This window comes from Macrotis lagotis, chromosome X (assembly GCF_037893015.1).
Source record: "Macrotis lagotis isolate mMagLag1 chromosome X, bilby.v1.9.chrom.fasta, whole genome shotgun sequence".
In the NCBI taxonomy this organism is placed as follows: domain Eukaryota; kingdom Metazoa; phylum Chordata; class Mammalia; order Peramelemorphia; family Peramelidae; genus Macrotis; species Macrotis lagotis.
Genome location: NC_133666.1, coordinates 37,156,672 through 37,228,760, shown reverse-complemented (window position 1 = coordinate 37,228,760; position 72,089 = coordinate 37,156,672).

The following is a 72,089-nucleotide window of genomic DNA, read 5'->3' as shown; positions in this document are numbered from 1 at the left end:
AACCCACAATCATTTAAAGTGGACAATAACATATTGAAAGTTCTTTCTACTGTGGCTGACACAAATGCTTTTAAAGCAATAAATATTATTACTGGTGCAGTGGCTGGTTGAACAATGTGAAAATTTAATAATAGGCTTTCATACACTAATATAAGCTGGCTCCTGCACACCACTGAATAGTGGTATCTTCTCATATTTTTCTTCTGTGACCAAGTTTGTTTGTAATTTTGCATCATTTAACTTTTGATTGTTTGTGATTGTCTTTGTTATTTATATTGTTGTATACACTATGTGGCTTGTTTTCTTGACTCTGCTTCCCTCTGAATCAGATCGAGTAAATCTTTTCCTGCTTCTTTTTATTAATAATATTTGTTTTGGGGGCGGCTAGGTGGCACATTGAATAGAGCACCAGCCCTAGAGTCAGGAGTATCAGAGTTCAAATCCGGCCTCAGACACTTAATAATTACCTATCCTTGTGGTCTTGGGCAAGTCACTTAACCCCATTTGCCTTGCAAAAACACACAAAAATAAATAAATAAAAATATTTGTTTTGTCTTATACCATAATAATGGAAAGAAAATAAGCATTGTGCCAGGTCCTATGCTAAACAATGCAGATACAAGGAAAACCACAATAATAATAGCCCTTTCCCTCAAGGAGCTTAATTTTTTTTCCATTTCTTTGACTGATGTTTTTGTTCCTTACTCTTTTAAAAATAAATTCTTATTTGATATTTTCTTTTTCTTACATCATCAAGATTATATCAAGAATCTCTCCCTCTCCTCTCCTCTCCACAATGATAAATATTGTTTTAAGAGGAAGAAATGTCAGCACAACAGATTGATACTTTGAAAAAGTTAAGCAATATGTACAATGTGTAACACCTGTGAATCTCCCACCTCTATTAAGGGTAGTTTTAATGTGTGTTCTCATGTCTCTTCATCCACATACTGCTTAATCATTATAATTTTGTTACGTTTACTTTTGATATTTTGTTATATATTTCTCTCAGTTTTCATTGTTGTAGTTATTATTTATATATAATTTTTGGCTCTGTTTATTTCACTCTACATGCATTCATATATATTGTTTCAGACTTCTCATATTTATCATATACATCATTCCTTACAGCACAGTAATATTACATTCATGTCCCCAATTGATGAGCATCTACTTTGTTTCCAATCTGTAGCTATCAATAAAAATATTGCTATAAATATTTTGGCGTGTGAGGGTACTTTGTTTTTATCAGTGGCTAAATTGGAGTATAAATCCAGGAGAGTTGATGGGTATAAATATTTTACTCATTTTATTTATATAATTGCAAACTAAAAGAAAGAATTATGCCATTTCACAGCACCACCAACAAAATACTAATGCACTTATCCTTCCACAACCCCTCTGACATTGATTGTCACTATTTTTTTGTCATTTTTTCCCAATTTACAGGTTGTGAAATGAAATCTTGGAGTGGTTTGATTTGGATTTCCATTTTTCTTATTATTAATGTTTTGGAGCATTATTTATATGGTTGAGAATTCTTTGCAGTTCTTTTGAGAACTGTTTGTTCAATTCTTTTTTATCATCTATTGGGAAATGAGTATTAGTTGTATATGTGTGTTATGAATATGATTTTAATATATTTTATACCAAACCTTTTCTGAAATATTTGACAGTTTTTTTTCCCATTTGATCACTTTCATTATCCTTTATGCAACAATTTTGTCTGTGCAGAAGCTTTTCAGTTTCATATAATGTAATCAAATTTATTTAAGGACAGATAGGCAGTGGATAGAACACCAACCATGGAGTCAGGAGGATCTCAAACCTTAGACACTGGACACTTACTACATGCGTGATCTTGGGCAAGTCACATCACTGTAACTGCCTTGCATCCAGGGAAATTTTCAGTCGTCTTGATTCATATCTGGCCACCGGACCCAGATGGCTCTGGAAAAGAAAATGAGGCTTTCTCACAACACCTCCTTATGCAAATATAATTCATGTGCTTGTCAAGGCATCACATTTCCCTGTTGATATTGATGGGCAAACATTATCATCAGTCAAAAGTTATCTGTTTTATCTGTGGAATTTCCTCTTTCTCTTGTTTGGTTAAAAATGCATCTCCTTCCCATAGAGAGTCATATGATCTGTTTCTCATCTAACTTTTTAAATATGGTATAAATATTAAAGTTATGCATCTATTTTAAATGTTTGTTGAATACAGTGTAAGAGCTACTAATTTATGATTGATTGCTTTCCAGTTTTCCTACTAGTCTTTATCAAATAGGTGGTTTTCCAAGGTTGTTTGTGTTTTCCACTTTATCAAATATGGAATTATTGAGTTCTATTGCTTTTGATTCTCTCAACTGGTTTATTTCATTTACTAATCTTTATTTCTTTAAACAATACTAGATGATTTTGACGACTTCTGTTTTATAATGTATTTCAGGTCTAGAAGTGCTTTCCCCCCCTTCATTTATTGTTGTTCAGTCATTTCCAACTCTTCATGATCCCATTTTGGAGTTTTCTTGTCAAAGATAATAAAGTAGTTTGCTATTTCCTTCTCCATCTCATTTTATATATGAGTAACTGAGTCAAACAGGGTTAAGTGACTAAGACCAGGTTGAAATTCCTGAAGACAGTCTTCCCAATTCCAAACCCAGTGCTCTATCCACTGTGCCATCACTGCACCACTACTATCCCATTTCCCTTTCATACCTACTTTTTTATCATTTTCTTTGACATTTGAGGCCTTTTGTTTTTCCATGCCATTACTGTAACAATATTGTAAATTATTCAGTTAAATACTTGATTGGTATGGCATTAAAAATATAAATTGATTCTGGGTACTATTGTTATTTTTGTTATATTAGTACATCCTAGCCATAATTGAATATTCCTCCTGTTATTTAAGTTGTGTGTACTTTTTAAAGAGTACTTTATAGTTGCACTTATCTAAATGTTTTGTGTGCTTTGGTTTCATGTTTTGCTTCTCGTGTTTTGTTATGTTTATATAGAAATGCTATTTATTTTTGAGGATTCATTTTGCAAAATGCAACTTTGCTAAAGCTCTTAATTGTCTCAATTAGCTTATTTGCTGATTTCCTAGGATTTTCCAAGTAAACCGTTGTTTCATTAGCAAATGAATCCTTTTTTACCTGTCTTTATGGCTTTAATTTCTTTCTCATGTCTTACTGTTGTTGCTAGAATTTCTAAATTAGCCAATAATAATTGGGGGAGTAGACATCCTTATTTCACACCTACATTTTAGGAAAATTTTAATATATTCCTTTATATATAATGTTTCATTTTTGTTTTAGGTAGATATTTTGATATAAAAAAACACTATCTAAACTTTCTAGTGTTTGGGTTTTATTTTTGTATAAACAAGTAACATATTTTGTCAAAGACTTTTTTTCTGCATCAGTTGAGATGATCATATAGTTTTGGATATTTTGGTTTTGAAATGATTAATTCTGTTTACTGTTTTCTTTATGTTGTGCCATCCTTACATCCTTGGCATATCCTGCTTGCTAATAATGAATGAATTCTTGGATAAATTACTGCAGTTTGACAGATTTTATTTAAAATGTCTGTATTGATATTAATGATATTAATCTCAAGTATTGTGGGTGAGTGGGTGAGTGTGTGTGTGTGGGTGTGTGTGTGTGTGTGTGTGTGTGTATGTATGTATGTATGCACGGGCATTCTGTGGTTCTGATGTTAGGGGTTTTTTATTTAAAAGGATACTAATTATTCTTTAAAAGTTTTATTGAATCCACCTGTGGTTTCATCAGGACTATAAATTGTTTCTCCCAATTTCCCCTCCCCCTCAGTCTTTCACAGATGATTCTATTTCCTTTTCTGAGCTTAGATTATTTAAACTCTGCTTGGTCTTCTATCAGCTTGGTCATTTGTTATTTTTCAAGGTTTGGCTCTATATCTTTTGTATTTTCTGTTTTGTTGGCATATTAAGTGCTGATTGTTATATTTGTTTTCCTTTTGTTGTCATTGGTATTTTGTTGATTTTATTTTATTTTCTCCCTTTAAAAAACTTATTGTGCAAATGTTTATCAATTTCATTAGCTTTTTTCAGAGGACTGGTTTATTTTAGCTTTATTATACTTTTATATTCTTTGTTTCCTTTCTAATTTTTAATATCTTCACTTTTGTGCTTATTTTAGGTTTTTTTTTAATTGACTTTATAATGTTTAGAATGTGTATTCAGTACCATCTGTATCCAGAGAAAGAATTGTGGAGTTTAAGTAAAGACCAAAGAATATTATGTTATCTTTAATTTTTTAAAAAAAAAACCCATTATCTTGTTATGTGATTTTGCTATCTCTTATACTTTAATTTTTTTCCTTAAGGATATGGTTTCTCTCTCATGACATTCAACTTAGATCAGTGTATACCATGGGAAACAATGTAGAGACTAAAAGATTGCCTTCCGTGTGGGATGGGGGGTTAGTAGCGAGATTGGGGGAAAATTGTAAAATTCTAAATAAATAAATGTTTTAAAAATGTGTATTCAGTACATTGCTTTTCTCTTTTACTATTTTGTCAATGTAGGAATTTTATTTTTTCCTTGAAGAATGTTTTAGCTGTATCCCAGATATTTTGGTATGTTGTATCATTATCATTTTCTCTCAGATTATTATTTTTTAAAAAATTTTGTTCATTGTTCCCTCATTATCTAGGATTTTCTTTTATTTTAATTCTCCATTTGAATCTGTGTCTTTTGTTTGAGGTGGTGAACCAATCATTATGTTTATTGTGTCATGGTCTGTAAAGGATGTATTATTTCCACCTTTTTATATTTGTTTGCCATTTCTCTCTGCCATAAAAAATGGTCAGTTTTTTTGTAAAAGTTTGAGTTAGGAAATATGTATAATATTTTCCAGTTCAATATATTAGATGTTATAACTCTAGTTTCTTTAGAAACTTGTTCAATTCTATATTTTCACTTTTGTTTATCTTTCTATTAGACTTGAGCCAAATTGAGGGGGACATTGAAGTCTCCTGTCACTATTTTGTAACTGTCTGTGTCTTCTTGTACCTCACTTGATCTTTCCATTATGAATTTGAGGTTTTTTTTACAGATATTTGTTTGTTGTCTATGGTTTCAGCATGATATAACAAGTTTCCTTGTTGATCCATTTTTGTTTTCTGGATACTTGCTTTTACTTTGTGTAATTGCAGGATGGAAACTCCTACTTTATTCAATTCATTTAATGCAGAGTACAAAACCCATTATTTTGTGAGTCTGTTTTTCATTATGTTTCTGGTAAGCAATAGAGTTTTGCTTTCTGTCACTATTTTTCTTTTTTTAAGATTATTTAATCCATTCACATTTGAAATTTAGTTAGGTTTCTATTTTTTCTATTTTCTCTAATACTTGATTTTTTTAAAAGATTTTTTTGTTTCTTCTGCAGTAAACAGTCTTTCATTATTTTAGTTTAATCTTTTATAAGTTGACCCTGTTCCCACTGGTTCTTTAACTCTTACACTTATTGCCTTTCTCACTTGTTACCGTTTTGCCATTTGGGGTTTTGTTTATTAGTTATTTTTAATTTTCTACTTTTAACTGCTTAGGTAATTCTTACTTTCTTTTCCCCTCTCAATCAAATAAATTTCCCCCCCCCCCTCCTACCCTTAAACTAGTCCTATTCGTTAATGTTTAAACCTTTCTTTTTGCATCCTTTTCCAGAGAAGGCTTCTCTTATATCTACTATAGTTCCTCATTTTCTGTTTCATGTCCACTATAATGATCAAGTCTCCTCCTATGTTCTGTATTTATCATGCAGTCCAAATGTTCAAGGTATCCATTCTCCCTTATATATGGCTTCTGCTGCTGTTCTTTAGAGATCAGCCAAGGATTCCCATCTTTTAATGTCCTCACTGCCAGAACAATGCCAATTGTGGTAGGACCCCACTATTTCCACCACATCCCGGATTATGCAGCACCCTGCTGATCTACATAGCCTTCTTTTTTTTTTACCATTTGCCTCAAAATTGCCTTCCAAGTTCAATGCATTCTCACTCCAGGAGGTGTTAATTGCTCTTGGGAGTTCTACTTCCTCTCCTGTTGTCTTTCAAGTAATTTTGTCAAGCATCAAATCTTTCAGACTATACCTAGTTGCAAGGTAGCTATCTTCCTACCTGGAACATTTCTCTTTACACTTGGGAGTATTCCTCAGTGGAAACTTCTCCCATCACCAGAGCAAAACCTCCTTCCTTCGCTTCCTTTTTTGTAATGTACAGAAATGTAGATGATTTATGTCCACTTTATTTTACCTTCTAACTGAAACTTTGCTGAGATCATTTGTTTCAATTAATGCTTTAGTTGTCTATATAGGGTTCTCTAAGTAAACTATGTCATCTTCAAAAATTGGTAATCTTGTATCTACTTTATATATGTGTATTCCTTCTTTTTTAAAACATTTCTTTTGCCAACATATCCAGCACTATGGAATATCAAGAATGACAATAAATATCTCTGTTTTATCTCTCATCAGTATTAGAGAGACCTCTATTTTATCACCAGTGAAGATGATGAGGGGCAGCTAGGTGGTGCAGTGGAAAGAATATTGGCCCTGGAGTCAGGAAGACCTGAGTTCAAATTTAACCTCAGACACTTAATAATTGCCTAGTTGTATGACCTTGGGCAAGTCACTTAAACCCATTGCTTTAAATATATAAAAAATTTAAAAATATATATACTACTTATGATATTAAAGAAATTCATTTTTCCTATACTTTTTAGTATTTGTAGTAGAAATGGATGTTAAAGTAAGTCAAAAGGTTTTTCTGCTCTATTTATTGGTATAAACATAAGATTTTTGTTGTTATTGTTTTAATATGGTCAATTATATTTATAATTTTCCAATGTTTAACCGGGTCAACTTGGTGGCAAAATGGATAGAGTGCTAGGAGTGGAGTCATAAGGAACTTCCTAAGTTTAAATCTGTCCTCAGATATTTTTTAGTTATGTGACACTGGGTAAGTCACTGAACCATGTTTGTCTCAGTTTCCCCATCTGTAAAATGGACATGAGAAGGAAATGGCAAACCACTCCAGTATTTCTGCTAAGAAAATCCCAAATGGGATTAATGAAGAGCTGGACACAACTAAGGCAAATAAACAACAATATTTAACCAACTCTGCATTCCTAATAAAAATCTAGCCTGGTTATCATAAATAATATTCATTGTATTTACCTTGCTAATAGTTTATGTAAAATTTTTGCATAAATTTTAGACTATCCCTTTCTTTTTTATGATGGTTCCTTGTTTAGAAATTAAGATCATATTTGTATTGTAAAAAATTGGTTTGATCCTTTTTTCTATTATTTTGAGTAATATTTTTTCTAATTACATGTAAAAATAATTTTAATTTTTTTAACTTTGCATTTCAAATTGTCTTCCTCCCTTCACTCTTTCCTTCCTGAGAAAGAAGCAATGTGATGTAGGTTATACATGGTCCACATTTTCTTGTTAATCATGTTGTAAAAGAAAGCACACATTCAAAAATAAATATATGAAAATTTTTTTAAATGAATTATTTTTATTCAGTCTGCATTCAGATGCTCAATGAAATCCTCAAATTTAAGCCCTTAGTATGCCCTCTTTGCCTATCAGTTCTCTTTTTGGAGGTGGATAAGATTTTTCACCAAAAGTCCATTGGAATTGTAGAATTTCTTTTTTCTATTTTAAAACAGTTTATTTAATATTAGAATTAATTATTCTTTAAGTGTTTTGTAGAAAAATATCTGGTAGAAATGGTAGAATGGTAGAAAATTGGTTTGGTAGAATAATTTTTGGTAGAGTAAAAAATTTGGTGGAATGTACATACATCTGGTCCTCATTTTTTCTTTGAGAGTTCATTAATGACTTAAATTTGTTTAAAATATTTTTCCAAGACTATTATTTTAGCAATCTAGTTCCTCTTCTGGTAATCTGGGCTTTTTATGTAAATATTTATGCATTTCCTTTAGATTTTTAGTTTTCTTGGCATTTAATTAGGTAAATAGTTTTGTATAATTATTGTAATTTCATCATTGATTATGAATTATCTTTTTACATTTTGCTTATTGGTAACTTGATTTTTCTTAATTTGTTAAAGTGAGCTAATGGTTTATATGTTACATTGTTTTATTATATCACATTTCTAGTTTTATTTGTTAATGTGTTTTTTCTTTTTGCTTACAATTTTGTTAATTTCTTTTTTGATTTGAAGGATTTCTATTTTAAGAATTCTGATTTCTGATCTATTTTGCAATCTTCTGTTTTACATGTGAGTACATTCCATTCATATTCACAGCTATGATTGTTAATTGCATATTTTGCTTCATCTTATCTTTTATGCTTTTCTTTCTCATTGCTTAAGTTGATGTCTCCCTTAATCTACCCTCTTTTCCCCCTTCTTTTCTTTCTCTCTTTCCCCTCATTTCCCTTTTAAGTGGAATTTGTTTGTGTACCAAATTGTGTGTATGTATGTAAATATTCCCTTCTTTGGTTATTGAAGAGGAAAATTAGATTCACTTCCATCTTTTACGTAGCCTCATATTTATTTACTATAAATTATGTGAGGCAATTTTCTCTGGCCTTCCTTTTTTCTCCTGTATTCCTCTCTCCCCCCTCCACACATTCTTTTAAGATACTCTCTGATGTTTTTAAGATCCTCAAAATGAACCTCTTCTAAGATTCTCAAAAAAGAACTACTCTGGATACCTCTAATTAGAATTCTTCTTCGAACTCTAATAATGGAATTCTGAAAGCATATAGGCATACATACATATAAATTATAATATATCTAATTCTAATATTAAGATTCTAATATTAAGATATATCTATCTATCTATCTAGATAGATAGATATATCTTAATATTAGAATCTAGTCAGTTGGCTCTTGTTTAATTCTTTCTGATCATTCACTGATGTTTAGTATTCTATATTGCTCTTGACTCCTATGTTTGTTTTTCAACTCTTCCACTGAACGTTTTTCCTTTCATCAGGGATGTTTGGAACATTTTATTAAATGTTCATTTTTCCTTTCTAAGATTTTCCTCAATTAAGTCATTCTTAAAAGCCTATATCCTTTACATTTTGGAATATCATATTTCAGATTCTCTGCTCCTCCTTTATAAGTTTTTAGCTATTCCTCAATCTCCAATTCCTTGTCACCAGAAAAGAGTTGCTACTAATATCTTTATACATATAGGTTCTTTGCTCTCCATTTTTCATCTCTTCTGGAATAAAGACCTAACAGTGCCTAGAGAATGCCAGGCTTTATAGTCCTTTGGGCATATTTCTAAATTGCTCCATAGAATGGTTGAATCTTTTCACAATTCCTCCATCATTGTATTGGTGTGTCATTTTCATTACATCCCCTTCAATATCTGTCATCCTCCTTTTTTTGTCTTGTTAAGCAATCCCCAGTAGGTATAAGGCAGTACCTCAGAATTATTCTAATTTTGATTTTTCCAATTAATAGTGAGCTAGAATTATTTTTAATATGGCCATAGATAGCATTGATAAGTTCAATCCTGAGTCTGATACTCTTCATGCCTCCCCAGTCATGGGCTCTACTACATGTCATTGATATGGATTATCAGTATCATTTTTGCATGCAGAAAAGTTAACAGTTCAACGTTATTAATTCTCTTATGCTTCCCTTTCCTTCTCTTTTTATGCTTCATTTGAGTCTCATATTTTAAAATGAAATTTTCTGTTCAACTCTAGTCTTTTCATTAGGAAAGTTTGAAAGTCCCTTATTTCATTGAATTTTTCCCCTGAAAAAGCGTACGTACTCAATTTTTCTGGCTAGTTGATTCTTGGTTGTAATCCAATCTCTTTTGCCTTTCTGAATATCATATTCCAAGTCCTATAATCCTTTAATATAGAGATATTGAATCTTGCATTATCTTAGCTGTGGCTCTATGATATTATTTTGAATAGTTTCTTTCTGGCTGTTTGCAATATTTTCTCCTTGACTAGGAGTTCTGAAATTTGGCTGTATTATTCCTGAGAGTTTTCATTCTGAGATCTCCTTCAGGCAGTAATCAGTGGATTCTTTCAATTTCTATTTTACTCTCTGGTTCTAGAATATCAGGTCAATTTCCATGATAATTTCTTTAAAGAGTATGTCTGGGCTCTTTTTTGATCATGACTTTCAGGTAGTCCAATAATTTTAAAATTATCTCTTCTGGATCTATTTTGTAGGTTTGCTGTTTTAGCAGTGAGGTAGTTCAAATTTTCTTCTAGAGTTCCATTCTTTTGGTTTTGTTTTATTGTTTCTTGATTTCTTACAAAGTTATCAGCTTCTCTTTACATCATTCTATATTTTAAGGTATTATTTTTTTCAGTGAGCTTTTATATCACCTTTTCTACTTTACCAATTTTGCTTTTTTTGGCAATTTTCTCCTCATTGACTTCTTGTACCTCTTGTTCCATTTGGCTCATTTTGGTTTTTAAGATGTTATTTTCTTAAGCATTTTTTGTTTCTCCTTCACCAAGCTGCTGGCCCATTTTTATGATTTTCCCACATCATTGTCATTTCTCTTCCCAATTTTTTTTCTACCTCCCTTACTTGATTTTCAAAATCCATTTTGAGCTCTTCAATGGCCTGAAATCAATTCACATTTTCCTTGGAGGCTTTGGATGTAAGAACTTTGACTTTATCTTCTTCTGAGTTTTGATCTTCCTTATCACCATAGTAACTTTCTATAGTTAGATTTTGCTTTCTCTTGTTGTTTTTTCATTTACTCAGGTTATGACTTGATTTTAGCTCTTTGTTATAGTAGAGATCTGCTTCCAGAGTGAAGGGTATACTGTCCCAAACTTTGGGGGATCTTTGTAGCTGTTTTCAGAGATATTTTTAGGAACCAGCAAGTTTTCAATACTTTTATGGTGGTATGATTTAATGAGAGGTTTTTATTACTCTCTTGGCCTGTGTTCTAGTCTGTGGTTGATCACAACTATTCCTTTCTGGCCTTGGACTGTGAGGAGGGTCCATGCTTCCCTGAGGTAGCAAGCTCTGTTGTGCTACTGCTCCTCTTGTTGGAACTGTGATCTAGATCTGAGTATGAGAAAGGCAAGAGAATCCTGCCTCAGTAATAACAAAGAGGCATTGGTGTTCTCCTTTTGATCCCCTTACCATCTGTGGGATAGGAGCTACAGAAGAAGGACTCTCAAGAACTTCTTCTGGTCCATTTGGGCCGGCTTTGTGCTTATGTGCCAGACATTGCTTTACTTTTACCCTGGTGTAATAGGTTTTTCCTGCTGATCTTACAAGTTGCCTTGGATTAGAAAATTGTTTCACTATATCTTTTTGTGGTTTCTGCCAGTCTAGAATTGGTTTAGAATCATTATTTAAAGAAATGTTGAGTGCTTTATGGGAATCCCTGTCTTTATCACTTGGCTGCACCTCTGCACTGTTTTCTTTCAATTTTTTTTTATTATTTTACTTTTCTTATTTTTTCCTTTAGCACTCTTGATAGTATTAAAATAATTTTTAACTTTTGCTCTATTTTTTTCCCAGGGATTCTACTTGAATTTGTGCCCATGCTCAGATTTTCTCTGAGGCTTTGCCTGCAGATGTTTCAGAGGCATTCTTTTCTTCTGGGTGGGTTTGTGTCTTTGGTTTCCCCGTCAATACAGTAAATCTTTGCAGTAAGATTCTTTTTCCCCTTAATTCTTCCGCCTTATTTCCAGACTTTGAAATTAATTTTAGGGTCATACTCTGTGGAGCTCTTAGTCATTCAATCAAGCAATAAACATTTATTATGGGTCTACTCTGTGCAAGGTACTATATTAAGCACTGGGGTTACAAAAGACAGTATTTATCATCATGAAATACATAATCTAATTTCAATATTGAGCTATTTTCCTTTGTGAAAAGAACTTTCTTGCTCTCCTTCTGCTACTTTCTTTGATCATCAAGTATTACATTCATCCCGGTTTTCTGGGCTAGCTCAGGATGGAGACCCACAAACTTTCAGTGCTCCCAAAGTTGAGTGTTCTGGTTCAAAGTCTGATCATTGCCCTCTTTTTTTCACTACCCTAAATAAATTTGATGCTTTTGGCTACAGCATTGTCCTAAGAAGAATGTGATTTTGATTGCAATCTTCAGTCTGTACAACTAAAAGAAATTTCATTTCTATTACTATGACACATCTCTTCCTTGTTGTTCTTTGAAAACCAGGGAGAGCTATTGGAACTTGGTCTTTTTTTTTTCTTTTGCCTATGTATTTTATATATTCTATCCTGTGGATTCAGGCAAGCCAGCTTCTGTCATCTCCCTGCAGTGTTGGGATTCAAATAAATTACCAACTGATTCTTTGCACTAATGACTGTTTTAGGTCTACAAAAATATACTGAATGGAAGTTTAACATTTTGTGCACTTAATACTCAAATAAGAGCAATAAAATAGGTACACATAACTAGATTGGTATATTACTTACAGCAAGCAAATTTATCCTTATGGAGAAAAAGCAACCACATGACCACAATAGCCAGTGTTGGAACATATGCAGAACCAAAACTCATTCTACCTGTTCTAACTTTTTTTCCTTCAACATCCATGGTTTCCAGAATGGGTGATAAGATAACCCTTGAAGTCCATATTTCTATTGGTTCATTGTGTCTCAGCTTCCTATTGATTTTATCTTTCAGGGAACACCAGCACACTCATACATTCATAGTATATTGGGGGAATTCTGAATGTAACACAAAGTGGAAACAAATAATGATAGCTTGTCACCCCTGGTTGTTTGATACTTTTTCTCATTATATATTTGCAAGAACGAAGGAATTAAAATGTAATATTTCATCAAAGGTATAAGTTTTAAGAAATGAATAAATATATACATTGTTCCATTAATTTTTATCACCTACCAATGTAATAAACATAACTCTGGGCACTTAGAAAATGTTTTTGTACAGATGAACATGATAAAAGAATAAGAAATGTAAATTTGTGTTTTTCATATTACATGGCTGCCCAGGTGCCCACCTTGAAGAGAACCTTGATTACAAGTGCCATTTTAACAATCAGTTTACTGAACTCAAAATAAAATTAGATATCTGTTCTACCAAACCAGCACAAACCAACTGAATCCCACCACTGCTTCCCTGCCCCCAGCCCCTAAAATGGTATTCAACAATAATAGTAAATCATTTTTATAACATTTTTATAGATTATTGTCTACTTGATACTTAGGAACCAATCCTAATACCCAATAACTGCAAAAGAACAAAAATTGCCAATGGTTTTAAATAAATAGCAACAGTAGGAAAAAAAAGAAAGGAAAAATAAACTGAGTTCTCATAGAATATAGCATATTGTCATGAAGGATTATAGACCTGAAGTTGTTCGGAATTTAATTTATTATCTGAAAAATAAGAGACTTGGATGTTGAACCTAGAGGAAGCTAGGTGGGATTAAGCACCTAACATGTTGGGCTTAGAGTCAGGAAGATATGAGTTCAAATGTAGCCACAGTCACTAGCTGTGTGACACTGGGCACATTCCTTGATTGCTGTTTTATAGCTTTTCAGCTGTAATAAGAGGATTGTAATTCTGTCTAGTTTCTAGATTAGTATCAGGAATGAGAAAGCACTCAAAATTTATATAGAGACTCCTATGTCCTAGGCACTGCACTTACTGTTTTACAAATACTGTCTCATTTGAACCTTACAACAACCCTGAGAGGTAGGTCTGTTATGATTCCCATTTTACAGATGAGGAAACCAAGGCAAGCGAGTTAAGGGACTTGTTCAGTATCTTACAGCTAAGTGTCTTAGATGGGATTGGACTCCAGGCCTGGCTCTCTATTTACTGTGCCACTTAGCTGCTTTCAAGTGAGATAATCAAGTAAGATCATATTTAAACACATACACATTTGCATATACATGTATGTACATGTATACATACATGTGCACACAAACATGTGCACATATATGCACACATGCATGTGTGCGCATATACTCATAGTACACATGAACACAATGCACACATGGACATAGACACATATATATATATACACACAAACACATAGACATACATCTATATACACATATGCATATATATACATATATATGCACACAGACGCATGTACACAGACATACATGTATACTCACATGCATATAATAAAGAGCTTAGTGGCTAGCATAAAAGTACTTAACAATGGTTGCTTCTTCTTTCTGTCATCTCCAAGTCAAAATATAAATTGTCCTGAGTGAAAATTACTTCGAGTTACCCCAATATATCTCCCGCCTCTTCATAGGCATAAAAGATAATGTCCAAACAATATGGAGTTCTTAAAACACACAAAGCACCTTATGTTTTTTGAGGGGATCCTTGCAATGTCATAGAGAATTCCAAATTGCTTCTTAATCAACAATAACACAGTCAGCCTTACTTTAGAAAAAAAAGCAAACACTCATGGAAACCTTTCGAGAGTAATCTGTATCATGATATCTTCAGATCCCAGATGGAATCTTCAGTTAAATGCATTTAGTTTAGCATTTGCACTCAGCCAGCAGAGTCATTGCAGGCGCCACCTACAGAGTGAGCAGAGTCATTGCAGATGCTTTTAGTTTGCTCTACTCTTCTTTAGTAGGAGGTGAGCTTGAGTATTAATTGCCATATAGTTTTCCTTTCAAAACCCAGCATACCAAGTATGGCAGCTGCCACTTTAAAAGTGAAAGTAAGCTTACTCATACTTTGCTGCTTGGAATGATTTATTGACTCAGGATGAGCTTGGACCATGTAGCAGTCTTTTTTCCCTCATGATGCATTTAATTCTTAAATATGTGGCTGGAGCAGCTAGATTGTGCAGTGTATGGATGGTTCACTGGCTTTGGAGTCAGGAGGACAGGAGTTCAAAGCTCACCTCAGATTCTTATCACTTACTAGCAGTATTACCTTGGGCAAGTCACTGGACTCTGATTGCCTCGTATCCAGAGCCATCTGAAGTCATTCCTATCTGGACCCAGATGGCTTTGGAGGAGAAAATAAGGCTGGTGACTTAGCACAGACCCCCCTCCAATTCAATTTTTATGCTTGTCATAACTTTGCCTCCCTGATGTCATGATCTTCTTCAGTAATGAAGGACAAAAAAATCATCAAATATGTGGTTTGAATCTTTTTCAAAATAGTTTGTAAAAAGCTCCATATTTTATATATTATGTCCTCCTTCAATTTCCAGTCTCACTGCTAGCGCCCTGAAGAAAGAAGAATTGATACAGTTTCTAATGATAATCCAGATTTTAATTCATTTTTTACATACATTGGTGAATGATAATAGTAACAATAACAACAACAATAGAAATACTAAAATAATCACTGAAATAACTGAAACTGAAGTAGTTTTCAAATCAACTACTATATGCAATCATAATCAAAAGCCGTTGAAGGGCGGAGGCTAGCTTCCTTCCGCTATCTGGTTTTCTAATAGTATATGGGTAAAGCAAATAAGGTAAGTAAAAGGAAAGTCTCTACACCTAATTTCTTCTCAGGTCTCCTGCTCTCTTTGGCATTTTCCAAAAATGATTTGCCTGTAGTGGGTTGTCTCTCTCTTGATGAGTTCTCATCAAATAGGGTAGCTCTGACCCACTGCCTGCAACTTGACCCTTTAAAATTATTTATTATTAGCCTCCAAATGAATGACACATGTGATTTTCCACACAGCTATCTAATGTGATCCTATCTACATCTTCCCCCACCTCACATTACACACTTGAATCTCTTTTAAATCAAGTCATTGTACTTTAAGATATATTGGCAAATTTGGAGGATCTGTCAGCTGACTCATTCAATGTAGTAGTTGTCTAGGTTCAGGAATAGTTTGTCCAGGAGTCTATATTCCCCTCCCACTCCAATCCCTCCTCCCATTCAGAGTTCACACAACAGTCTCTGATAGAGTTTTAAAATTATCCTCTGCTGAATCTTATATGATACATGGCTTCCCTAAGAAAAGTAAAAATCCAACCACTTACAGAAGGAAAAAAATAAAAGGGATAGAATCCTTAAACCAAAAAACACATGGACTTATGAGAGAATTAAGTTATCTTCTCAGTGATAAGGATCCCAGACTTAACTACAGAAAAATTTAATGAGATTGGGGGTTCTGTGCAGCACTACCTATGCAAAACTGCCTGCCCTTCCATTAGCTCACGTCCACTAGCTGGGAAAGTACCTCCTAAAGACATCGATTTCTGTCTACAGTGAATGAAGACTACTTCACCTCCAATGCTGGACCTGATACTCTCTGGTAATGTAGGAATGCTTCCTTGTGCACAGTACTATATCCTTGCTCTTTTTCAGGTTATTTCTACTAGTCTTGTGATTTCTGATCTGCTTTCTGATCCTGTAGTCTTTTGAATACCAGTCACTGTTCATTATGTTGCTGTCTGCTGTAACATTGTTGTTAGAAAACCCCTCCTTGACAGCAATAACTACAGCTCTTATATGAGTGTTGAGCCATATCTATACATTCATCTAGGCAAATGATCCAGGCTAAGATTCTTTGCACTGTCAGAAGCGGATTTGGGGGAGAATATAACTGACTCCATTTGCTGCTCTATTTATGTAATTTCTTTCTTTTTTCCTGTGTGGAACTGAAAGAATTGAATGTTCCCTTCATTATTTTTCTTCCCTCAATTACTTTACGGTTATAAAAGAAAACTTAGAGGATTTTGAATAGTTCCTAGGAACCTACCCACTTCACTATATTTAATCTAATAAGGCACCTAGTAGGAGTTTGACAGATGTTAATTAACTGACTGATAGAGTTGATACTGTGTCTTTGATCTGGTGTAAATGGCTATGCTGAAGGATTTTGTGACAATTTAAGCAGCCTTTTGCCAAAAAATGAATCTTTTCTTCTATACACACAGATCATCATCATCATCATCTGAGGAATTGTGAGGCACATATGTCCATCACCTACAGATATTGTCACATTCTTGATGGAAGGAACTGCTGTGTACATCTATGTAACCTCTGCTGGCTTATTCATTCAGTGACTCAGAAGACTGAAAATTCTTGTAATGAAATTTTAACAGCTTTATTTGGTGATAATTTTAAGTCTGTTGCCATAGGAAAGTGAGATAGGATTAGAAAATTCCTTAAAACTGTGCTTAGCTCCAAAATGGTGATCCTATATCCCCAAACCTATTTTGAATATTTTGCTAAAAAACTTCACTTTAGATATGTGAAGGCTGATTTTATCACTAATTTGGAATTGTTCTTTAAAAAATCATCCTTCATTCTGCATTCTCCTTCTGCCTTCTAATGTAATGAATTGGCTAATTTTTGGTAATTCTATCTTTTGATATCATATCCATCTCTTATTCTCCATTCAGATGATGGTCACCCTGGTTCAGGTCCCCAATACCTGCTGTCTGCTCCACTACAAAGGCCTTTTGGTTGGTTATCCTTCTTATACTCTTTTATTCTTTTTATTATATTCACCTTCAAACTTTTAAATTGCTATTTCTAAAACACAAATTTGACCATGTCATTCCTCTGGTTAGATGAAATACCTTCCTCTTTTCTCTGGAATAAAAGGCAAACTTCTCTTGAATTTTTTAAAAATTAAAAAAAAATAATTTATTTTTTAGCGTTCTTTTTTATGAGTTCCAAATTTTCCTTATTATTTCTCACTCTCCCTCATCCATTGAGAATGCAAGCAATATAATCTCAATTATACATGTGAATACATGTAAACATATTTCTATATTAGGCATGTTGTAAAAATAAAAGGCAAGAAAGATTAAAAAGGGTGAAGAAGTATATTTTAATCTATACTCAAGAGTTCATCAGTTCTGTCGATGAAATTGTTTAGCATTTTTTTATCATGAGTTCTCTGGAATTATTTTGCATCATGGCATTGATCAGAATAGCTAAGTTTTTCCACAGTTGATCATCTTTATAGTATTGTTTTTACTGGGAACAATGGTTCCCTGGTTCTATTCACTTTACTTTGCATCAGTGCATACGTGTCTTCCCTGATTTTTCTGAAACTACTGTCTTTGTCATTTCTTATACCACAATAGTATTCCATTACAATTTTATACCACAACTTACTCAACCATTCCCCAATTGATGGCATACCCTTTGATCTAGAAATACCACTATTAGGTCGGACAGTTCTAAAAGACCTGCAATAGAAAAAATACTATTGACACACAAAGAAAAACTATAGAATCTAAATGCAACTTAAAACATACTATTTTAACTTTGTAAAAAAATTTATTTAATGCAATGGGGTGAAGTGACTTGCCCAAGGTCTTGCAGCTTGGCAATTATTAAGTGTCTGAGTCAGGATTTGAATTCAGGTCCTTCTGACTCCAGGGCCAGTGCTCTGTCCTCTGTGCCACCTGGTTCCCCCTTTTTCACTTTTTAATTTTTTTTGTTTCGTCCTTTATGTGGTTTACCCCATTTGTTGTGATTCTTCTTTCACAGTGTGATTAATATTGAAATATTTGTAATATGATTATATATGTATACTCTATATCAGATTACCTCTCTCTTAGGATAGAGGGAAGGGTGGAAGGAATAAAACTTTAAAAAATGAATGTTAAGAATTACTTTTACATATAATTGGAAAAATAAAATAAAAAGCTAGAACAAATGGAGTATTTGAAGTGGAATGTATGGAGAATTTAGCTTCTTCCTCCTCTCTGCCATCTTGGCTCTGCCTCTTGTGACATTTTAAATGTTTCATAATATGAATTCTTTTTCATCTCAGTTACCTTTACCCCATCCCTATTTGCTGTCCCTGGTTTGCTCAGGATTTGATCTTACTGTGGTGTAAACTGGTAAATATTTAATAACCAGATCTTGGAGAAATATGTACACTTGACATACTTTCAAAATTTAATCTGAATTAACATTTTCTCCATCACTTTTTTAAGTCTAGACAAGAAAATAACATTTTAAAAAATCAGTGTCTAATTTGAAGTGTTTGCCAATTTCCAAAATGTTAATGTCGACACGGAAAATTTAACCATTTTCAGTCTAGAAGATATGACTCCAGCAGACCTCTTTCTCTGACTTCCCTGCTTTGAATTCAAGGTTCTCTTTTCTTGAAATGGTCACCATTTATGTCTGCCACATTTCAGGTATTACTTCTTTTGCAAGTTCTTTTTTTTTAATCCCTTAGCCACTTTAAAAAGTTTGCCAGTAATCACTTTGATTTAATTAGTGATGCATGTTTTATATCTCATTCCAACCCTGTCCTCCTTCCTTTAGAATGTAAAATCTTTCAACACTGTGACTGGTTGCTTTTAGTTTTTTATCTCAGCCTTTAACAGAATCCTTTAACAAGTATTTGATAAATGTTTATAGTAAATGAATGAATCTATAATGTACTTTAAAAAACCCTAATATTTCCTTGAGCTGTGAAGTCATAACTTCTAGAAAAAGAATATAATGATACTATTGTACTCTGCCTTGATCAGAATACTTTTGGAATTCTGTACTTAGCTCTGGACACACCATTTTAACTGTTGGAGTCAATAAGACTGGGTCAATCTTCCTTTCCCTTTTCACTAAGGGAACTTCTGTTCTAGCCCCAGATATGTATCAGATTGGGTTTAGTCTTTGGGGGATCTCAACTTCTAATGAAAGAATTATACTTTCTTTTCTTACACAGACTCACTGAACCACAGGCTGGGTGCCCTGGGAGTCATTTATTTAAAGCATAGGTTTTGACTTTAGTCCAGACTTCTCCTCAAAGGGGCCAGGAGAAAGGAACATATTATACATTTTAAATCACATATGGAGAAGGTATAAAATGATAAACACAAAATAGACATAGGGGCACAGTCAGGAGAAAAAAAAGTTAAACAAGTGGAAGTAATATCTACTCTTATAGTCTCCCAGGAATAAAAATTTTTAAATTTCCAAGTGATTACTATGTGCTAAGTCCTTCAAATATAAATAGAAAAAAGTAAGACATACCGTGCTCTCAAGGGGCTCATATTCTAATTGGGAGAGTCAACTTCTACCAAAGGTTTCAGCTGAATGACAGAAATGTTCTGTGGTCCTGAGGATACAATGGCAAAGCAGATAGTAATTCCTCTCTTTTAATGTTGATTTCACCAATATAATAATTTCAGTTTTTGGTGTTGAATCTCTTGATGATAGTAGAAAGATGAGTCTTCATAACGGGCTACAGCACCAGCAGAAGTGGTTGCCAGGTCTTATTTCTACAGGGTCTATTGCATGGAGTGATGGCAATGTGTTCTGGGGAAAAGCAAAACTGGTAGTAGGAGGGCATGCTGCCAGTTTCATGATACATGGATTTATCTGCTAGTCTGTGGAAGTCTTTCAGTAATTTTTGTTAGTTATGGTAAGGAAAGTGGATCCCTTCTTACTTCCTCAATGATGACTCCTCAGATGACTGAAGCCCAAGTTGAAAAGAGTAACATGGTATAGAAGACATTGTTGTTCCCAAGGTTCCAGTGTATCCCTCAGGGTATTTCAATTCTTCATTAAATATTAAGCAAAATTGATATTTTAAACTCATCTAAATATAAGGCATTTATTTGTGTAGTTGTTTTATAGGTAATTTACATTTTAGCTTTGTTCTAAAGTATCTCCTTCACAGTAGCTGATTCCTAGCAAGTAGGAACAGGACTTAAGTTCATCTTCTTTCTGATCATATGTTCCAGATTCTTCTACCCTTCCTGCCAAAGGCCCTAGGAACATCAAACTCTTGAACAAATTAGCCTTCATGTCTAGACATTCCAGTCTTAGGATTTATACTTATTCACCTAAGATCAAGACAGAACTATAATACAAACAGCAACTAAAAATCCTGGTTCAGGCTTGCCTAGGAAGGGCATGTGTTTCAGCTTTTATGTGAATGGCAATTTGCCATTTCTACTTTAGTTTGTGGAGAGGAGAGGGCAGACTTCCTATATAGCCTCCACTCAGAATTCAAATAAGAAGGCCAGGAATGGAGTCATTTTCAAAGGTCAACTGAGTTATCAGCTATTCTTGCTTAGTGGATGACAATAAGGGGACAGCTCTGAGAGAAATGATTGTTTCTCTCATATATTAGTCAGTTAATTAATATGGAAGTGTGGGGATCTAGGTTTTTTACTTTCTAATCCTCACTCAAAGATCAGCCTCTTCAGGGTATTTCTGACACTGCTCAAAGAGTTCACCACACCCAGACCAATCTTATGTAGGCTGAATTCTTGTCCCACCTTTGTTCATTGTTCAATGACTGGGTGAAGGATAGATTCTTCTGTATAGATTGCAAGAGGTGGGAGTGGTCTAGCTTGAGATGAGTATCTCCTTGTCCTTGAGTGACATGATCAGAGTCACATACCCAACCCCTCATTAAAATAGACTTTATGATATTAATTCTCTCATTAATTGTTAACTAATTAGAGTGGCTTTCTACCTGTCAGGAGCACCTGTTCTACCCCTGCATATAAGCATTGAAGAACCTCCATGGGTTCTCTTTGTTTTATGCGAGAAAGTCAAATTACTATCATTTTATGAATTATCCACTAGCCATAATGAATAAAATTGATTGGAAATATGTCTCTTGGACTTTTCAGATGTCACAGATTCATCATTATTAAAGTGACATTTAGCTCTTTGTCACATGCATAGTTGGGCGGAAGTAAGAAATTTTGCCCTGCCCTATTAAACCCCTGTTTATGTAAGGAAGGATGATGATAATTTGGAAAGGATCCAGAGAAGGGTAATCAGAATGGATCAGGATGTTATGAGAAAGTGGGACATTTAGTCTGTAGAAGACTCAGTGGAACAGGAGAGAAGTCTTCAAGTCTTTCAAGTATTCAAGTTGAGTGATTCGACTTGCCTTGTTGGTCCCCAGCATATAGAACTAGAAGCAATGACTAGAAATCACAAAGAGACCATTTTAGGTTTCCAGCCAGGATGAAATTCCTACCAGAGGGATCCCAAAGTAGAATAGATTTCTTCAGGAGTTAATCACATGTTTTTGATTTTTTTTGGAGCTCTTCATTCAGATACTAGATGACCTTTTGGATGTCATAGAGAGTGAATTAGTCTAGCCAGTACTAGAAGACTGTTGAATTGCCTTCCAACTCTGAGATGGTGTGGTTCTTAAGGATATGAATAATGCCATTATCTTTTTAGCACTTGACCATCAGTTGACATTTCATTGGTTGACAGAATTATTGTTTTATAAGGGAAAGAATTTGAAATAAATGGACAAAGTCTCAAAGTGAAAGGTTTGATCTGTTTTCAATTGTCCAACAATTGTGAATTTTTACAAGGTTTGTTTGCTCTTGTTTAGGATCTTCAGTGCTTATGTTTCAATTTTCATTTTATACTATTTCTTTAGCATTGCTTCTCTAAAAAATTTTCTGGGAAAACTCAAGAAACATTTTGCTGGTGATAAGCAAAGAGGCACTCCACTTTGAAATCTTCAGGCTCTGATCTGAGTTTGCTTTTCTATTTTCTTCTCCCTTTGTGTCAAACTGATAAAAGAGGAGCAGTGACTACCTATGATTTGCAAAAAAACCTCAGAATAAGTGAAAATCATTACTATTTCCCTGCCTAGTTTCAGCATTTTTTCTTCTTCATCCCTGATCAACTACATCCAATCCTGGAACAACATGAAATCATTTTTATTTCTACTTTTGTGGATTTGTATGATATAAACATTTGATAAAAAGTTCTTTTTTTGAATTTCTAACTGATACCTCAGAAACTCAGAAAGGTTTTCTACTTTCCCATTGATGCTCTGGGATGACTATAGTCCTGCTCAGTCAATTTTATATCCCCAAAAGTCATACTCTTTGAATAAGTCAGTGAACTAAATCTTAGATAAACTGGTTTCTTTCAGAGAAAAATTCGACAAACATGCTTAAAGGAAAAAAAATAAGGAATGAGAAGTGGTCTTAGAGAGCTAACACAACATAATAAATGGGTAGGCAGAAATTTCATCATCAGTCATGGAGCAGATATAGTCTTCTTCCTTTTCATTTTAACATTCTCTTTCTCTTAAATTTTCAGTCACAGAACCAGTATCTCTCTCTTCTCCTTTCTCAAATACCCTCTCAGTGTGATCTCATCCTAATCTGAATTTTGTACTCATTTCTTGTTGTTGGAGAGTCTATGGTTCTCTCCTTCTTCTATATGAGAGATGAAAGAAACTATCATTTTCTTTTTATATATTTTTAATTCCAAATTCTCTGTCTTTTTTTACCTTTTCAGTTCATAGCAAAAGGCAATAAATATGATACCCATTTTACAGAGGAAATCAGGTGAAACATAGTTTCACATTAGCCAGGCTGGAAAAAAGCAAGAAAAAAAAAATAAAGTAAAAAAAAGGTTTCAATTTACACTCAGCGTTAATTAGTTCTTTCTCTGGAAGTGTATAGGAATTTTCATCAAAGTTCCTTGGGAATTGTCATAAATCAAAATTGTATTGTGTTGACCTGAATAACTAAGTTGATTATCATTACAATATTGCTGTTACTATGTAAAATATTGTGATTTTGCTCACTTTGTATTAGTTCATAAAAGTCTTCCCAGGTTTCTCTCAAGCCAGTCTCTTTGCTATTGCTTAAAGGAAAATAGTATTCTAGCAAAATCATTTTTCTACATACTATTTAGCCATTTAACTCTAGATGGTTATTGCCTTAATTTCCAATTCTTTGCCATCACAAAAAGAGCTGCCACAAATATTTTGTATATATAAGTCCATTTCCTTTTTTAACTATTTGGGATATAGACTTCTTAGTGTTATTTTTAGATCAAATTGTATGCACAGTTTTATAACTCTTTGGCCAAGGTTCCAAATTGTTCTAAACATTTGGATCAATACATACTTCCACCAAAAATGAATTAAGTGTGCCTATTTTTCCAATTTCCTTCCAATGTTTGTCATTTTTCTTTTCTGTCATGTTAACCAAGTACTTCAGAGTTATTTTCATTTGCATTTCTCAAATTATTATTAATTTCAAACTTTTTTCCACATAGCAACTGATTGCTTGAATTTCTTCTTATGAAAGTCACCCATTCATACACATTGATCACTTATGATTTGGAAGTATCCCTTAATTTTATAAATTTGTCCCTATGTATGTGAGAAATGAGATCTTTCTTTTTCTTTTATTATTATATTTATTTTTATTTTTGTACAAATGATGTTTTTATACATTACTAAAATATTCTTGTTTAAGAGTAAACATAATACCCCCTCCCCCAAAAAATATAGACCCTCTTGAGCAATAAAGGAAAGAAGAAAAAATTAAAATAAAAAAAAATAGTAGGGGCAGCTAGGTAACTCAGTGGATAGAGCACCGGCCCTTGAGTCAGGATCACCTGGGTTCAAATCAGAGCTCAGACATTCAACAATCACCCAGTTGTGTGATTCTGGGCAAGCCATCCCAACCCCATTGCACTACAAAAACCAAAAATAAAATAATAATAGTAATAATAATAATAATAATAATAATGATGATGATGAATGTATTCAGTCTGTGTTCCAACACCAGAAGCTCTGTCACTGGTGGATCACATTCTTTATGATAAGGCCATCACAAAAACTACTTCCATATTTTTCCATTGTTGCCATTGCTGATCACAACTCCCTCCATTCGTACTTCCCCACTACCATACCCTGTATTTTCTCTCTCCTTTCACTCTGTCCCACTTGTTAAATGTGCTGTAGGGTAGCTAAGTGGCACAGCAGATTGATCACCAGCCTTGGGGCCAAGGAGCCCAGAGCCCACATACCACACATATACCACCCCGAAGTCCTATCAACCACCTGGCCTTATGATCCCAAACAGGCCATCCAATCCCAGCACCTTGCAAGAAGTAAAAAAAAAACATATTATATCTGATCACTCTCCCCCTCAGTCCACCTTCTCCTCCATAATTCACATCCTTCCCTTCCCCCTGTCCCCCTTCTCTCCTTACTCTAGATGTCTATATCCCATTGAGTATATATGTTGTATCCTCTCCTAGCCATCTCTGATGAGAGTGAAGGTTCCCTCATTCCCCCTTGCCCCCCCCCTTCTATATCATCGCAATAGCTCATTGTGATAAAAAAATCTTATTATATGAAATGTCTTAGCCTATTCCAACTCTCCTTTCTCTTAGTCCCATTGTTTCCCTTTTAATCATTGACACCATTTTTTACAGTATATTTATATCTTCAAATTCAACTCTCTCTTGTGCTTCATCTATGAAAGCTCCTTCTACATGCTCTAGTAAGTGAGAAGTTTCTTATGAGTATTATGAGTATCATTTTTCTATGCAAGAATACATGTATTTCATCATCTTTAAGTCCCTCAAATTTTACCCTTCTCCTCCACTCTCTATGTTTCACCTGAGTCCTGCATTTGAAGATCAAACTTTCTGTCCAGCTCTGGCCATTTTAACAGGAACGTTTGAAATTCCCCTGCTTCATTGAAAGTCCATCTTTTTTCCCTGGAAGAGGACAAAGTTTTTCTGGGTAGTTGATTCTTGGTTGCTTTTCAAGCTCCTTTGCCTTCTGGAATATTATATTCCAAGCCCCACAAGTCCTTAATGTAGTTGCTGCTAAGTCCTGTGTGATTCTGACTACAGCTCCATGATATTTGAATTGTGTCCTTCTGGCTGCTTGTAATATTTTCTCTTTGACTTGGGAGTTCTGGAACTTGGCTATAATATATTCCTGGGGGTTGGTTTATTTTGTATCTCTTTCTGGGGAAGATTGGTGGATTCTCTCAATTTCTATTTTGCCCTCTGCTTCTAGAATATCTGGGCAAATTTCCTGTAGGAATTCTTTGAAAATGAGGTCAAGGCTCTTTTCCTGATCATGACTTTCAGGGAGCCCAATAATTTTAAAATTATCTTTCCTGAATCTGTTTTCCAGATCAGTTGTTTATTCAATGAGATGTTTCATATTTTCTTCTAATTTTTCATTCTTTTTGTTTTCAAGTATTGTGTCTTGACTTGTCATAATGTGTCAGCAGCTTCCTTTAGTTCCATTCTACATCTGAAGGATTTGTTTTCCTCTGAGAGCTTTCTTATCTCTTTTTCCATCTGGCCAATTCGTCTTTTTAAAGCATTCTTCTCTTCAGTAACTTTTTGAACTGTTCTATCCATTTGGCGTAAGCTGGTTTTTAACATCTTATTTTCTTTGGCATTTTTTTGGATCTCCTTGACTAAGCTGCTGACTTCTTTTTCATGTTTTTCCTGCATCTCTCTCATCTCTTTTCTCAATTTTTCTTCTTTCTCCCTCACTTGATTTTCAAAATCTTTTTTGAGTTCTGTCATAGCGTGAGCCCAATTTCTGTTTTTCTTACAGTCTTTAGATGCAGGAGTTTGTACTTCCTCATCTGCAGATTGAGTATTTTGAACCTTCATGGGATCATAGACAATATGGCATTCCTCTTTTTCTCTGTTTACTCATTTCCCCAGCCTGTGCCTGGTCTTGGGGTGCTTCCTGAGCTTTTGAGTATTACTGGGACACCCCCCCACACACAAGGATGTCAGTGTGTGAAGCTCTGTCTTCCCTCCTGGTCTGTGAATTACCACAAGTGTACCCCTCTGCCATGGGGCTGAGGTGGGGGGGTACTGCTCTTCTATGGGGGGATTAGACTGTGTTCAGGATCTGAATGTGGTCAGAACCCCAGAGTCCTGTTCCAGCTACACAGGTCAGACCTCAGAAGTCTCTCTACACTCCCCTACCTTTGCTAGGCTGAGCACTCAAGGCTCAGCTGCCTGGGGACTCCTGCTTCCATTTCTAGGATCTGAGCTGCTGTGACCATGCTGCTTGCTGAGTTCCCTGAGGACTGGGCTCACTCTGGCCGAGGCCCCCTTGCTGATCTTCCAAGTTGTGCCCAGTACTCCCCAGGTTGTAGGTCAGGAAACTGCTCTCACTGCTGTGAGCGGCTCTCAGGTGCCCTGATGCTGCCTCCGGGAGGCTGAAGTTCATTCACTCTGGAAGCCACCCCACTAACCCCATAGAGCAAAGCTCTTCCACTATTTTCCAGGTTACCTTGAGCTGAAGAACTGCTTCACTGGATCCCTCTGTGGGTTCTGTCTCTCAAAAATTTAGTTAGAGTCCTTATTTTATAAGTTTTGAAACATTACAGAGAGAGAGAGCACCCAAGAGAGGCTCTTCTTCTGTCACCATCTTGGCTCCACCCCCCAATTTTTCTTTTTCTTAATAAAGATGTTGATTTAATTTTTTTAGTTTTTCCATGTTAGCATGTAAAAGAAAAATTTTAATATTCATTTTTTGTAATTTTGAGTTCAAAATTCTTTCCCTTCCTGTTTTACCTACCCTTCCCTGAAATATCAAACAGTCTGATATAGGTTTTACATGTGTTCTACACTGCTCATACTGTAAAAGAAAACACAGGTAAAAAAAGCCTGGGAAATAAGATAAACAAAAACTATGCTTTGTTCTGTTCTCAGACTCTGTCAATTCCTTCTCCTGAGATGGGTTGAATTTTTCAGTATAAGTCCTTTAGAATTTTCTTGAATAATTGTTTTGCTGAGTAATTTACTAAGTAAGCTAAGTAATTTACAGTTGATCTTCATATTATATTATTGTTATTTTGGGCATTGTCGTCCTGATCCTGATCATTTCACTTTGCATCAGTTCATGTCTCTCCAGATTTTTCTGAGAAAATCATACTCATCATGTATCATAGCACAATCGTATACCATAACAATCACAAAATACCACTTGTTAAACCATTCCCCAATTGATAGGTATCCCTTCAATATTCAATACTTTTAACACTAAAAGATGTGTTAATAATATTTTTGTATATATGGATTCTTTTTCCTTTCTTTGTTTTTTATCTTTTTTTGGATACATAGTAGTATTGGTGGATCAAAAAGTATGGACAGTCTTTTTTGTGTAGTTCCACATTGCTTTCTAGAATGGTTGGATCAGTTCACAAATCGAACAACAGTTTATTTGTTTCTCTATTTTCCCACATCCTATCCAACATTTGTTATTTTCCTTTTCTGTCATATCAGCCAATATGATAGGCATAAAGTAGTACCTCAGAGTTATTTTAATGTGAATTTATCTGATCAATAGTGATTTTGAGAATTTTTTCATATGACTAGATAACTTTAATACTTCATCTGAAAATTGCTTATTTATATCCTTTGACCATTCAGCAATTGAAGAATGGATCTTACTTTCATAAATTTGATGTAACTGTTTATATCTTTATAAGTGAGACTTTTATCAGAGAAATTTCCTGTAAATTTTTTTCCATTATGATTTCTCTGTATCTCCCCTACATTCTTTCTTTCACCCTGCTTTTCCTACTCTTTCTCTTCTTCCTCCCTATCCGTTCTTAAAAGAGTTTTGCTTCTGACTGATGATGTTTGTCCTTTTGTTATTGAAGAAGACCATGATAACAGGGAGGTGATGGCATGACAAGTACATGAAATAGATTTGAGTGGGGGGTGTTGTGTTCAGTCACCAGTCTCACTTTCTCCTCTAGAACCATCTCGATCCAGTGGCCAGATGATCACAAGGTCACATAGCTAACAAGAGTCAAGTGTCTGAGTCTGGATTCAAACTCCTGTCTTCCTAAGGCTAAGGCCAGTACTCTATCCACTGTGCCACCTAGCTGCTCCCTGCTTCTGACTACCACTTTCCTCAATCTGTCCTCCCTTCTATCAGTTATCCCCTTCTTTTCTTATTCCCTTTTTCTTTTATGTTCCTGGAAGGTAAATGAGAGTGAGATTCAAGTGCTCTCCCCATTTACCCTATCTTCACCTCCATTGTAAAAACTCTTTCATGCCTCTTTTATGAGAGACAATTTCTTCCATTTAAACTCTGCCTTTCACATATCCCAGTGCATTCTGTTTTCTCACCTATTAAATTTTATATTTTGGAAATCATTCTATCATATTTAACTCATAGTCATGTCTTCTGTTCATGTAACTCCTTCCTACTGCCCTTGTAATGAGAAAGTTCTTAGGAGTTACAAGTATCCTCTTCCCATGTAGAAAAATAATCAGTTTCACCTTAATAATTCCTTATGATGTCTCTTTCCTGTTTACCTTTTTATGCTTCTCTTGATTTTTTAATTTGACTGATAGATTTTCTGTTCAGCTCTGGTCTTTTGAATGTCCTCTATTTTAATGAGTATTCATTTTTTTTCTCCTGAAGGATTATGCTCAGTTTTGTTGGATAGAGGAATCTTGATTATAATCCTAACTCCTTTGCCTCCAGAATACTATATTCCATACCGAGTATCAGAGTGTTTTGATGATCATTGCACTGCAGTAGGCAGCTAGGTGATGCGTTCATTAGAGCACCAGCCAAGCAGTTAGGGGGACCTGAATTCAAGTCTGGCCTCAAATGCTTGACACTAGCTCCGTGACATTGGGTAAGTCAATTAATCTTGATTGCCTCATGACCAGTACTATCTCCAGTCATTCTAATTCATCTCTGGTCACTGGACCCAGATGACTCTGAAGGAAAAAGTGAGACTGGTGATTTAACACAGTACCTCTTCACTCAAATCCAGTTTACTTGCTGATCATGATATCACCTCCCTGATGTAATGATCTATTTTTAAGAACCAAGTACGAACATCATCATCTTCATTGTAGTACAATTTGAGATCAAGTACTGCTAGGCTACCTTTCACATTTTTGATATTCTTAACCAGTTTCTTCATTCAGATGAATTTTGATGTTTTTAGCTCATTTAAACAATTCTTTGTTGGTTTGTTTATAGAGCACTAAATGATTGAATTCATTTAGGGAGTATTTTCATTTTTATTATACTGGCTCAGCCTATATGCATGGGGAGTTAATATTTCTCCAATTATTTAGTTCTGTCTTTATTTTTGGGGAGAAGAATTTTTTAGAAAGATTTTATTTATTTTGAGTTTTGCAGTTTTTCCCCTAATCTTGCTTCCCTCCCCACACCTTCCCTTAGAAGGCAATCTATTAGTCTTTATATTGTTTCCATGGTATACATTGATCTAAGTTGAATGTGATGAGAGAGAAATCATATCCTTAAGGAAGAAAAATAAAGTATAACAGATAGCAAAATTACAAAAATAAGATAACATTTTTTTTTCCTAAATTAAAGGTAATAGTCTTTGGTCTTTGTTTTAACTCCAAAATTCTTTCTCTGGATATGGATGGTATTCTCCATTGCAGATAGCCCCAAATTGTCCCTGATTGTTGCACTGATGGAATGAGCAAATTCATCAAGGTTGATCATCAGGCTCATGTTGCTTTTAGGGGGTACAATGTTTTTCTGGTTCTGCTCATCATCAGTTCATGTAAATCCTTCCAGGCTTCCCTGAATTTCCATCCCTCCTGATTTCTAATAGAACAATAGTGTTCCATGATATGCATATACCACAGTTTGTTAAGCCACTCCCCAATTGAAGGACATTCACTTAATTTCCAATTCTTTGACACCACAAACATGGCTGCTATGAATATTTTTGTACAAGTGATGTTTTTACCCTTTTTCATCATCGATTCAGGGTATAGATCCAGTAGTGGTATTGCTGGATCAAAGGGTATGCATATTTTTGTTGCCCTTTGGGCACAATTCCCAACTGCTCTCCAGAAAGGTTGGATGAGTTCACAGCTCCACCATCAATGCATTAGTGTCACAGATTTCCCATATCCCTTCCAACATTGATCATTGTCCTTTCTGATCATATTGGCCAGTCTGAAAGATGAGAAGTGGTACCTCAGAGATGCTTTAATTTGCATTTCTCTAATAAGTAATGATTTAGAGTAATTTTTTCAAATGACTATCTGTAAATTGCCATTGCATATCCTTTGACCATTTGTCAATTGGGTAATGGCTTGTTTGTTTGGGTTTGTTTTTTTTTTAAATTTGACTCAAAGCATAGGCTTGCCCAAGGCCACACAGCTAAGTAATTATTAAGTGTCTGAGGCTGGATTTGAACTCAGGTCCTCCTGACTCCAGGGCCAGTGCTCTGTCCACTGAGCCACCGAATTGCCCCTGCAAAAGCTTTTTAATTTAATGTAATCAAAATTATCTAGTTTGTTTTTAACGATGTCCTCCATCTCTTCATTGGTCATAAACTGCTTCCCTTTCTATAGATCTGACAGGTAAGCTAATCCTTGATCTTCAAGTTTGCTTATATTATTGCTTTTTTGGTCTAAGTCCTGTATCCATTTTGATCTTATCTTGGTATAGGGTGTGAGGTGTTGGTCTAATCTAAGTTTCTTCCATACTAACTTCCAATTTTCCCAACAGTTTTTTATCAAAGAGAGAGTTTTTATCCCAATAGCTGGACTCTTTAGGTTTATCAAACAGCATATTGCTGTAATAATTTCCTGGTGTTGCACCTAGTCTATTCCACTAACCCACCACTCTATTTCTTAGCCAATACCAGGCAGTTTTGATGAGTGATGCTTTATAATATAATTTTAGATGTGGTAAGGCTAATTTCTTTTGCACTTTTTTTCATTGACTTCCTGGAAATTATTGACTTTTTATTTCTCCTTTACTTACTGCCTTTTCTAATTCAGTAAAGTAATTTTTGGAATTTTGATTGGTAGGGCACTAAACAGGTAGTTTAGTATTGGTAGAATTGTCATTTTTATTATATTAGCTCAACCTATCCATGAGCAGTTGATGTTTCCCCAGTTATTTAAATTTGATTTTATTTGTGTGAGAAGTATTTTGTAATTGTTTTCAAAAAGTTTCTGAGTCTGCCTTGGCTGGTAGACTCCCAGGTATTTTATATTGTCTGAGGTTACTGAGAAGAATTTTATAATTGTGTTTGTACAGTTCCTGTGTGTGTGTCTTAATTGGTAGACTTCAGTATTTTATACTATCAGAAGTTAAATGAGCTTACTCTGTTGGGTTTTAACAATAATATATAGAAATTGTGATGTTTTTTGTGGGTTTATTTTATGTCCTGCAATTTGCTAATATTGTTAATTGTCTTGTCTGGCTTTTTAGTAGATTCACGTTTTCTAAGTATACTATCATATTATCTGCAGAGTATGATAGTTTTCTTTCTTCACTGTACATTCTCATTCTTTCCATTTATTTTTGTTGTCTTATCACTATAACTAGAATTTTTAGTACAGTCTTTCAGGAGATGATCAATGGATTCTTATGATTTATAGTTTACCCCCTGGTTCTAGAATATCAGGGCAGTTTTCCTTGATAATTTCTCAAATAATATTTCTGAACCCTTTCTTTGATCATTACTTGCAAGTGTTTCAAGAATTCTTAAATTATATCTCTTTGGTCTGCTTTCCAGTTCTTTTTTCCTGTTGTTTTTCCAGTGAGATATTTAATATTTTTCCCTTTTTTCCCATTGTTTTGATTTTGTTTTCTTGATGTCTTATGGAGTCACTAAATTTTGCTTTTCTAATTCTAATTTTTAGGAATTATTTTCTTCAGTGAGATTTTGCACCTTCTTTTCTATTTGATCAATTCTACTTTTTAAGGCATTGTTTTCTTCATTGAGTTTTTAAAACTCTTCTTCATTTGGTGAATTCTACTTTTTAAGGAGTTGTTCTCTTTAGTAAATTTTTGTACACATTTTTGTACTTTTGTGCTTTTTTACCTAGATATTGATTATTTTCAAAATCCTTTTGCAACAAATTTCTTTGCCTAGTTTTTCTTCTAACTTAAAAAACTCTTTTTGAGCTATTCTAGTGATTCTTTTTTGGGCTCAATATCAATTTATATTTTTCTTTGAGTCAAAAAGATAATCATTTTACTCTTATTGTTCTCAGTTTGTGTTTTGATGTTCCCTGTTGCCATAATACTTTCATTGGTCAGAGTTGTGTTTTTTTTGGGGGGGAGGTTCATTTTTTCCAGTCTATTTCTTGACTTTTAATTTTATACTAAAATTTTGTTGTGCTCCTAGGAAGAAGGGAGCTCTATCCCAAGCTTCAGTTTTTTTCATGCCCCTGTTTTCAGAGCTAATTCTAGAGACATATAAGTTTTTAGTTCTTCTAAGGTGGTATAATCTAACTACTCTTTTGGACTGTCTTTGATTAACATTCTTTTGCCCCCTGGACCTCTGTCCAGAAATTCAACTCCCCTGCAGTCACACCCTCTAGTTTGCTTTTGCCTCACCCTACCCTGGGACTGGCACTCAGGTCTGTGATCTGGATCCTCATTTGGGGAATAAAACAGAGTCTTGTATTCCAGCAAAGTACCCCCCACCTTTCATCTTTTTCTTTTTTTTTAGGTTTTTGCAAGGCAAACGGGGTTAAGTGACTTGCCCAAGGCCACACAGCAAGGTAATTATTAAGTGTCTGAGACTGGATTTGAACCCAGGTACTCCTGACTCCAAGCCCAGCACTTTATCCACTACGCCACCTAGCCGCCCCTCTTTCATCTCTTTCTGACCAGTTATTTGATCCCTTTAATTTCTGTTGGTAAAGAGTTCCAGGAGTCACTGTTACTGATTAAATTGTCCCCATGGCCTGCACTGGCTTGTTGGGGCATGGCCTGCTATTGGCTTGCCTGAGATCCTTGGACTAGACTATGCTCTATTCTCATCTCAGTGAAAGAGATCTTTCCTGTTAGACCTAAGCTTGCTTGGGTTGGAAATTTTTTCACTCCATATTCTATTGGTTGTGCCACTTCAGAGTTAATTTTGAGATGTTGTTTTAAAGTTGTTTGGAGGGAAATTTGAGAAAGCTTATGCAAGTTTTTGCCTTACTTTGCCATCTTGATTGTACCCTCAAAACTATTGTATTTATAACTAGTCCTGGATATTTGTAAGTTTTTGGTGCTTACAAGGTAATGTAATCTGGGGAAAGGTTTAGTCACTGCTCTTCTGGTCTGTTCTTTAGTACTAACTCAAGTAGGGCTCTACTACCTCATGCCCATGACTTCTCTTTCCTTTGGTCCAGATAGGATGTTTCTTGTGAATGCAAGTGTTATTTGCCACCTTGGAATTACAACAATGCGTTGGTTAATGGATAGTAGAGTTGCTAAATGATTCTTGGTTCTACATGCAGTGCTAGTATGGAGGTCCCAAGTATTCTCTTTCTGGCAAAGTATTTAATACCCTTTTATTTCTGTATGCATAGTGCTTCTGTTACTGTCACTGCTGCTGTATCTAATGCCAATGCCACCACTACTGCTTCAGCCTCTAAGGTCTACAGTTAATATCATTTCTGGTTTACCATCACCCCAATTTTACCATGCATCTTTTAAAAACTTAATTCCAAATCCTCTCCTTCCCTCCTGTCCTTTCCCATCCCTTGGGAAGGCAAACAATATACTGATTATTCATGTGAAGTCATATAAAACTTATTTTCATATTAATCATTATGCAAAAGAAAAGATTCTAAAAAAACCCAGAAAAATAAAGACAGTACAAAAAGTATACTCCAGTCCATACTTATCTTTCTTTGGATAGCATTTTTATCATAGTTCCTTTGGAATAGTCTCATATCGTTTTGATCAGCATAACTAAATGTTTCACAGTTGATCATCTTTAGAATATTGCTTTTACTGTGTACAATGTTCTCTTAATTCTGTTCACCTCATTTTGCATCAGTTTATATCAGTCTTCTTAGGTTTTTCTGAAATCATCCTGCTCATCATTTTCTATAGTTCTTTTCAGTCTTTAAAGTCCCACACAAGTGTCATTTCCCATTATTTTTGTTAAAAGACATGTGACAAATCATTTATGATGACTGAACAACTCAGTCTGAGTCCTAGAATACTAAAAGCAGTTTTTAGTAAAGATATGAATGCAAGTATACATGGGGTTTTGACACAGAGAAAAAGCTATTATTTGATTGATGCCAGGCAGAGCAATTCTTTTGTGTTCTTTACCTTTATTGTCACTTCCTTTTACATCAGGAAATTTTGACAGTATTGTTATCTTCCTAACACAGCTATATTTGCAAATCTTTGACTTTTCTTCAACCTTGCTTGGAAAATTTGTGTATCTCCTTGATTCCCCTGTTTTCTTTTGCATAATGGAGATGAATACTTACCTTTCTTAAAAAGATAAAAAAAATAATTGTTGTACAATCTTTTGAAAGAAAAAAAGCAATATAGAATGGAAAGAAAAAAGTTATATAGAAAGGTTAAGCAGAGAAATGATTAATCTAATTGAAGGAAATTGATGAATGATAATGAATGTTTTGTTTGTATACTAGGAGATAAAGAACATTTCAATCAAATCTTCAAGATCATTATGAAGGTACCATTTCAGGTGCTGATTTGCCTTTTTTGGTATATGTTCTTTGTTGCCTGGTTTGGATGTGAATTGTGAAAAGACATGACTACTTTTTGTTCGATCTTTTTTATTCATGGATTGGCATTGAACTTTTTTCTTGAATTGTTGTTCTATTCAACTTCACAACCTGAATCTTCCTTGATTCTTTCTTTTCCATATCTTTCTAGTCATTTGCCAAATTTTATTTTTTCCACCACAATATTCTTAATATGCCTTCTCTATGGTCATATAGTCAATACACTACCTAGGCCTTCATCACTACTTCCTGGATGATTGTAACAGACATTGAATTGCTTCCCCTAATTAGTCTCTCCTAACTCCAGTGCATCCTCCACAAGACAGCCCAAGTGATTTTCTTAAAGCACTGGTATAATATTTTCTCTATCCTAATATTTATGAACTAATTTTAAGAAATCATAAAATCATAGGATCGAGGCCATCTAGTCCCACTTTCTCTTTTTGTACATGAGAAAATGGAGGCCCAAGGATGTTCATGGCTTTTTTATGGATACCATTGGTAGTTAAGTGGTAGAGTCAGGTGCATAATTAAAGGCTTCTGACTTCAAAACTTATTCAAGAGGCAATTAATTTAAAATCTTGTTTGATTTTAAAATATTGAAAAAGTGAATGGTTTCTGAGAATGACTTATAATAGAGGACATATTTTTCAAGAGCAAAATGGTTTATAAGATGGCAAGCCATTGAAGTATCCTCATAGTCATATAATTAAAAATTTGAAGGTTACAATGGGCCAGCAATAAGAACTGTGGATCACCAATAAATAGCCATTCATCCTTGAATAGAAGACCTCCAGAACTTGCTGAAATCTAGTTCTAAGTTTAAATTACCTTATTTATTAGTAAGACTCTCCTTATATTGAACCTAAGTCTGCCTTTCTCTAGCAGTCTAGTTTGATTTAAGCAGAAGTGTAATCCTTCCTTTGTTGGCAGCTTTCTAGATATATAAAGAAAATTTTCATTATTTATTTTTTCTAATCTCAAATCTTGCTTCTTTAGAATAAACATTTCTAGTTCCTTTAACCAGTTCTCACATTGCACTCTCCAGTCCTTTCATCATCCTAGTTACCCTCTTCCAAATATTCTTCAACATTCCTATTATATGTTGCTCCAAACTAAATATGATGAGACAGGTGTTGCTTGAGCAGAACAGAATATGGTGGGACCATGATATCTTATTTTCTGGAAGTCATTCTTCTCTTAAGGATAAAATCAAATAATATTTGTAGATTACTTTGCCCAGTATTTAGCACATAGTAGATACCATATAAATACTTAATTTCCTCCCCTTTAAGACAATCTAAGATTGCATTGACTTAATTTTGTCAGTTTTGCCACCTTGAGTTAATGCTTACAGTCCACTAAAAGTTACCTTTGAAGACATATAACTTTACGAAAAAGGCCCTATGAATATTTTTATCTTTATTTAATATTTATTCCTAACTTCACATTTGGGATATTTTGAGATGAGTAGGGTGTTGAACTGGATGTCTGTTGTGCCATAGTACTGTTCTGTTTTCAGAACGGATTTCTTCTCAGAAGAATTGTTGCATGTTACCTTACCATATTTTGTAAGGATATAACTCATCTTACAGTTATGTCTTATAACTAAAGGGAAGCAGGCTGGATTCATGCAATCAAAATATGTTAGATTTAAAAGAGGTATTATAAAATTTATTATTTTTTTAAACTTTCTTTTCTTTTTAAGTTCCAACTTCTTTCCTTCCCACCCACTATCTTTCCAACTCATTGAGAAGACAAGTAATATGATATCAACGTGTGAAATCATGCAAAACATATTTCCATGTTAGCTATATTTTTTAAAAAGCAAGAAAAATAAAGTGAGAGATAATACTTAAATTTGCCTGAAAGTTCATCAGTTCTCTCTCTGGAGGTGGATAACATTTTTTCATCATGAGTCCTTTGGAATTATCTTGGATCATTGTATTGATCAGAGTAGTTAAGTCTTTCACAGTTGATCATCATTACAACAATGCTATTACTGTGCAAAATGATTTAGTGCTTTTTCTCCCTTCACTTTGCTTCAGGTTCATGTAGGTCTTGGCATATTTTTCTGAAACCACCCCATTTGCCATTTCTAATAGCACAGTTCTTCTCCTTCAAAACCGTATGCCACAAATTTGTTCAGCCATTCCCTAATTGAGGAATATTACCTCAATTTCCAATTCTTTGCCACATTAAAAAAGTTACTATAAATATTTTTGTACTTATAGATGTTTTCCTTTTTTTTGATGTATCTAGGATTCAGACTTAATAGTGGAATGTCTGGATTAAAGGGCAGGAAGTTTTCTAGTCCTTTGAACCTAATTCCAAATTGTTTTCTGGAATGGTAGGACCACTTTACTATTCCATCAGCAGTTCGTTATTGTACCTATTTTCCCCTCCTTCCCTTTAGAATCTGCCAACAATATTTTCCTTGATTGCTTCTATTTCTTTTTCTGCAAACTGCTGTTCATATCCTTTGACTACTTATTAATTGAGGAATAGTTCTATATACTATATATTTCAGAAATGTCTTTTTATCAGAGAAATTTACTTTAAAATGCTTGATATTATTACATTGCCAGGGTACCTTTTAGTGTAATATAGTTTTCCTGATTATATTCTGTTAGTTGGGTTTGCTTTTGTTTTTGATTTATCTGAGTTCATGACTGCTACCCGTGACATTTTTATTTTAGCTGAACCATATTAGATTATGCTCCAACCCTCTTATTTTAACTCTGTGTATCTTTTTGTTTCAACTCTTATATACAACTTATTTCTGGATTCTCTTTTTTATTCTCTCTCTTTTTTTATCCTATCCTCATCAAAAGTTTTATTTTGTTTTAAACCCTAACGCCCCCTTAATCTGCATCCCTTTTATCATCCCTTCTTTTATTTTTCTGATACCTTTTCCATCCTATTTCCCTAATGGGTAAATTACATTTCTATGTACAACCGTGTGTGTGTGTGTGTGTGTGTGTGTGTGTGTGGATATATTCTTGCATTTTTGAACTAATTCTGGTGAGAGTAAAGTTTAAGCATCACCTGCCACTTTCCATTTTCCTTCTTATTGTAAAAGTTTTTCCTTTCCTGCTTCTTTGATGTGAGAAACATTTTTCCATTTTGCCTCTCCCTTCCTTCTTATTCTCAGTGAATACTTTTTTCTCACCCCTTCATTCTTTTTTGGACATCATTCCAAAATAAGCAACTCATACCCATACCCTCTGTTTATGGAAACTCCTTTTAACTTTCTAAATAATTATAAAATTCTTAGAAATTACATGTATCATCTTCCCACATAATAATGTGGACAGTTTAACTTTATTGTGTCCCTTATGATTACTCGTCTATGTTTATCTTATTATGCTTCTCTTGAGTATTGTGTTTAAATATCAGATATTCTATTCTACTCTGGTCTTTTTATTAGGAATTTTAATTTTCTTATTACCTCCCCCCCAAAAGAATCACACATAGTTTTGCAGAGTAGGCAATTCTTGGTTGTAATTCTAGATCTTTTGTTTTCTGGAATATCATATTCTAAGTCTTTTGCTCCATTTATATGGAATCAGCTAAACCATGTGTGATCCTGATAGTGACTTCACAATATTTGAATTGTTTCTTCTTGGGTTCTTAAACTGTTTTTTTCTTTGATCTTGGAACTATGGAATTTCAGGAGGTGATCAGTAGATTCTTCCAATTTCTATTTTATTCTCTGGATGTAAGACACTGGGAACGTTTTCCTTAATGATTTGTTGAAAGATGATATTTAGGCTCTTTTTTAAAGTCATAACTTTCAGGTAGTCCAGTAATTCTCAAATTATCTCTCCTTGTTCTGTTTTCTAGGTCAGTTATTTTTTCAATGAGATATTTCATATTTTCTTCTATTTTTCATTCCTTTGGTTTTATTTGATGATTTCATGATGTCTCCTAGAGTTATTGCAGTTCTTATTTTTAAGAAATTATTTTCTTCAGTGATATTTTGTACCATTATTTATATTTGGTCAGTTCTATATTTCAAGGGAGTTCTTTTCTTCACTGAATTTTTGTACCTTCTTTTTCATTTGACCAATATTGCTTTTGAAGGAGTACTCCCCCTCAGATGAGTTTTATGCTCCTTTTACTATTTAACAAACTCTAAATTTAAGTTTTCTTCAGTATTTTTGTACCTCTTTTAAGCAAACTGATAATTCTGTTTTCAAAATTTTCTTCCATCACTTTCATTCTTTTCCCCCATTTTTTCCCTGTCATTCATTGCTTCCTTTAACTCTTCCAGTAATTCTCAAATTATTGGATACTTTTCCATTGTTGTCTTCTTCTGAGTTTATGTCTTGGTCTTTCCTGCCACCACAGTAACTTTTTTATTTTTATTTTTTGATTTATGGCAATGGGGTTATGTGACTTACCCAGGGTCACTCAGCTAGGCAATTATTAAGTGTCTGAGGTACTTCTGACTCCAGGGTCGGTGCTCTATCCACTGTGCCACCTAGCTGCCCCCTACCACAGTAGACAAATTATTTTGTTATTGTTGTTTTCTTATTTTCTAGGCCACTTCTTGACTTTGAAATTTATTTTAAATTTGAGCTCTTCTTCCCCTTATAGGGAGGCAGGGTTTTTTTTTGTTTGTATTGCCATTTTCTTGGAGCTAGACATCTGTAATTTGAAAACTCTAAAAGACAAAGTGAAGTTAATGGTAGTGCCTTTATTAAATCCAATTCACATATTAGTCTGAGGTCTACAAGTTTTTGGTACTTCCAAGATAATATGATCCTGGGAGAAGTATGGTTTTTCCTTTCCTAATCTATACTCTTGTCTTTATTCAGGGAAATCCCTCTTCTCTCTTGCAGCTGCCAGTGCTAGCATTCCTCTTTACTTTGGAACTGTGACCAGGCCCTTACTCCCTTATGACTGACCATCAGTACTCCTCTCCACTCTACAACACAAAGCTGCATGTGAGCAATAGAGGCTCCAATCAGTGCAATCCTACTCAGTGCCAGCAAAGAATTGCCTTTAGTTTCTTCCTGACAAATTGTCTGACCTCAGTACTGCCTCTGCGCTATGAGCTCTTCAAGCTGATGCTACTGCTTCGAACCCAGTGCTCTGATTCCAAATACAGTTCTCTTTTTCCTGTACTCAATCATATTGTAACAAAAAACTTGGGTCTCAGGACTTCCAGGTCAATGCTTTTCCCAATTTTTTTTTTTTTTAGTTTTTACAAGGCAGTGGGGTTAAGTGGCTTGCCCAAGGTCATGTAGCTAGGTAATTATTATGTGTCTGATAATGGATTTGAACTCAGGTCCTCCTGACTCCAGGGCCAGTGCTCTATCCATTGTGCCACCCAGCTGCCCCGCCAATCTTTTTTAAATGACATGCAAGGATAGTTGTCACTTGTTTACTTAATGCTTTTATATAATACATTTACTACAAGAGTCACTTTTACTATTACTTATTGAGAAACGATTGTAAATCTCCATTAAAGGATTGCTCATTCCATTCTTTTGGCACTCTTAAGTGTATAAAAGAATTCTTGATGTAATTCATTGCAATGGCTTAATCTAGATGCCTTCTAGCACTTGTCATATAGGTGGTGCTGGATTTTGAGTCAGGAAGACCCGAGTCCTACTCAAGACATGGACTTGCTATGTTATCCTGGGCAAGTTACTTAAGTGCTATCTTTTCTCAGTTTCCTGTTCTGTAAAATTGGGATAATTATAATATCTAATTCATGGAGTTGTTGTAAGGATTAAATGAGACAATATACATGTAACATTTTGCAAAACATAGTGCATTAATATTATTATTATTAAACAATTTTAAATTGGATCATTCTTTTGAGAGAGTAGAAAATAAAAGAACAGAATCAATAGCTCCATACTTTAAAAATGTCACAAAGTGGTATAAAATTTTAGTTTTTTTCCAGAAATAATATTCCAAAGCTCAATAGGTTTGAGTGTTCCCAGGATAGGAAGTTAATGAGGTCAGAAAAATTTTTATTAGCTTGTGGTTCTGATCTTTTCTCATAACATAGATGAAAGATTTTGATCTCTTCTGCTATATCTCTATATTTTGGGAATTTTTTTTCATAAATAATTATTCTACTAAGTGGATTCATTAAATCAAAACTTAAGGTTCTTTAGAATTCTAATTGAAGTATGTTCATCGCCTTTTCAAAATTATTTGAGAAATCGATGAGAATTTTTTTGGTTGCCTTATTAGATATAATTTTTGGACTTTGTGTTAAGTGAAGATATTTTGGTGACATCAGAACTTTAAGGATTTTCTCTCTTAGATTTTTTGGTAGCTCCTTGATTTCATTTCCTATTACATTTAATATTTGTATAGGAAGGAATTTTTTTAAAAATTGGCAGTATGCTGTTTTATGACTTGGAGATGAATGTCCTTGACAAAAAGCAGAATGATGTCCTTGCATATAACTAGTGAGAGTTTTTCCTGGTTTGACAATATAGAAATACCACATAATATCATAACTTCATTCCATATCATGTGTACTCATGATTTTCCTGGTCATTGTCTTCATCCTTGAAAGATTTTCAGGTGGTGAGATTTTTTTTTAAAATTTGTTCTCATGCAACTTGCATTTCTGTGGTGTCAGAACATGCCACTCACTCCGGTATCTTCATTGTTAAACCCATTATCACAACAGCTTTCAGTTGAGTCATTCTATAATCCTCATCTATTTCTTAGATTGGAGGAATTTCATCATATTATTCAGGTTTCTAGCTCAATGAGTATTATCTCCATATATCAAATGTTGGTGGTTTTCTGGTTCTTTCCAAGTCTTCATTACTGCTACTGCTGCCCCTTTTCTCCACTTTCCTCATCATCATCATTTTATACTTCCTGGCTTTTCCTAAATTATGATGCCTGCAGTCTGGTTGATTTATTCATCTCCTTCTCATTGAGACTTGGATTCCAGCCCTGGTAACCTGGACTTTATCAAAGTAGTGTAGATTTTACATTTTATTGTTCTTATTAAGAACTCTATTTCACTTCCTGGCCATTTCTAAACCATACTGACTACACTTAAGCTATCTTCTTTATTCCTCATGTATGAGAACCAGAACCATGTGTGCCCCTCAGATTCTACTTTGACAGGTGAGTTATGGGTTTATCTTGTACAAAGTCAGACCTCTGCATCAGTTCTGACCATTTTCAAATCTTGCCTCCTACACTCTAGCCATTTTTATTATCTCCCCCTAGATGAAATATTTACTGCTTCTCATATTTGGACCTTTGACTTTGACATCTGAGTTTTTACCTTATGTTTGATATTGGGCCTCCACATCATCATTTCTTTACCATTTCTAAACTAGGAATTTACAAGTACATTCATAATTATTTCCATTTATTTATTTCCCATGATTTTTTGATACAGTTTAACTAGAAAGTCTTGAGAGCTATTAGCTACCATCCTTATATATAAAAGACTGTTGCTTTTTATAAATGAACGTTTTAGGATATAAGTTAATCTTCTACGGAATCACTATAAACCTTATCAGGCTTACTTAAGTAGCATATAAGATAAAAGAGATGATTTGTACCTTTTCTTGTTCCCACATAGTTTTAATTTCTTCTCCTATATTTAATTTTTCAGCTATATATTAAAGCCAACCCATTATCCATATTAGGGGAGGAGGGCAGTACAAAACCAAATGTGACACCAAAGGGATGACATTTTTATCATGTATGATTATTATTAGTAAAATTATATTTATTTTTTCAGTGAGCAAAAATCATCTTCTCTCCCTGCCATCCCAAACCCTTCCACCAATTGAGATTGAATGAAAACAAAACCCCTGTCACAAGCTTATTTAGCCAAGAAAAACAATTTCCACATCAGCCTTGTCCAAAAATACATGTTTCATGTGATATTCTTGATCTTTATCAGGAGATGGATTCAAAGTTGTTTGTTTTTTTTTTTTACCATATTATGTTCACTGGTAAATTGTTCTGTCTACTTCACTCTGCAGCATTTCATGTAAGTCTTCCAAGGTTTTTGTGAAATTCTCCTCTTTATCCTTTCTTATAAGCATAATAAGGATAATAACATTCTCTCACATTTATACATCAGCGTATGTTTAACCTTTCCTCATTTGATGAATACCAAACCTTAGATTTCCAGTATTTGCTACTTCAAAAAGAGTTTAAATATTTTTCCATTTGAGTTTTAGTTAGTGTTTCAAGACTAATCCCTTCCTTAATATATCCTCCTTCTAAGTCCCACTTGTCTTATTTTCCTGCTGTTTCTCTTTTGAGTAAGATATATTTCTGTACCTAACTCTCATTGTAATCTTCTTTCATTCGACCAGTTTAAATGAAAATGAGGTTCAAATGTCATTCACTCCTTCTACTTCTTCCTTGTTAGATAGAATGTTACTTATACTGTGTGATTATGTGAAACAATTTTTCCTAACATTCCATTTCATTTCTGCCGCTCAAAACCAAAATATATTCTTCTCCTCTCTATCCCAGATTTTGTCTAAGTAGTCTCCTTCTCTGATCCCTCATGATAATAAAGTACCCAGATAGATAACACCTTATAATTTCCCTATATTTTAGTAAAAACAATTTATCTTCGTTTACTCTTTTTTGAATGCTTATTCCTGTTTGATGTTTTAGTGTTTCTCTTAACCTCTGTGCTTGAACTTCAAAGTTTCTATATCTATCTTATTCAGGAGTACTTGCAAGTTCTCTTTCATCAAAGGTAAGTGATTCTTAACTTAAGGTAATATACTTTGCATTCTGCAGTATTATATTTCAAGTGGTGGCTACTAAATTGTGTGAGATCATAAATGTGACTCCTCATTACTTGATCTCCTTTGAAGTGTGTTTTCCTTTGACCAGGAACCATTAGGTTTTAGTTAAAATAGGTCTAAGTGTGTTCTATTTGGGGTTTCTTTCAAAAGGTGACTGAGTGTTAAATTGCATGTCCATTTTGCTCCCTCATTCTAACAGTTCTGGTCAATTTTCTTTCCTTTGTTATAATTTTTTTTTATTTATTCCCCCATTTATGTGTATATATATATATATATATATATGTATGTATACATATATAGATATAGTTTTCAACATTCATCGTTTTGTAACATCTTGAGTTCCACATTTTCTATCTCCCTCTCTTCCTGTCCCCATTCCCACAACAGCAAGTAATCTGATGTAGCTTTACATGTACAGTCTCATTGAACATGTTTTCATATTAGTCATGTTATTAAAAAGACCACAAGAAAGAAAAAAATGAAACAACTTATAAAAAGTGAAAATGATATGAATTCAATCTTCACGGTTTTTCATCTGGATATGGATGGCATTTTCCATCATAAGTTTTTGAAATTGACCTTGATCACTGAACTGCTGAGAGGAGCTGAGTCCATCATAGTTGATTATCATACAGTGTTGCTATTAATATGTACAATTTTCTCCTGGTTCTCTTACACCACTGTGCACCAGTTCATGCAAGTCTTTTTATTCTTTTCTAAAGTCCAGCTACCTATGATTTCTTAAGAACAATAGTACTGCATCACATTAATATGTCATAACTTGTTCAGTCATTCCCCATTAATGGGCATCCCTATAATTTCTGATTCTTTGCCACTACAGAAAGAGCTACTACAAATATTTTTGTAAATGTGGGCTTTTTATTCTTTCTTATGATCTCTTTGGTATACAGATCCAGTAGTGATATTGATGGAGCAAAGAATATGCACAGTTTTTTTGCCCTTTGGGCATAGTTACAAATTGCTCTCCAGAATAGTTGGATCAGCTCACAACTCTGTCAACAAGGCATTTGTGTTTCAGTTTTCCAATATCATCTCCAGCATTGATCATTTCCCTTTCTGTCATTTTAGTCAATCTGATAGGCTGTTTTGATTTGGGTTTCTCTAATTAACAATGTTTTAGAGCATTTTTTCATATCATTATAGATACCTTTAATTTCTTCATTTGAGAATTGCTTGTTCATAATCTTTGAACATTTATTAATTGGAGAATGATTTCTATTCTTATAAATTTTACTCACTTCTCCATATATTTTAGTAATGAGTCCTTTGTCAGAAAAACTAACCATAAAAAGTTTCCCAACTTTACTGTATTCTTTTTTTTAAATCTTAGTTGCATTGGTTTTATTTGTTAAAAGCCTTTTTAATTTTATGCAATCAAAATTATCCATTTTGCATTTTATAATGTTACCTATCATTTGATCATGGATTCTCATGTCCATAAAAAAGAAAGATAAATTATCCTTTATTCTCCTAACTGGCTTATGGTATCACCTTTTATGTATAAATACTGCACCTATTTCAATCTTATCTTGTTATAGGGTATGAGATATTGGTCAAGAACTAGTTTCTGTCGTACTATTTTCCAGTTTTCCCCAGGGTTTTGTCCAATAGTGATTTCTTAGCCCAGAAACTTGGAGTATTTGAGTTTATCAGACAGTAGATTACTATTATCATTTACTACTAGGTTTTTTGCACCTAATCTATTCCACTGATTCACCAATCTATTTCATATACAGAACAAAATTGTTGTGATGACTGGAGCTTTATAATGTAATTTTATATCTAGTATAACTATATCACCTTTCTTTGCACTTTTTCATTAATTCCCTTGATATTCTTGACCATTTCTTCTTTCAGACTAATATTTTTCAAGTTCAATAAAATAATTTTGTTAGTTTTATTTTTGTGACACTGAATAAATAATTTTGATTTAGGTAAAATTGTCATTTTTATTATATTAACTTGGACTACCCATGAGCAAGTGACATTTGTCCAGTTATTTAGATCTGATTTTATGTTAAAAGTTTTTTGTAATTGTTTTCATATATTTTCTGAGTTTGACAGCTAGCTTCTCAAATATTTTATGTTGTCTACAGTTACTTTAAATGAAATTTCTCTTTCTATCCTTGGTGCTATTCTTTGTTAGTAATATATAGGAATGCTGATGATTTATGTGAGTTTGTTTTATATTCTGTAACTTTACTAAAAAGCTGCTAATTGTTTCAAGCAATCTTTCAGTTGATTTTCTAGGATTCTTTAAGTATACTGTCATATTATCATTAAAGAGTGAGAGTTATGTTTCCTCATTGCCTAGTATAATTTCTTCAGTTTATTTTTCTTCTCATTGTTAAAGCTAACATTTCTAATACAATATTGAATATTAGTGACAGTAGCAGGCATCCTTGTTTCATTCCTGATCTTACTGGGATTTCTTCTAGTTTATCCCCTTCATATATAATTCTTGTTGATGGTTTTAGATAGATACTGCTTATCACTTTAAGGAAAACTCTATTATTATGCTTTTTAGTGTTTTTAATGAGTGCTGCATTTTGTCAAACTTTTCCAGCAACTATGAAATAATCATGTGAATTGTATTAGTTTTGTTATTGATTTTTGTTATTGATAAATTTTGCTGATTTTCCTGATTAAAATTTTCTAATATTGCATTTCTGGTATACATCCTACCTAATCATATTTTTTTATCCTAGTGATAACTTGCTGTAGTCTCTTTGCTAATTTTTAAAATTTGTATCAATATTCATTAGGGAAATTGGTCTATAATTTTCTTTTTATGTTTTGGCTCTTCCTGGTTTAGAAACCGGGACCATATTGCATCATAAAATGACTTTAGCCGAATTCATTCTTTGCCTATTTTTTCAAATAGTTTATATGGCATTGGAATTAATTTTTCTTTAAATATTTGGTAGAATTCACTTGTAAATTCCTCTGATATAGAAGATTTTTCCTTAGGGAATGCAATGATAACTTGTTCAATTTTTCTTTTTTTAAAATGGGGTCATTTAAATGGTTAATTTCTTCTTTAGTTAATTTAGGGAATTTATATTTTTGTAAATATTCATCCATTTCATTTAGATTATCAGATTTATTGGCCTATACTTGGTCCAAAGAGTTCCAAACCATAGCTTTAATTTCCTCCTTATTGGTGATAAGTTTATCCTTTTAATTTTTAATCCTGGTAATTTGATTTTCTTCTTTCTTTTTTTTTTTGGTCTATCAAATTAATCAATGGTTAATCTATTTTATTGCTTTTTTCATAAAATCAACTCTTAATTTATTCAATAGTTTTATTACTTTCAATTCTGTTATCCTCTCTTTTGCCTTTCAGAATTTCTAATTTGGTATTCAATTAGGGATTTTTAATTTGTTCTTTTTTAAGCGTTTTTCCTTGCATAACCAGTTCATTGATATTCTTTTTCCTCTCTTTTATTCATGTAAGCATTTAGAGATATAAAATTTCCCCTAATAACTACTATGGTTATAACCCACAACTTTTGGTATATTGTCTCATTATTGTCATTGTCTTGGATGAAATTATTAATATATTTCTATGATTTGCTGCTTGATCTACTCATTCTTTAAAGTAAAGTTTGATTTCCAAATATTTTTTAATTTGTATTTCCATTACCCTTTATTACACTTGATTTTTATTGTATCATTTTATGAAAATCATGCATTTAATATTTCTGTCTTTCTACATATGATGGTGAGATTTTTATGCTCTAATATATGGTTAATTTTTTTTAGGATCCATGTATTGCTGAGAAAATGGTATCTTCCTTTCTATCCCCATTATTTTTCCACAGAAGTCTATCATATCTAACTTTTCTGAACTTCTATTCACCTCTTTAGCTTTCTTCTTGTTAATTTTTGGGTTAGATTTACATTTAGTAAAATTCACTTGTGAATCCATTGGCCCTGGAGTTTTTTCTAAGGGACTTCATTGATAAGTTCTTCAATTTCTTTTTCTTAAATAGGGTTACTTGATTTTCTCTTTCATTCATCTGGGCAATTTGTAATTTTGTAGATTTTCATCTAAAATTTTTAGGTTGTCAGATTTTTTATACACAAAATAGCCTCAAATCATTATTTTAATTTCCTCCTCAATGGTAGTAGATTTACCCTTCCCATTATTGATTCTGGTAATTTGATTTTCATCTTTATTTTTTTAAATCAAATTAATCAAAGGTTTAACTTGGAAAATTTTCTTTTACAATTTCTTGAAATGAACTGTCTAGCCTCTTTTTTGATTTTTGTTTAGTTTTCTTTTGGTCTTTTTGTTCATATATAGTCCAATGATTGTTAATTTTTTTCCTCCTAAATTTCTTTTCCTGGTCAGTTGTTTTTGCTATGAGATACTTTATATTATCTTCTGTTTTCAATCATTTAATTCTCTTTTAATTGACTTTGATTTGCTACATTCTAATTTTCAGGTAAGTTTTTGTACCTTTTTTACAAAACTGTTAATCCCCTTAGCAGTTTTCTTTAAAAAACTCTCACTTCTTTTCTACTTTTTTCTCAAGAGATTTCATTTGATTTATGAAAATTTTTTAACTTTTTAAAAAATTTCTTACTTCATTTCCTCCAGCATTCCTGTTGACTTTGTACCCACTGTTTGTTTTTCTCTGGAGCTTTCCTTTTAGATATTTTGGAATTATTCTCTTCATCTGATTTTGTGTCTTGAGCTTCTCTGCTACCATAATAGCTTTTTCATGATGAGATTCTTTGCTCACTCTCTAAGCCTTACTCTCTTATTTTAGACCTCATCTTAGAACCAGATTCTGTACTTCTGGAGGAAAGGTCTGCACTGATTCTGCCACTATTTTCTTGAGATTATTAAGTGTTGTGCTATTCTAGGATTTCAAGGACAGCCCAGAATGGCAACCTGCAAGCTTTCAGTGTTTCCAAAATGTTCTTATCCAAGGCATAGTCTGATCATTGACCCTCTGGTCTGAGCTCTGCAATTTTCAGACCTGGGTTTGGAACTGAGCAACAATAGACTGCTACTGGACTCATTCTCTCTCAGCCAACTAGAAATCATACTTGTTCAAAGAGACAGAACTATAGATACTATGACCTGGGATTCCTGCCCTGGACATTCCTTTGCAGGTTTCATACTGAACTAGATGCTTGAGCTGAAATTTGATTCTACTGCTAGGATATGAGTTACAATGTTGCTCTTAATTTTGAATATATTCCTCCATACACTTCCCAGGCCCTTCCACTACTCCCTACCATAGAATACCATGACTGCACAGGTCCCATTCTGTGATTAAGTGGTTAAAAAAACAAAACTGTCACATGGTACTTGTTCCTGTGATAGTACCACACTATGTGTCTGGGAATGCATTGGTAGGAGAAAGGTACCTATTCATGCTCAATGCATAGCATTTGCATTGAAGTGGTCTGTGGTTACTTTGCTCCCAGTCAGACATTGTTCTCAACATCTGTAGATGGTTCATTCTGTTTCTTTGTGTTGACCTGGGTTAGAAAATTTACTCAATGTGATCTTTTCTTGAATTTACCCATCAATAGTTAATTTTCTAGGCATGTTTGGAGGAATTTACTGGCTGGGAGGAACTTGGTATATTTTTTGCTATTCTTCCATCTAGGTTGTATCTTTTAATGATCATTTATTATTGTTGTTATCATTGTTATTATTATTCTGTCTTTTGATATTTTGTGGAATTCAAATAAAAAACTGTCTTTGAAACTGCTGTCTTGTTCCTTTTCTTTTATATTTAATGTACTTTGGACAAAGATTAATTATATAAATTTTTATAGTTGAATAAAAATATTAGTGTTTAATTCCATTCTCTGTAGATTCATTGAAAGTAGCCTTGTTCAACTCCACTGTCAGAAAAATTGGGATGATATACAATCCATCTTGTTCCCACATGAATTTGATTTCCTTTTCAGGGTTTCCAGATGGGAAGGCTTTTGTTCCATGTAGCTTGAAGATTGAGTCTTTGATATGCTAAAATTTATTAAAAACATTTTTCATAACTGAATGAGAAAGTCATATCAAAATATTAATGAGTTTTTACCACATACTTAGCAAAGTGGAAAAGATGATAAAAATGGGAATAGTCAGTATTGGAAGAAATGTGAAGATATGCATTCTGGTGCCTTGTTGATGATGCAGTGAAACATACATTTTTTAAAACAATTTATAATGTAGTTAAATTATCCATACTCTTTGGCCTATAGATTCCATTTTTGACATATTGTCCAAGGAGATCATTGATATTAAGAAAGATGTTGGTAGGTGGGTGGGGAGGAATGAATCTAAGATGAGAGAAAAGAGACAGGGATTCATCTGAGCTCTCCCAAATTCCCTTCCAAACAACTTTAAAGTTATGCCTCAAAATTGATTTTGGAGTGTTAGACCTCACAAAAGGTTATCAGTAAAGATCTTTCACACTGGGGTGAGGAGTCTAGTGAAGGCAAGTCAGTAGCTGATCTTTGGAGCAACTGAATAGGCAACAGTGACTTTCAGAGTTTTCAAATCTATGGAGAAGGGAAGAATTTATGACCAAACAAGAGATAGAGAGAGCATTGCAAGATATAAAATGGATAATTTTGATTATATTAATTTTAAATGCTTTGCACATATCATTGTAATCAAAGTTATAAGGAAAGCAGAGTGCTGGGAAACAATTTTTCCAGCTGGTATCTGATGGACTTCTTTTCTCGAATATATAGAGAACCTATAAGAAAACAAGTCATTAGCCAATTGATACATGTTCAAAAGATCTTAAAAGGCAGTTTTCAGATAAAAAATCAAAGCTATTTATAATCATATGAAAAAAATGTTTTAGATTGCTGGTTCTTGTCCTTCATTATTGAAAAATACCAAAATGATATCACTATATTTGAAACAAATTACAATGTGACCGACTGACTTATCAGGCCAAAATATCTGAGAATGCTCTACCACAGGTCAGGTACAAATAGTCCATGTGAACACCTGGAGTGCTTATTCTAAATTTACGTATGTCATGTTTCCTTTGGGCTGCTTCAGTCCTGCCTTGCTCATTGCGCAGAGCATCTTCACTGATTGAGAGCACATCATACTGGGTGATCTAGTGTCAGTGTCTCCCATGCATAATCAGTTCTAAACTTTTTAAGAGAGACCTTCATGGAGTCCTAGTATTGCTTCTTCTGAACCTCCTTCTGTCCTGTGTGAGTTCTCCATAAAATAACTTTTTTGGCAAGCATATTTCTGGAATTCTAATATCATATCCAGTTGTACTTTCTGTAGTAAGACTGGAATGCTTTGCAGTTTAGGTCAAGAAAGAACCTTAGTGTCTGGTATCATCTCCTGCCAGGTGATCTTCAGAATCTTATGATGACAATTTAAATGGAAGTTATTCTGTTTGACATGACATTAGTAGACTGTCCAGTTTTCACAGGCCTACAGCAATGAGGTCAGCACAGTGACTCTGTAGACCTTCAGTTTGGTTGTCAGTCTAATACCTCTGCTCTCCCATGCTTTCTCTTGTAGCTTCCCAAATACTAATCTAGCTCTGAAAATGTATATGTCTACCTCAATGCCAATGTGTACTTCCCCGGAATGGATAATGCCAAGGTAAGTGAACTTGTCCACAGTACTTAAAACTTCTCCCTTTGCTGTAACTGATGGTTCCACATATGGTTGTGTGGTGCTGGCTGATGGACATCTTTGTTTTTATTTTGGATAGTAATTGTTAGGTCTAAATTAACACAAACAGTGAGAATCGATGTGCATTTTTGCATCTCAGCTTTAGAGACTGCATTGAGTGAACAATTATTGCAAACAGAATGTCATGCACCAATACTTTATTCACTTTGATCTTAGTTATAGTCTTTTCAAGTTAAAGAATTTACCATCGATGCAGTAATTGACCTTGATGCCTTATTCATTCTTAGTGAAGGCATTTGATAAAATGGCTGAAAATACTGTGCTAAAAAGCATGGGTGCAAGGAAACATCCTTCTTTCACTCCATTTGTGATTGAGATGTCTCAAGAGCATCATCCACTAATCAGAACACACACAAAAATGCTATGATGAAAGTGACATACAATACTGATGATGAGCATCTCTGGGCAACCACATTTTGACGTAATTTTTCATAAACCCTTGTGACTGACGATATCAAAGTCCTTGGTAAGATCTACAAAGTATATAAACCTTTATACTGTTTCTGGCATTTTTCCTGGAGTTGTAGGACAGAAAACTTATTGACTGTTCCTTGACCCTTTCTGATGCCATGCTAGTTCTCAGGGAGGTGACCATCTTCCAGGTGAAGGATTAGCCTGTTGAGAAGGTCTCTAGTGATAATTTTATCAGCAATGATAAAAAGAAAAATATCCCTGTGATTGTCACAGGACAATCTATTTTCTTTGCCTTTATAGAGATGAACAGTGGAGGTATCCTGAATTCTTAGGATATAATCACCTCATATCATATAACCTGGAAAATTTCAGTAACTTTTGGATGAGCAATGGACCCCCTACCTTGTAGATCTCAGCTGGAATAGAATCAGCACCAGGGCCTTTGCCACTAGTGAAAGGAACCTAATGGAATTCAAAAATTGTTCAGTTGGTACTTCAACTAGGGACTGATTGACTTCATTTGAGGTAAATAATCAGTGGCATCTGCACTGATTGATGATGGTCTGTTAAAAAGACTGTGTCTTCCAAATTGTACAATCAATTCCAAAGTTCTGTTAACACTATGGAAGAGTTCAGTCCATCTCTTTAGGATCATGTCCCTATGGTTAATCAATGTGGCTCTATCAGTACTAAGTAGTTGAGATTCACCAAAAATCTTTGACCCCATAAATAGTCTTTAGGACATCATAAAAGCACTTTGGATTGTTTATGACTGCATAAAACTAAATTTCATCTGTCTTCTTATTGATCCAAGTGTCCTGCGATTCTCTTCCTAAGCTTCATTTGTAATTTACTTTTGTTGGAATTAAATGCTGCCTTTTTAGAAATGTATCAACTATTCTGCCGATAAACCCTCTGGAGTTCTCATTTTTCATTTAGTAGCTTCTGTATTTTTTCATCATTTTCATTAAACTACTCTTGATGTTTGTGAATATTTTGACCTAAATGAGAAATATAGCACCTTCAGATGTCTGGAAGCTGTCCACTTCTTTTCTGCTCCACTGTTGCCTTCTCTGTGTTGCCTCGGTTTTCCTTCCCAGTTTGCAGCAAATTGTTCCCACTCTGAGAAACATTGTTATCTTTTGTCATTAATTCTTCCAGCAGTCATTTTGCTTTGGGGCTGCTTCTTCTGTAAAATGTGAATGATTAACATGGAGAGGATGAATCTATAATCAGTCCAGCATTCTGTACCACACATTGCCTTCGTTGCTCTCACATCCTGTCTGTCTCTTCCATTAGAACCTGATATTTGCTACTAGGATGTATCCAAGAAGTTTTATTATTTTTAGGTAAATGGAAGACAATGTTTGTGATGAGAAAGTCATGAGATGTACAAGTCTTCAGTAGTACGTGCTGTTGTTGTTTCTAATTCCATTCTTCCCAAGGACTCCCTGTCATGTCTGGTAATCTGAGCCTATTCTAGCACTAGAGTCACCAAGAATAACTTTAACTTCTTTTGGTACATTGATGATAAGGGTCTCCAGGTCTTCATAAAATTTTTCTTTGATTTCATTAGGGTGCATCATGGTGGAAGGATAGACACTGATGATGACGGCATGGCATTTTCCTGGAAGTGGCAATTTCATTGTCATGGACCCATCATTCACTCCTTTTGGTAAGCATTCAAGCTTGTTGACTAGATTAGTTTTGATTTCAAAACCTATCCCAGCTTCATGGCAATTTCCTTCAGTGCAGCCCCTCTAGAAGAACATGGATCTATCTCCGACTTCAGTAAACTGGCTTTCATTTGCCAGTTTTGTTTCACTCAGGGCTGCTATTTGGATATGTTCCGTGCAGAGTTCTCTTGCAACAAGAACTTTTTGTCTTTCTGATCTGCAAGAATATTCTGTTATCTATGATTGTGTGCACATTCCTTGCTCCAATGGTGAGTGGAATATTCTTTGAGTAAGTTTTTGTGTCTCGATCACACTGTGGGTTCCCCTCCTGCCATGGTAATCATGCCAGGGTTGAGCAAGCAGACAATTTGTTGGGTACATTTTTAGCCCCTCCCTCACATCAGGAATGAGCAATATCATCCTTAAAAGGACTTTTCAGTCACCCAGGGGACTGCCGCATCCCACTGCTGCTTCCACTGAGGAACTGTAAACCTGTGATCCAGGTTGCCTGTGTGCAGGGTTGTAACTATAGCTCCCAGTGTATCCACACCTGCTGCTTTGTCACTTGGCCGTACCTAAGTCACTATTGATTTGACAAATGCCAATTAAGTCACTAACTTACACCTATCAGATTGGCTAATATAACAGAGCAGGAAAATGATAGGTATTGAGGGATTATGGGAAAATTGGGATAGTAATTCACCATTGGTGAAATTATGAAATATTCCAATCATTCTGGAAAGTAATTTGGAACTGTATATGAAGGATTATAAAACCTTTGATCCAGGAATGTCACTACTAAATCTGATCCAGAAAAAAAAGAAAAAGAACTTAACCGTAAATAAATATTTATAGCAAAACTTTTTGTGGTGGCAAAGAATTAGAAATTGAGGGGATACCAATCAATTGGGAAGTGAGTAAACAAATGGTGTTGTGTTATTATAATGAAATACTAAGTGTAATAAGAAATTATGAGCAGGATTGTTTTTGAAAAGCATGGGAAGACTTATATGAATTGATACAAAGTAAAGTGAGCAGAACCAGGAGAACATTATTCACAGCAACAGCTATATTGTAAGGATGATCAACTGTGGAAGACTTAGTTATTGTGACTAAGACAATGATCCAAGACATTTCCAATGATGTTCTTTATCTCTAGAGAGAGAACTGATAGACTTTCATTGCAGAGTGAAGAATAATTTTTTTTTAGTTTTGCTAGGCAATGGGGTTAAAAGTGACTTGCCCAAGGCCACACAACTAGGTAATTATTAAATGTTTGAGGCCAGATTTAAACTCAGGTACTCCTGACTCCAGAGCCAGTGCTCTATCCACTTAGCCACCTAGCTGCCCCTAAGCATAATTTTTTTTAACTTTACTTCTATTGTTTTATTTTTGTATGTTTTCTTTTGCAATATTGCTAATATAGAAATGCCTTTCATATGATAAAAAGTTTTTATGATTGGATAAACCTATAATGGTCCCAACTCTTTAGCCCACTTTGAAGAACAGTATAACCTAGAAATAGGCATAGATGATACAAAGAAGTCATTGTTTCTCTGGTTAGCACAGAATGCTTAGAATTGCCTTCAGAATTATAGATAGAGCTACTATGGTGAGCATAGATTGTCATATGCGTGAATTTTATTGTGAATATGCTCAGGCTAGTGGCTCCACATTTATAGTATGTGAATATTGATTGATTCCTCCAGTCACATATCAGCTTTGTTATTGAACAAAAGCTTCACATATAAAGAATAAAGAAATATTTATACACGGTAAGGAGGAAGAGGAAAAGTAGGAAGAGACTTCCTGTACATTGAAATACTTAGAGCAGCGTTTTTTTTGTATTAGCAAAGACCTGAAAACAAAGTAGAAGTTCATTATGAGAGGAGGATGGGGTAGTTAAACAAATTATATTACATGAATGTATTGAAATATTATACTTTAAGAAATGAAAAATTTGTTGACTGTAGATAAATATGGAATAATAAACTCATGCAAAATGAGAAAAGGAAGGAAATTGTTTGTAATGTCTACAGCAATGTAAATGAAAAGAAAACCACATGATCAAAATTGAAATTTTCAAAAGTTAAAAGAGAACAATAATGGCTCCAAAGAAGAGATATGAGGAGTCAGCATTATGCCACTTCTTTGTAGAGGTGGAAAGTCAGTGAATGTAGAAGAATACTTATATTTTCATACTCTTTTATAATATGTTAATTAATTTTACTGATTTTTTTTCTCTTCATTTTTCTTTTTTCCCTCTAAAATAGTATTTGTTTTGTGAGATGGTGTCCTGGGAAAGGGAAGAAGTCAGGAGGAATTTTGGTGACACAAAAGTAAAAGACATCCATACAATTTTTAAAATACTGTTGAGTTTTAGGGATCACTGTTATGTCTGGGCAATTGTGGACAATACTGCTGTCTGGAAAATGGTCTAGGTTCATTTAAATGACTTGGTTTACTGGTTGCGATATCTAGTATATGTTCAGTACTGTGTTTGTAGTACAGTTACATAGTAACATAATGGTATAATAGATAAAGCCGTGATGCTAGAGTCAGCAAAACCTGAGTTCAAATTCTTATTGGATGTGAAATTCTGAGCTTCTGATTTAATTGCTGTCCAAATCAGTTTACTCAGCTGTAAAATGGAGATAATAATAGCACCCTTCTCTCAGGTGTCGTGTGAGAAAGAAATGAGATATTTATAAAACTTTGCAAACCTTATAGTGTTCTGTTAGTTATGATTATTATGATTATTATTATATTGATGTTACTGTTGTTCTAATTTGAGGATCTGTTAATGTCTTTCTTGGTTCTAATAGTATGATTCCCACATATAATTCTCAGTACCAAGTCATGTGGGAGATAAATGCTGTTTTCTACATTTGCTAAGTTGTTGTAGCATAGAATGATATGTTGCACAGTTTCTGTCATTTCCTTGCAGAATCTACATTGACCACTAATTCCCAGGTTCCTTAAATGTGCTACTTCTTTAATTTCTTTTGATAAAGACCTAATCCTGAATTTCCATCACAAACATAGGTACATGATTCAGAAATTGCTGACTATGCTATCAGTGCTATTGTCAACATGTTGTGGCCTAAGTTCTTGTAGATACTGCTCTTGGAGGACATTTCATTTGATTATTGAATCATATTCATTTCGTAGGCTCCATCCAGACTTTTGGTGATGATGAATAAATCCAAATCCAATGGTGCTTTCACCCTTTACTCTTGTGTGACAAAGAGATGTCATCTTGTTCAAAAATATTTTTATACTTAATTTTATTAGCACTCCAGGAATTAAAAATTGTTTACTTTCTATTTGTTGAGAATAAAATTGAATTGATCTTGGGACAAGTTACTATTCTGGAAATAATGTATTGTATTCAGAGCTATGTAGACTATTGTACAAATTATTGCCTTTTGCAGTTGAATAAATGTATTAGTAGGATCTACACTCACCTTCTGTAAGCTCACCCTGTAAGCTCCTTGGTACAAATCTAGCGGTACAAGAAATAGGAGGGTTAGTGCATTCCTCCTCATGTTCCCATTTGATTTTGACCTTAGTCAGGTCTCTAAAAGAAGGAGCCTTTTTCCCCACCAAGTTTGGAGTTTATGAGTATTCAAAATGGTAACTTTCAAAATATTATTCTTCAGGGTTTTTTTGTAAAATTATATTTATTTTCTCCGTTATCTCTGCTTCTGTCTCCCTAAATTTGCCACCATGTCTCATCTACCTGATCAGCTTGAAAGTTTTGGTGGCACCTATGTTTTGCCCTTTCATATTCTGGAAAATTCTTCTACCCTTGGGCCCCCTTAAACCAATGGTGAGTTCTCTGGAAACCTCCATTTTGAGGGAATTTCTGGGATGTCTTTTCTCTGCTTCTCACTCTCCAGATTTCACCACCATGCACCTGTGAAAGGTATTTTCCCACCTCTATCTGTCTGTTTTTTATGGTTTCTTTAATATGTTATCTACCCCCATTGGATCATGAGCAGGGATTGCTTGAGGCCAGAGATTGCCTTTCATTTTACTTTTAAGTGCTTAGAACTGTCCCGTGCTTTGCATGCTTATTGCATATAGTACATGCTTCATTAATGTTTTTAATTTGATTTGAATGAGTATTGTCTGGGCAGCTATGAACCACATTTGAATTTCTAATAGTGGTCTGATTCCAGTATAGATTATTCTCTGGGATTCTCCAAGATATTTTGAGGTCCCTATTTGAAGAGAATTTGTCATTTGTCATGTCAGTCCTTGAGAGACAGCAACCTTCTCATATCTGGTTCTATCCACCAGATTATGCCTTCTTGTATGGAAGCAAGCTAAAATCCTCTTTTTTAAAAAAATCCTCTTTAAAATCCTTGTTTGAAAATATTTAGGAATATTCTTCTAGACTAAAATCCTTTTTTTAGACTTCTCCCCTTTTCACTTTGACCTAGGTACTTTTTCTTAGGAAAGTTAGTAAAAGATTAAGAGCAAACCTAAAGTCCTGGGAAATGAATTATAGTGGAGGTAACCACATTGAGAATAATTTCTCTTGTCTCATTAAGATCAATCCCTTCTCCATCAGAATTAAATTTATGATATATCTAAGGGCAGAATCTGCTTTTCTCATTTTCGGAAGGTGTTATGGTATTATCAGAAGGAAGAGGTTCCTCTAATTACTTCAGGTAATCTATGATCAACTATAGGGAGCCCATAAGGATAGCAGTTTTAGGAACATGTTTCTACAGGGATTTGTACTGAGTGAATAATTATTGTTTTATTAGATAAAGCAGAATGTTAATCCAAAACTGAAGTTTATCAAATTATGACTTCGTTCCTATAAATGTTGCTTCAGGATGTCTTGTGTTAGATATATTTCTGAGGGTTTGAGAGAACAAGACTTTCTTGTGTGAATTTCTCTATAAAGCTTAAAACATTCTGTTTTAGAATGATGATAAATCAATTAAGATAATTTTGCCAGATTGCTTAAAATGCAGAATGTAGTAATTAATATATTTTCCTTTAGCACAAGGTATTTTGTAGATGCTAAATTTTTGAAGGCTGCATAGTATTGTTACATGGTTTACTCCATTTTCTTGCCTAATCTATTTTGGTTACTAAGTCAGGTTCCTTAAGGATGATGCTAAGGATGATGCTCTTTCTGTAATTTATGGTGGTAATGACTTGGTATGGAATTTCCTTTCCTAAAGCACTCCATGTCTACTTTAATCCCCATGTACTTCAGTTGCTGAGTGCTTCTCTGTATTAGTATTGATGACTGAGAACATGCAGATAAAACCTGTGGAGAAGTTCCTTTGAGTCCATCCTTGGATTTCATTCATTAAACACATTCCATCTGAAGTTAAGAGCATCCTAGGTGCTGCAAAGAATAGAGCACAGGATTTGATAACAGGAAGACTCACTTTCATGCGTTCAAATGTGGCTTCAGAAAATAGCTGTGTGATCAAGTCACTTAACCATCTTTACCTCAGTTCTTCATCTGGAAAATGAGTTGAAGAAGGATATAATAAACCACACTTAGTATGTTTGCCAAATGGGCTCATGAAGAGTTGAACATAATTGAAAAATAAATGAACTGAAGTGAATTGATCTGAAGGAAAGCTATTTTCAGGGGTATCCTTTGATGGAGTCCTGCTATTCTAATTCCTTGATAAAAATGATGTCTTTCTGTTATTTATGTAGGGTTTTATTTACATGTATTTCATGTGCTGAAAGAAAGTCTATTAATGTTCATGCTCCATTTTGGTGTGAAAGTGGTATTTCTTTGATGGTCCTAGGATCATAAGTCTTATCTTTGTTTATATTACAGGAGCTTTTGTTATAGAACTTTCCCAATCTCTTACAATCCATTTCACAATCCCAAAAGTGTACATTGGAATTGATATTGCATTAATGTTAATTGCTTTTAGCTGTTCAGCATTTGAATTCTGAATACTAGTATATCTTTCTCTCTTTTTTGAATTTAAATATTTTATTTTTCCCAAATGTTTGTAAAAACAATTTTAACCTTCTTTTTTATGATTTTGAATCCCAAATTGTCTTCCACTTTTTCTCCCCCACCATGACTGAGAAGGCAAACAATTTTGTAAAACTTTTGCAGTTTAGTTATACAAAACACATTTCCATATTATCTATGTTGTGAAAGAGAATATAAACAAAAATAGAAAAAGCAAAACAAAAAGTCCAGTATCTTTTGATCTGCATCCAGATTCTATCAGTAATTTCTTTGGTGGTAGAGAGAATTTTTCACCATAGGGCATTCAGAATTGTCATGTATCTTTATATTGTTAGGAGTAGCAAGGTCATTCACAGTTGATCATTGTACAGTGTTCTACTGGTTCTTCTCGGTATGCTTTGCTTTAGTTCATGAATGTGTTTTCAGGTTTTTCTGAAAGTATCCCGCTTATCTTTTTGGTAACACAATATTATTTCATCTTAATCACAACTTGCTTCCTAATTGATGGATATCTCCTCAATTTTCAGTTCTTTGCCACTACAAAAAGAGCTGCTATAAATATTTTCTATGAGTCCTTTTCTTTTTTTTTAATCTCTTTGAACTACAGATCTAGTAGTAGTATTGCAAGGTCAAAAGGAAAGAAAAATTTAATAGATATAGTTCCAAATTATTCTTCAGAGTTTAATTTTCTTGGGCTATTGCATCAAGTTTTGTTTTGCTTTATATTATAGAAAACATATGCCTTCAAAGTCACTTTAAAATTATTTTCCTGGGGGGAAATGAAGCAGGGATATTGTGTGAATTGATTCAGAAAAGCAGGTAGCCAGATCTTTGTCCACAAATCTTGAAAAGTAATACAATTTAGAGGAAATCACCCACTGAAATTTGTTTTCTTCTTTCATTTTCAGCAACAGTTAAATTTATATCCTGTAACTAAATATATATTTTAAAAATGATTGCCATTTTTTTCCATGATGGTTATGCCATTGTATCATAGTGACTCCTCTGTAGAAGGAAACAAGGGTATAGCTATGTGAAAACCCTCCAAACACTAATTGGTTTATTCTTGCTATTAGATTGGTCCTCATAATCTGAGATTAGCTGTGCATGCTTGCTGGTGATTGTTGCAATAAAAATACAAATAAGAGTAACTGTGGCAAAAAGTTCAGCACATGATCAGTTTATGAGCAATGGTAAGCAGTTTGCCTATGGAATAACCACATCAGTTATTACCACAACATTGATGGCAGAAAACGGAACATTCTTATATTCTAAAAAAGAGGGATTGTTCAAAATGCATAATCATGAAATTTGAACTTATTGAGAATATTGATGAATGTTCATAGGAATGGAGAAAAGTAACAGGAAAAGCAAAATAGGACAGTTAGTAAAATTGAGTTACTGGGCATATTGAGATATGACAGGGAATTTCCTGTGCGTAACAATTTTCTACCTATTTGGTTATGGCATTAGAGCAGTCAATCTTGATATCTTGCAACTAGCTGAAAGGTAGCAAATGTAGTTGGGAATATTAACTTATCATGAAAAAAATAAAAACTTGGACTTCTACAAGATAAGGAAATGCTCATGATAGCTTAACTCCATTTGAGGGACTAAACTTGACAAAAAATGAAAAATTTATTCTCTGACTTCATCTCTGAATCCAAATACTATCTGAATTAGAACTTAGAAACTAAAATAATTTATCAGTATAATCAATCCTGACTTGATTAGGGAATTATTTCTTTCAATTTCACCCTTAGATCTTTAAGAAAATCAATTCCTTTTTGAATTATTTAAGCAGTCAAATTAGTTTTATTGGTCCAGGATTTTCTTGACCAATTTTCCCAAAAGGTCTCTTTGACTCTTCATGGATAGAGTCTGATATCCAATTTCTACTAATTGGTTTTTGGATGCCTGTAATGAAGGAATGAAAGTTTCCAAAGTCCTCAGCTTCTGAGATTAGGAGCTACTCTTCATCCAAAATATTCTTTGGTACTCGTAGGCTAATAACTGTCTTACTTCTATCCATACCAACCTGGAGATATTTCTAGGGATGTCATGCAAGGTAAAATCTCCTCCTAAATCTAGTGAGTTTACAATATTTTTTAACATAAAAGTATGTTGACAAGAAGAGGCATCCATCCTTTGGCAATACTTTGATGAACTGATGAAAGATCAAACATTTTGGGGTTCAATTAGCAGATTATGACTAAAGTCTAAGGACAACATTATTTATTACTCAGTAATGATAATAAAGGGCTATGGGCACAAGTGCTAGGATTTATAGCAGTGATAGAATATCAATAGTTTCAGAAAATAAGCTGACAGTTCTACAGATAAAAATTGCCTCTGGTTGATAAAATTTTCAGAGGGCAGTCTTGTTTGGTAATAGTGCATGGGGGAAAAGGGAACAAAGTCTCTTGTTGAGTTTTACCATTGTGCTGGAAATTCTTGATATAGACGAAGAAGTTCAAAGATCTAGCCTATGCTGTAGAGTTCTTTCAGCCCGCTTTGTAATTCTTTGATATAGGAAGCAACAGATGCACATTTCTAAAACAAGACACATTCTTAGGACAGCTCTAAAGATGTTCTTCCTTCCAGATCTGCTTCTCAGATTCCAAGAGGAATTAGAAGGAAGACAACAGAAACTCAATATACTTAATGCAACATTCCAATTTAAACCTTATGGTTTTGGTTTCATTTATAGAACCATAAGAACATTAAATCAAAAGCTCATAATTCACCAGAAACTTCAGAGAATTTCAATCTTGAGGGTCTTTCTTGGGAAATGAATCTTTCTTTGTCTTAAAATTATGAGATAGAAGTTTCAAATAGGAAAATAATTTCAGTTAGCCTTACAATCTTATAAGCCATACAGACAGATAGACGTGGACATGCACATATATGCACATATATACACATATACACATGAGCCTAATGTTTGAAAAACCTGATCTTGTACTTTCTCAAAATTTGCTAAATAACTTTCTTGGAAAAATTGGAAGCCATTTGGGAAACTTCTATTTGTTCTTAAAAACTTTTCTGATATCTTTTATCTAATTATCCCCTTAGGAGGACAATATTCTTATATTAATGTGAAAGAATGAGATACATCAAGAATTTAATTTTAGAAACATCAATATGTAGCTAATAGTAAGGCAGAGGGGTTGCAAATCTAGGAAGTCATTAAATTCAGGTTGAGAACAATTAGTCTGTCATACTTGCATTCCATTACAGTAACCCGAATGTTTCATTATTTGTCTATCAAATAATATCCATGTGTCATGTTACCAGAAGTTTGCAATGGAAGGAAAATGGGGGGACATGAATATGGTAATATGTAGAAGACATAAACAGTGGTAAATTACCTTAATTCTGTTTGATTCTCGGCATAAGGGATAGTTAATAGCCAATTAAAGCTCCACTTTGTTCACAGAATATAAAAAGTCAGACTCAGAATTATCTAGGTGCATAAATTTCCTGTTCAGAAAGAAAGTAACTCAATGACAAAGTCAGGAGCTTCCTATGTTCACCCTTGCAAGACTGTCCTTTCAAGTTTCTTCCAAGGGCAAATATTCACCTGTAGTAGTCTTTGAGCTACAGAAGATGGAAGTCCCTGGAATGGTGAATTATTGAATTTGCAATCTTTTAAGTATATCTGAAATAAAATACTCAGAATTTTATCAAATTTAATTCCCAAAAAATTCCATCTTAAATAGTAAAACTTTATTAATCATGTGTGCAGATATCCATAGGAAATGATGGAAAGACAAGTTGATTGAATGTTGCATAAATTAGAACAACAGCACAAAAAACAGACTTAAATTGTCTTACTGAAAAAAATACTACATTTTATGTTAATAAATTTTAAAATTTTTCTTTCGGGACTATGTTTTGAATAGAAAATAGTTTTTCATGTATATATCAAATATTCTAACCTCATTATTCTTGTGTGTTTTCTACATTTACATCATGTGAATGAATTGTGGATTTAGAATTAATTCAAAAACAGAGATAGGTTCATAATTACCAGATTGATAATAAATTACTTTTTATATATTTAATACTTGTGAGTATACCCTTTTTCCCTCAGGCAATTTATTGTTTCCCACATTGTTACAATATATTGTGTATATAGACTTCTTTATGTCACAAGATTTAAATGTTATGTACAAAGCACAGAAACATAAAATTGGCCATTAGTTATTATAATTATTTATTATTGCCATCATCATCATCTTGTTCTTTCATTGGGTGAGGTGGGTCCAGTATGTGTTTAGATTAAAAATGGTACTAGAACAATTTTCTGTCCTGTGATAATTGTTACTATTATGTGATTACTTTTTATAAAAATGTAAATGATTACTTTCTGTAATGGAGTAAGAGTATTAGGATATACAATATACTGTTATAATTAATAGTAATCTTACTACCACCGCCACTACTAAGGTACCACTACTCACATTTAACTCACACTTATTATGGTACTTGAAGGTTTGCACCATACTTTAACTATAGTATCTCCTTTTATCCTCACAACCAATCTGAATGTTGGGTACTAAGATTCCCATTTATCATTGAATTAACTGAGCACTATAGATATTAAATGTTTAAATCAAGATTACAGAGCTGTGTCAATTTGAATCCTGGCCTTTCTAAATAAAGTCCAGAATTCTACTGCACCATACTATTACTTTTTGTATCATTAAGAATAAGAAAATATTATCAACCATTTTAGGGAGAGAAATCAGAAGAAATTTTTATACCTCTTTTGATAAGCTGTTAATTAAATTTTGAATTCCTTCACCCACAGCTGAAGATATAGTATTTTATTTTAAAAATTACTCTTAAAAATCAAACCCTTAATTCATTTCTTTCAGGAATTCTACTTGAATGTCACTCATACTATGTTTTTTTGAAGTTTTTCTTCAAAATGTGTGGAATTATTTTCTTCTTCTTTTATGTTTGTGTCTTGAACATCCCTATCACCATAATGGCCTTTAATGGTTGGATTTTATAAATTTGATCATTCTCTCCTTCTGCTTTCTGACTTTAGACTTGTATTTGGTCCAGGCTCTGTAGATATTTCTGTCTTGTCTTATATAGTGCCCAGAAACCCTGAGTTGAAATATTCAAATCTTTATTATATAAAGAATTCAATTTAATATCTATATATCCAAGAAATGAGCCAGAAATTCCAGATTGATGATCTAAGTAGTTTAATAATCAAAATGGGATACTTGGACTGGGATGGTCTAAGGCTGCTACTCAGCAACAATCAGAGATCCCAGCAAAGGTCACTCTAAAATTCCTGTGGTAATTATAGAAACTAGACAAAGAAAGAGGAGCTGTGAAGTATGGATTGGCTGATATTTTGGGGTTACCACAACTTAATACTGGCCTCAGGTCCCAAATACCTGGATGCCATATTATTTCTGTTTTGACTGATCTCCTGGGCATGCAAGGCTATAGACTGGTCATGCTCTGGTCAGTATACTTTCTTTTGGCTTACTTTATGGTTTATATTATTTATCAAGAGAGACACATTATTATTATCATCATCATCATGATTTTCGCTGATACAAACTTTTTTCTGGGAACCCATATCATGAATTTTAATACTAGAGATTTTTGCTAAGAAACCTATATCATGATTTTCACTGTTTAAAGGTTTATACATCGTTATGGCTTTTACAATTTAATGAATTCACATCCCAGGCTTTCACCCAACTTGGACTCTCCATCTTGCTACTAATTTCTTAAGGTTATTGAGTGTTGTGTTACTCCAGAATTTCTGAGAGACTTCAGGTTGTCAACCTGCAAGCTTTCAATGTTCCCTGAGAGGTCTGATATAGCATAAAGTCTGATCACTGGTCTTCTAATCTAAGCTTTGCAAATTCCTGACTTGGGTTTGGATCTAGGCAAAATTAGAATGCTACACCTAGCCCCTGTCAGCCAGCTAGAATGCCTTACTGGTTCAGTATTGTTTGTCCTTCATTTTATTTATTTTTTTTAGGTTTTTGCAAGGCAAATGGGGTTAAGTGGTTTGGCCAAGGCCACACAGCTAGGTAATTATTAAGTGTCTGAGACCGGATTTGAACCCAGGTACACCTGACGCTGGGACTGGTGCTTTATCCACTATGCCACCTAGCCTCCCCTTGTCCTTCATTTTCAAAGAAAATTAATAACATCCTGCATGTTGTCTTGAAGTGTATGAGTTAAATTTAATTGAGGCAGACTTGCACAAAGTTGTCAACCTCACTCTTCCTGAGTTGTTGAAGTACAATGGTAAGGCAAAAGTTAAAACAGGCAGTAGTCAGAAGTAAAACTGATGTCAGTGAATGGACAGAATAAAAAGAAAGAGAAATATAGAAGAAAATAGAATGGAGGAAAATTTTCAAACAGTAATAATAATTGCAAGTTTGATCTGGATGAATTCACCCATAAAATGGAAGCAGATAGCAGAATGGATTAGGAAAAAAAATCCAAGAATATGTTGTTTATAAGAAAAACACTTGAACAGACAGACAGACACACACACACAGAGAGAGAGAGAGAGAGAGAGAGACAGTTAAAATAAGGGATTGGAGTAGAATCTGTACTGCTTCAGCTAAAGTTAAAAAGACTGGGATAGCAATCATGATCTCAGGTAAAGCAAAAGTAAAAATTTACATAGTTAAAAGGAATAAGCAAGGAAAGTACATTTTGTTAAAAGATACCATAGCCAATGAAATAATATCAATACTAAACATATATTCACCAAATTGCAGAGCATCCATATTTGTAAAGGAAAAGTTTAATAAATTACAGGAGGAAATAGATTGTAAAATAAATAATAAAGAAGAAAGAAGTCAAGGAGATGAATAGAATCTCAGAAAAATTGGATATTATCGCTCTCTGGAGAAAACTGAATGGGAATACAAAGGATTATATCCTTTTTTTCATTCTTAAAAGTCATTTTATTTTATTTTTCTAATTACATGCAAAAATAGTTTTCAGCATTCAGCCTTTTGCAATTGAGTTTCATATTTTTCTACTACCCTCCCCTCCCTCTTCCCCAATCAATCTGATATAGGTTGTACATGTCCACTCATGTTTAATATATTTCCATGTTAGTCATACTGTGAAAAAGAAATTAAAACTAAGGGGAAAAATCCATGAGAAAGAGAAAACATAAAAGAAAAATTTAAAAGTGAGCATAGTATGCTTTGTTCTGCATTCAGACCGCATAGTTTTTTCTCTGACTGTGGATGGCATTTTCTATCACAAGTCTTTAGGATTGTCCTTGATTTCTGAACAACTGAGAGAAGTTGAGTCCATCATAGTTGATCATCTCACATTATTCTTGCTAATATGTACAGTGTTTTCCTGATTCTGCTTACTTCCCTCAACATCTGTTCATGGAAGTTTTCCTGGGTTTTCGTAAAGTCTGCCACTCATGATTTCTTAGAGAACAATAGTACTCTTTCACATTCATATATAATAACTTATTCAGTGATTCCCCGATTGAGGGACATCCCCTCAATTTACAATTCTTTGCCACTACAAAAAGAGTTGCTTATAAATATTTTTGTACATGTACGTCTTTTCCCTTTTTTTTAATAATTCCTTTAGAATATAGATCTAGTAGTAGCAATGCTGGATCAAAGGGTACGCAGTTTTATTGCCCTTTGGCCATAGTTTCAAATTACTTTCCAGAATGGTTGGATCAGTTCACAACTCCACCTATAATGCATTACTGTCCTAGTTTTCCCATATCCTCTCCATCATTGATCATTTTTCTTCTGGTACCTCAACAAAAATTGACCACATATTAGAACATAAAAATCTCACAAAATACAGAAAAATTAAATGTACCTTTCTCCACTAGAATATAATAAAAATTGCATTTATGAAAAAGTCATACAATAATAACTTAAAAGTTAACTAGATACTTAATAATCTACTCCTAAAGAATGAGGTCAAACAACAAATTATAAAAGCAGTAAATAATTTCATTAAAAAGAATGACAACAAGACAAGATTCCAAAATTTTTGAGTTATAGCTAGAATAGTACTTACAAGAAAATTTTATATCTCCAAATTCATACATCAATAAAAGAGAGAGAGTGCATTGCAGTGAATTAGGCATGCACCTAAAACAACAATTAGAAAAAAATCAAAAGAAAAATCACTGATTGAACACCAAATTGAAAATCTTTAAATCAAAAGAGAGATTAATAAAATTGAAAGTAAAAATACATTTGAACAAATAAATAAAACTAGGAGCTTGTTTTATGAAAAAGAAATAAATTGATAAATCATTCATTGAGTTTATTAAAAAAGAAGAAAACCAAATTAAGTAAATTCAAAAATGAAAAGAGGGAATATACTATTAATGAAGTTGAAATTAAAGTAATTTTCATTAGTAATTATTTTCCTAATTATATTCCAGAAAAACTGGCATCTAAGTGAAACAGATTTTTATAAAAAACATAAACTACCAAGATTTACAAAAGAAGAAATAGAATACTAAACAAACCTATGTTAGAAAAAGAAATTGAATAAGCTATAAGTGAATTCACTAAGGAAAAATCCCCAGATTGACTGATGCATGAATTATACCAACACTTAAGGAACAATGAATCCCCAAAAAATATCAGCTATTTGAAAACCATTGAGTCCTACCATATTCCTTTTATGACATAAATATGATTTTGATACCTAAACCACAGAGAACAAATAGAGAAAGAAAACTATAGACCGGGCGGCTAGGTGGCGCAGTGAATAGAGTACCGGCCTTGGAGTCAGGAGTACCTGGGTACAAATCTGTCCTCAGACACTTAATAATTACCTAGCTGTGTGGCCTTGGGCAAGCCACTTAACCCCATTGCCTTGAAAAAAATCTAAAAAGTAGAAAACTATAGACCAATTTCATTAATGATTATCAGTGAAAAAATTTTAAATAAAATACTAGCAAGGAGATTACAGTAATACATCATGATGGTCATATACTATGACCAGATGAGATTTATACCAAGAATGTATGGCTGATTCAATATTAGAAAAAACTATTATCTTATAGACTATTTAAATAACAAACAAAACATATGATTGTGTTAAAGATACTGAAGAAGTTTTTGACAAACTAGCTAAATGACCTATTCCTATTAAAAACATGAGAAGGCCTAGGAGTAAATGGAACCTTTCACAAAATAAATAGAATCAATCCAAGAGCAAGTATTATTGGTAATGTGGATAAACTTGATACCTTCCCAGTAAGATCAGGGGTGAAATAACAATAGTTTCTTATTACCACTAGTTTTAAGTATTGGTCTTGAAAAGTTAGCTATAGCAATAAGACAAAAAATGAACAAATTAAATTAGGCAATGGAGAAACAACTTTATTCCTCTTTCAAATGATATGATAGTATACTTAGAAATCTCTAGGCTCTTTTTAGGTTTTTGCAAGGCAATGGGGTTAAAGTGACTTGACCAAGGCCACACAGCTAGGTAATTATTAAGTGTCTGAGGACAGATTTGAACCCAGGTACTCCTGACTCCAGGGCCAGTACTCTATCCACTGCGCCACCTAGCCACCCCTAGAAAACTCTAAAGAATCAACTAAAATGTACTTGAAGCAGTTAACAACTTCATCAAAGTTAGAGGGTATAAAAATAAACCCACAAAAATCATCAATTTTTAACATATTTACAAAGTCCAGCAGCAAGAGAAAGAGAAATTGAATTGAAAATAAGTGCAAACAACATCAGATTTGGGGGAGTCTAGTTGCTAAGACAAATCAAGGGATTATATAAACACAATTGCAAAACACATTTTACAACAATAAGGCTATATATAATATATATATAATATATAATATATATAATATATAATATATTATATATATTATATATACAACTATATATATATATATATATATATACATATACAACAATAAGGCTATATATAAGCAGTAGGAGAAATGTTAGTTACTCATGAGTAATAGCATAAGCCAATGTAATGAAAGTGGTCTGCACTAATTTAATGTATTTATTCAATGCCATGCTAAATGTAAATGTCCAAGAATTGATAAATTCTAGAGCCATAACAAAAATTCATTTGAAGGAAGAAAAGGAAATGAATATCAAAGGATTTTATGAAAAATTATGAAGGAAGATAGTCTAGTAGGTAGAGATTTGAAAGTATATTATAAAGCTGTCATCAAAACAGTCTGGCAATGAGTAGTGGATTAATGGAATACATAATACAGTATATAATACAGTAGTTAATGATCATCATGTACACAATACACAGTAGTAGAATCCAATCCACAGTAGTAAAATCCAGTGTTTGATAAATGCAGAGATTCAAGGTTTGGGAGTAAGAACTCATCATTTGACAAAATTTCCTGGGAAAACTGAAAAGCATATTGGGAGAAACTGAATCATGGCATCTCACTCCATATATTAATTAATATACAGTCAAAATGAATAAGTATTTTAGACAAAAAGAGTGATGTCATAAGCAATTTAGTGGAACATATAGAAATCCACCTATTAGTCCTATGACTAAGGAAGAGTTTATTATCAAACAAGAGATAGGGAAGACTACAAGAAGTAATACAGATAACAAAACTCCCTTTGCAGATTGTATGATGGTATATTTGGAGATAACTAGAAAACCAACTAAAAACCTACTTGAAACAATTACCAACTTCAGTAAAGTTACAGGATTTAAAATAAATGCACATATTTCATCAACAAAGCACAGGAGCAAGAGATAAAAGAAAAAAGTCCATTTATGTTGTAGACAACATAAAATATTTTGGAATTTAACTACCAAGGCAAATCTGGGAAGTATAGGAACACAATTACAAAACACTTTTAACGCAAATAAAGTCATATCTAAACAATTGGGAAAATGTCATTTACTCAAGGGCAGTTTGGGCTAATATAATAAAAAGGAGAATTCTACCTAAATCAAATTACTTATTCAATGCCACACCAATCAGACTTCCAAAAATTATTTTATTGAACTAGAAATAAGGAACACCTGAAAAAAAGACCAGAGCCAAACAGAAAATTTGATCTTCAAAAACAAAATTCACGAAATGCTTAAAAAGGGACCAGAGGAGAGTCTGGACCACATTTTCTCCCTAAAAGTCAGAAACCACAAACCCAAAATCTCTCTTCTTAGCAATACACTCCTCATAAAGGCACACTGCATTAAAAAATCATTTTCCATCAATCAGGAGAACATATTCCCCTGTCATGGGTTTTGAGGTATGTGTTACGCTACAGAACAGTAGTAATCATAATGATTAGGTACTATTTGAGAATCAGAAAGGCTGATACAGTAGAAAAGATTAGATAGGGGGGCGGAGCCAAGATGGCAACAAGAAGGGATCTAGTGTTAGGAGCTCTTTGATAAAATTCATCAGCTAAAGACTCTAACTAAACTTTCAAAAGACAGAACCCACAAAGGGACCCAGTGAGGCAGTTCTCCTACTCAAGGTAACCTGGAAAAAAGCAGAAAGGCTCTGCTCCCTGGGATCAGAGAGGCTGCCTGCCAGAAGGGTGGCGCACCAGAGCGAAAGAACTTCAGCCTCTTGGAGGCAGCCCCAGGGCGCTGGGAGTCTCAGCTCACAGCAGCAGGGGAGTCTCCTGAGCTGCACCCCGAAGAGCACTGGACACACAGTGGGGGAACCGCAGGGGACATCTGCCAGAGTGAGCACGTGGAGCCCAGCCCTCAGGGAACACAGCCAGCAGCATGGTCTTTCCCCAGCCCTGATCCAGGAAACAGAAGCAGGTGGAGCCAGTAAGCAGGAGCCCCCAGGGCATGAGCCCAATGAGCTGAGGGAGGGGAGTGAAGAGAGACTGTGAGCTCTGTCCTCTGCCCCTGGAACAGGACTCTGGGGCTCTGACCACATTCAGATCCTGATCGCAGTCTAGGCCCCCCCATAGAACAGCAGGGAGGCACTTATGGTCATTCACAGACCAGGAGGGAGGACAGAGCCTCACACACTGAGACCCTTGTGGAAGTGTCCCAAAAGCTCAGGAAGCACCCCCAAACCAGGCCCAGGCTGGGAAAATGAGCAAGCAAAGTAACAAAAGGAAGACTATTGAGAAATATTTTGCAAATGAGCCCAAGAAGGATCAAAATACTCAGTCTGAAGATGAGGAAGCACAAGCTCCTGCATCTAAAGACTCCAAGAAAAACAGAAATTGGGCTCAGGCTATGACAGAGCTCAAAAAAGACTTTGAAAATCAAATGAGGGAGTTGGAAGAAAAACTGGGAAAAGA